At 38.8% G+C, this 72089-nt stretch overlaps 4 protein-coding genes across 5 annotated transcripts; 1 reads left to right on the plus strand and 3 right to left on the minus strand.

Moving 5' to 3' along the window:
• The first annotated feature begins 21107 nt into the window (after positions 1-21107).
• LOC139126877 (activated RNA polymerase II transcriptional coactivator p15-like) lies at positions 21108-21771 on the plus strand. The gene has a single exon (XM_070692802.1). The coding sequence runs from the start codon at positions 21198-21200 to the stop codon at positions 21723-21725; it is 528 nt and encodes a 175-aa protein (XP_070548903.1). The 5' UTR covers positions 21108-21197; the 3' UTR covers positions 21726-21771.
• Positions 21772-28132: 6361 nt separating this feature from the next.
• Positions 28133-31125, minus strand: LOC139126878 (uncharacterized). The gene is made up of 2 exons (XM_070692803.1): positions 30362-31125; positions 28133-28334 (listed from the first exon to the last, which is right to left on the minus strand). The coding sequence occupies exons 1-2, from the start codon at positions 31123-31125 to the stop codon at positions 28133-28135; spliced, it is 966 nt and encodes a 321-aa protein (XP_070548904.1).
• Positions 31126-31156: 31 nt separating this feature from the next.
• Positions 31157-32432, minus strand: LOC139126879 (uncharacterized). The gene is made up of 2 exons (XM_070692804.1): positions 32334-32432; positions 31157-32020 (listed from the first exon to the last, which is right to left on the minus strand). The coding sequence occupies exons 1-2, from the start codon at positions 32430-32432 to the stop codon at positions 31157-31159; spliced, it is 963 nt and encodes a 320-aa protein (XP_070548905.1).
• Positions 32433-33118: 686 nt separating this feature from the next.
• On the minus strand, positions 33119-35784 carry LOC139126876 (uncharacterized). Of its 2 annotated transcripts, none has more exons than XM_070692800.1 (3): positions 35677-35784; positions 34843-34922; positions 33119-34657 (listed from the first exon to the last, which is right to left on the minus strand). In XM_070692800.1, the coding sequence occupies exon 3, from the start codon at positions 34192-34194 to the stop codon at positions 33151-33153; it is 1044 nt and encodes a 347-aa protein (XP_070548901.1). In that variant the 5' UTR covers positions 34195-34657; positions 34843-34922; positions 35677-35784; the 3' UTR covers positions 33119-33150. The 2 variants fall into 2 exon arrangements, with proteins under 2 accessions (XP_070548901.1, XP_070548902.1); XM_070692801.1 differs by having other exon boundaries at positions 35677-35778.
• Between the last annotated feature and the right edge of the window lie 36305 nt (positions 35785-72089).

The following is a 72089-nucleotide window of genomic DNA, read 5'->3' on the forward strand; positions in this document are numbered from 1 at the left end:
ACTTGTCACAAGCTGCCCGCTAAGAGTTATTAAATTTAACGGCCGACTTTCTAGTCCTCGCCACTTTTTGTGGTCGGCATTGCCAAACACTACCGAGCATATTGGTCACTTTATTCCTGATAAAAGACAACATAGCACTACATCCGTTCTATCATGACTTTTTTGACCACTTCTAAGCAGTAAGAGACTTTATTAAGCTTCTATCATCTCGCCCGTAAACTGCCTCGGGAGAATATTAAAATGCCCTTAGAACCCTGCCAGTCCAACGTACATATCACAAGGCATTTCCGTTATTACATTTATGCTGAGTCATTGAATGGTAAATTTTGTATAAAAAAGAAAATCAATCTAAATTCATGTTTGCCAGAAATAGATTGTTCCATCTGCTGTAAATGTAGACGCAGAATAAAATTTGTACATTTTTGTCTTTATTTACTTTCTGACCTGCAATTGGTAGTACTCTACTAGCAAACGCGAAGTCTTCTGCCTTTTTATAACCATTGAAATTGCCGTACTTTAGGTAGGGAATATGGTCAGCTCTTTATTAGGCATTTGTCACTAGCTGCCCGCTTGGAGTCACTAAATTTAACGGCCGACTTTCTAGTCCTCGCCACTTTTAGTGGTCGGCATTGCCAAACACTACCGAGCATATTGGTCACTTTATTCCTGATACAAGACAACAGCACTACATCCGTTCTATCATGACTTTTTTTGACCACTTCTAAGCAGTAAGACACTTTATTATTCTTCTATCATCTCGGCCGTAAACTGCCTCGGGGAGAATATTAAAATGCCATTAGAGCCCTGCCAGTCCAACGTACATATCACAAGGCATTTCCGCAATAACATTTATGCCGTGTCATTGAATGGTAAATTTTGTATAAAAAAGAAAATCAATCTAAATTCATGTTTGCCAGAAGTAGATTGTTCCATCTGCATATCACAAGGCATTTCCGTTATTACATTTATGCTGAGTCATTGAATGGTAAATTTTGTATAAAAAAGAAAATCAATCTAAATTCATGTTTGCCAGAAATAGATTGTTCCATCTGCGGTAAATGTAGACGCAGAATAAAATTTGTACATTTTTGTCTTAATTTACTTTTCTGACCTGCAATTGGTAGTACTCTACTGGCAAACGCGCAGTCTTCTGCCTGTTTATAACCTTTTAAATCGCCGTACTTTAGGTAGGGAATATAGTCAGCTCTTTATTTTGCACTTGTCGCAAGCTGCCCGCTAAGAGTCACTAAATTAACGGCCGACTTTCTAGTCCTCGCCACTTTTAGTGGTCGGCATTGCCAATACTACGGAGCATATTGGTCACTTTATTGCTGATACAAGACAACATAGCACTACATCCGTTCTATCATGACTTTTTTGACCACTTCTAAGCAGTAAGACACTTTATTAAGCTTCTATCATCTCGGCCGTAAACTGCCTCGGGGAGACTATTAAAATGCCCTTAGAACCCTTTTAGTCCAACGTACATATCACAAGGCATTTCCGTTATTACATTTATGCTGAATCATTGAATGGTAAATTTTGTATCAAAAAGAAAATCAATCAAATTCATGTTTGCCAGAAATAGATTGTTCCATCTGCGGTAAATGTAGACGCAGAATAAAATTTGTACATTTTTGTCTTCATTTACTTTTCTGACCTGCAATTGGTAGTACTCTACTAGCAAACGCGAAGTCTTCTGCCTGTTTATAACCATTTAGATTACCGTATTTTAGGTAGGGAATATAGTCAGCTCTTTATCGGGTACTTGTCGCAAGCTGCCCGCTAAGAGTCACTAAATTTAACGGCCGACTTTCTAGTCCTCGCCACTTTTAGTGGTCGGCATTGCCAAACACTACCGAGCATATTGGTCACTTTATTCTGATACAAGACACACAGCACTACATCCGTTTCTATCATGACTTTTTTTGACCACTTCTAAGCAGCAAGAGACTTTATTTAGCTTCTATCATCTCGGCCGTAAACTGCCCCGGGGAGAATATTAAAATGCCATTAGAACCCTGCCAGTCCAACGTACATATCACAAGGCATTTTTGTTATTACATTTATGCTGAGTCATTGAATGGTAAATTTTGTATAAAAAAAATCAATCTAAATTCATGTTTGCCAGAAATAGATTGTTCCATCTGCGGTAAATGTAGACGCAGAATAAAATTTGTACATTTTTGTCTTAATTTACTTTTCTGACAGGCGATGGGTAGTACTCTACTGGCAAACTCGAAGTCTTCTGCCTGTGTATAACCATTGAAATCGCCGTACTTTAGGTAGGGAATATAGTCAGCTCTTTATTGGGCACTTGTCACAAGCTGCCCGCTAAGAGTCACTAAATTTAACGGCCGACTTTCTAGTCCTCGCCACTTTTAGTGGTCGGCATTGCCAAACACTACCGAGCATATTGGTCACTTTATTCCTGATAAAAGACAACATAGCACTACATCCGTTCTATCATGACTTTTTTTGACCACTTCTAAGCAGTAAGAGACTTTATTAAGCTTCTATCATCTCGGCCGTAAACTGCCTCTGGGAGATATTAAAATGCCCTTAGAACCCTGCCAGTCCAACGTACATATCACAAGGCATTTCCGTTATTACATTTATGCTGAGTCATTGAATGGTAAATTTTGTATGAAAAAGAAAATCAATCTAAATTCATGTTTGCCAGAAATAGATTGTTCCATCTGCGGTAAATGTAGACGCAGAATAAAATTTGTACATTTTTGTCTTTATATACTTTTCTGACCTGCAATTGGTAGTACTCTACTAGCAAACGCGAAGTCTTCTGCCTGTTGTATACCATTGAAATTGCCGTACTTTAGGTAGGGAATATGGTCAGCTCTTTATTAGGCATTTGTCACTAGCTGCCCGCTTGGAGTCACTAAATTTAACGGCCGACTTTCTAGTCCTCGCCACTTTTAGTGGTCGGCATTGCCAAACACTACCGAGCATATTGGTCACTTTATTCCTGATACAAGACAACAAGCACTACATCCGTTCTATCATGACTTTTTTTGACCACTTCTAAGCAGTAAGACACTTTATTATTCTTCTATCATCTCGGCCGTAAACTGCCTCGGGGAGAATATTAAAATGCCATTAGAGCCCTGCCAGTCCAACGTACATATCACAAGGCATTTCCGCAATAACATTTATGCCGTGTCATTGAATGGTAAATTTTGTATAAAAAAGAAAATCAATCTAAATTCATGTTTGCCAGAAGTAGATTGTTCCATCTGCATATCACAAGGCATTTCCGTTATTACATTTATGCTGAGTCATTGAATGGTAAATTTTGTATGAAAAAGAAAATTAATCTAAATTCATGTTTGCCAGAAATAGATTGTTCCATCTGCGGTAAATGTAGACGCAGAATAAAATTTGTACATTTTTGTCTTAATTTACTTTTCTGACCTGCAATTGGTAGTACTCTACTGGCAAACGCGCAGTCTTCTGCCTGTTTATAACCTTTTAAATCGCCGTACTTTAGGTAGGGAATATAGTCAGCTCTTTATTTTGCACTTGTCGCAAGCTGCCCGCTAAGAGTCACTAAATTTAACGGCCGACTTTCTAGTCCTCGCCACTTTTAGTGGTCGGCATTGCCAAATACTACGGAGCATTGGTCACTTTATTGCTGATACAAGACAACATAGCACTACATCCGTTCTATCATGACTTTTTTGACCACTTCTAAGCAGTAAGACACTTTATTAAGCTTCTATCATCTCGGCCGTAAACTGCCTCGGGGAGACTATTAAAATGCCCTTAGAACCCTTTTTAGTCCAACGTACATATCACAAGGCATTTCCGTTATTACATTTATGCTGAATCATTGAATGGTAAATTTTGTATCAAAAAGAAAATCAATCAAAATTCATGTTTGCCAGAAATAGATTGTTCCATCTGCGGTAAATGTAGACGCAGAATAAAATTTGTACATTTTTGTCTTCATTTACTTTTCTGACCTGCAATTGGTAGTACTCTACTAGCAAACGCGAAGTCTTCTGCCTGTTTATAACCATTTAGATTACCGTATTTTAGGTAGGGAATATAGTCAGCTCTTTTTCGGGTACTTGTCGCAAGCGCCCGCTAAGAGTCACTAAATTTAACGGCCGACTTTCTAGTCCTCGCCACTTTTAGTGGTCGGCATTGCCAAACACTACCGAGCATATTGGTCACTTTTATTCCTGATACAAGACAACAGCACTACATCCGTTCTATCATGACTTTTTTTGACCACTTCTAAGCAGTAAGACACTTTATTATTCTTCTATCATCTCGGCCGTAAACTGCCTCGGGGGAGAATATTAAATGCCATTAGAACCCTGCCAGTCCAACGTACATATCACAAGGCATTTCCGCAATTACATTTATGCCGTGTCATTGAATGGTAAATTTAATATAAAAAAGAAAATCAATCTAAATTCATGTTTGCCAGAAGTAGATTGTTCCATCTGCATATCACAAGGCATTTCCGTTATTACATTTATGCTGAGTCATTAAATGGTAAATTTTGTATGAAAAAGAAAATTAATCTAAATTCATGTTTGCCAGAAATAGATTGTTCCATCTGCGGTAAATGTAGACGCAGAATAAAATTTGTACATTTTTGTCTTTATTTACTTTTCTGACCTGCAATTGGTAGTACTCTACTGGCAAACGCGCAGTCTTCTGCCTGTTTATAACCTTTGAAATTGCCGTACTTTAGGTAGGGAATATAGTCAGCTTTTTATTTTGCACTTGTCGCAAGCTGCCCGCTAAGAGTCACTAAATTTAACGGCCGACTTTCTAGTCCTCGCCACTTTTAGTGGTCGGCATTGCCAAATACTACGGAGCATATTGGTCACTTTATTGCTGATACAAGACAACATAGCACTACATCCGTTCTATCATGACTTTTTTGACCACTTCTAAGCAGTAAGACACTTTATTAAGCTTCTATCATCTCGGCCGTAAACTGCCTCGGGAGAATATTAAAATGCCCTTAGAACCTTTTAGTCCAACGTACATATCACAAGGCATTTCCGTTATTACATTTACGCTGAATCATTGAATGGTAAATTTTGTATCAAAAAGAAAATCAATCTAAATTCATGTTTGCCAGAAATAGATTGTTCCATCTGCGGTAAATGTAGACGCAGAATAAAATTTGTACATTTTTGTCTTCATTTACTTTTCTGACCTGCAATTGGTAGTACTCTACTAGCAAAACGCGAAGTCTTCTGCCTGTTTATAACCATTTAGATTACCGTATTTAGGTAGGGAATATAGTCAGCTCTTTATCGGGTACTTGTCGCAAGCTGCCCCCTAAAGAGTCACTAAATTTAACGGCCGACTTTCTAGTCCTCGCCACTTTTAGTGGTCGGCATTGCCAAACACTACCGAGCATATTGGTCACTTATTCCTGATACAAGACAACAGCACTACATCCGTTCTATCATGAGTTTTTTTGACCACTTCTAAGCAGCAAGAGACTTTATTTAGCTTCTATCATCTCGGCCGTAAACTGCCCCGGGGAGAATATTAAAATGCCATTAGAACCCTGCCAGTCCAACGTACATATCACAAGGCATTTTTGTTATTACATTTATTCTGAGTAATTGAATGGTAAATTTTGTATAAAAAAAAAATCAATCTAAATTCATGTTTGCCAGAAATAGATTGTTCCATCTGCGGTAAATGTAGACGCAGAATAAATTTGTACATTTTTGTCTTAATTTACTTTTCTGACAGGCGATGGGTAGTACTCTACTGGCAAACTCGAAGTCTTCTGCCTGTGTATAACCATTGAAATTGCCGTACTTTAGGTAGGGAATATGGTCAGCTCTTTATTAGGCATTTGTCACTAGCTGCCCGCTTAGAGTCACTAAATTTAACGGCCGACTTTCTAGTCCTCGCCACTTTTAGTGGTCGGCATTGCCAAACACTACCGAGCATATTGGTCACTTTATTCCTGATACAAGACAACATAGCACTACATCCATTCTATCATGACTTTTTTTGACCACTTCTAAGCAGTAAGAGACTTTATTAAGCTTCTATCATCTCGGCCGTAAACTGCCTCTCGGAGAATATTAACCCCTTGACTACCAAGGCCAATGTATTCCTATATACCAGGCCCCTTATGTAAATATTGATAAAATCTTGGGTGTGGTCATTGCATGAACACTGCTTAGAGTAAAAATTAAGTAAGTACCAATAAACCATATATTTTCTGAATCAGCATGAAATTTCCCACTTTTTCATACATAAGTTTTGTATTTCCAGGTCACGTGACTGATCACATGACACATCATGTGACCAGAGTTGGCAAAGAATATGAATATTTGAAGCATCAGGACGTGTTTTGAATCCATAAAATGACGCAAATTTGAATACAGTAACTGTTGCAATTTTCATGGCATTGTCTTTACATATATGAAATAATAATTACCCTTTACTTTACTTATAGATGTACCTATTTAAGATTTTTCTCACAAAAGGCAGAGTAAATGAACAACAAACATAAATATCTGACATGATTTTGTATTTGAAATTCAACACATTTTATATTTTAACACCTACTTTATGTCTTCCTTGCAGAAACATGCATCTTAAATGTTTATGATTTATCAAAAAATAATTCACAATATTTAAAAATACATTTTAGGGGACAACATATCACATGACTAAACACATGACCAGTCATGTGACCAGTCATATTGATAATATGGCTGCTATAAAATTTCTTTGGCATTGTAAAAAATTGTATTTTCTCTAGTTTCATTCACGAATATTACTGTTAATAGAACATATTTACATATAAATCATTTGTTTTCAATAAATAAACATTTTATTTCATTAAAAAAAAACATAAACATCTTCGCGATCGTCCGTACTTCTGAAAACTGTAAACAATCAGTGCGATGCTTCTGTGATCAGCCTGACCTTTCAGGGTCGAGGTCATGGGTCACGACATTTGCTTCCGGATTTTGGCCATACTCGGACGTACGGGGGCGCAATCACATTCAGGCCAGATCGGAATACATCAATCTTAGTCACGCTGCATGCCGACGCCGAAATTACGGGATTTTTAGCGACAAAAACGAAGCAAATACGCCTATTTAACTGTGCCGGATATTTCCGGCACTCAAGGTATATGGTAATTCAATATGGCACCGGATATATCCGGCACCATAGGTAGTCAAGGGGTTAAAATGCCCTTAGAACCATGCCAGTCCAACGTACATATCACAAGGCATTTTCGTTATTACATTTATGCTGAGTCTTTGAATGGTAAATTTTGTATAAAAAAGAAAATCAATCTAAATTCATGTTTGCCAGAAATATATTGTTCCATCTGCATATCACAAGGCATTTCCGTTATTACATTTATGCTGAGTCATTGAATGGTAAATTTTGTATAAAAAAGAAAATTAATCTAAATTCATGTTTGCCAGAAATAGATTGTTCCATCTGCGGTAAATGTAGACGCAGAATAAAATTTGTACATTTTTGTCTTATTTACTTTTCTGACGGGCGATGGGTAGTACTCTACTGGCAAACTCGAAGTCTTCTGCCTGTGTATAACCATTGAAATTGCCGTACTTTAAGTAGGGAATATAGTCAGCTCTTTATTGGGCACTTGTCACAAGCTGCCCGCTAAGAGTCACTAAATTTAACGGCCGACTTTCTAGTGCTCGCACTTTTAGTGTCGGCATTGCCAAACACTACGAGCATATTGGTCACTTTATTCCTGATACAAGATAACATAGCACTACATCCGTTCTATCATGACTTTTTTTGACCACTTCTAAGCAGTAAGAGACTTTATTAAGCTTCTATCATCTCGGCCGTAAACTGCCTCGGGGAGAATATTAAAATGCCCTTAGAACCCTGCCAGTCCAACGTACATATCACGAGGCATTTCCGTTATTACATTTATGCTGAGTCATTGAATGGTAAATTTTGTATCAAAAAGAAAATCAATCTAAATTCATGTTTGCCAGAAATAGATTGTTCCATCTGCGGTAAATGTAGACGCAGAATAAAAATTGTACATTTTTGTCTTTATTTACTTTTCTGACAGGCGATGGGTAGTACTCTACTGGCAAACTCGAAGTCTTCTGCCTGTGTATAACCATTGAAATTGCCGTACTTTAGGTAGGGAATATAGTCAGCTCTTTATTGGACACTTGTCACAAGCTGCCCGCTAAGAGTCACTAAATTTAACGGCCGACTTTCTAGTCCTCGCCACTTTTAGTGGTCGGCATTGCCAAACACTACCGAGCATATTGGTCACTTTATTCCTGATATTGAAAATTGAAATGATTATCCTCTGGAAGCGACAATGATGGCCGCCAAGACAGATTTTGATTCTCATTTGGCTCTCTTGTCAACTTTCTGTCGAATTTGTGGCAAAAGACTTCACAGTCAGACTACGTACGACTGCCGGAAATTCCGAATTCAGTTGTGTCAAACATTCAACGGTCGATGTAAACAATGATGAAGCAGCCGTACACCCGCAAAGGTTTTGTAAGAATTGCAAGCAGACAACCGATTACTGTTTGACAAAGGCAAGCACAGGTAGCTATAGCCCGAGAACTGTAGTGAGAGAATGGACAAAACATCCACGGAAGGGTGAATGTGAGGTTTGCGTGTACTATACTCGGCCAGGAAGAAAGGCCAAACGCAAAAAGAGGGGACATGATACAATTTCGACTGCCTCTACATGTGGTGATAGGAAAACTGCGTCAGAAAGTCATACTGACACACATGCCAGCGAGGCCTTAATAGCTATTGCCAAGAAAAAGGCTGGAAAGAGATACAGATGTGAACAGGGACTTGCTGTACAGCGGTTTGTTAATAATGTCAGTATAAGTCAGGAACTTGACTGCCCCATATGCAAAGAAGTAGTCGACGAACCTGTGCAAGTTCTGTGCCCTACCCCTCACACATTCTGTTCCCCATGCTTAGCTCAATGGCTTGCAGTATCCCCAACATGTCCTGTCTGTAGGGTGACCATTCACAGCAAGTCTATTTCATCAATTCCACTTGTATTGGTAATATCTTGAGTTCATTGATAATACACTGTGATAATGTAAATTGGGGTTGCACACAGGAAATGCCTCTGAGGGATTTGAAAAGGTCACTTTGAAAAATGCCCTTTCCTATCTGTTGCCCATGATCATGATTATCAATCAACCAAATTCCCTGAACACAAGTTAACTTGTAACAGTAACAACATGAGAGAATCATCACCTGTCTCTAGTAAGTCTGATGGCTCTGGAGTACTGGAAATGCCAGAGAGAGTGAAATCAACCAGAATATCACCACAAGATGCACTGGCCACAATTGCTAATTGTACTGATCACATCGACAAAATGGTTGACTTTGATACAGTTGCAACCAAAATAATTAAGCTTAAATTGGAGCAAACGCCAGGCTCTAGAAAGGGAGAGGCCATAACATTCAAAACAAGATCAAAGGTAAGAGAAAAAATTTAAGGGACATAGTTGTTCCTTTCTGACATTATTTTGGTTATTTTAGTTTCTTTTAAAGTGTGTTTTTTCTGCTGACTGAAAAGGCTGAACCTCTGGTTGTCCTAGCTTGACTCACACTCAGCATATGTATATAATGCATGACTACTTTCATCATTTAATTTTTGTTACATACCAGTATTTGAATTCTGTGTCATTGCCATGTGCAGGGTGAGAGTTGAATGACAATAACCTGTGAATTTGAACATTTCAATGAGCAGAACAACATCAAAGATCTATCAAAAAAATAAAGGACAAAAATATGTCCAGAATAAGTGACTTTGTTTCTTTAATGTTTATATACTTTCTATGAAAATCCAGCATCATTATTTTGCAGTAGTAATTATTGTAATATGTTGAATGCTGATGAACATTATTGAGTTGGATGTTGACTTGTTTCATGCAAATTTTGATTCACTGGTCCTTTTTTCATAAACTTAGGTCCTTGGAATTTTCGCTATGAAAGCCTTTTTGACACAATCTTTATCATACAGACAGAAAAAATATATAAATAATTATATATTTCTCTTGTAAGCCTATTCACCTGGTGTACGTCCCAAAGGCTGCCAAAGGTGAAGTAGCAACACGAACACAGTCACATCGAGCAACAATTGTTGGGAAAACAAGGGCAACAGTTTCTGGTAACAGCAAGGGAATAGCTACACAAGTCAGAAGAGAATTTGGTAGATTTGGGAAAGCAGATCTGAAATCCCTTGGTCTGTTACCCAATGTTCCTCCTGGAGCTGGTCTGATGTTAAAGACAAGTTTATCAGTACCATGGAATAGATTAAGGGCATTAAGAAGGTATGATTTTAATTTTTTTTTCAGTATTTTGTCCTACATCTCAACTACACATCCTTGTTCTCCCCTAAAACATGTTGAAACACAGAGTAATGAGTTGTCACACAGCCTGTCTATCCTTGATGACTTTGCATTGGTATATCTGTATATCTGTATATCTGAACAGCTATGCTTTCCCTTTCCATGGAGAGACTTCCATTTACATTTCAAGTGAAGGGAACTGATGGTAAATTCTGCACAGAAATAAGACTGGCGCTATTGGTGGTAATCGAGGATTTGAAAGATGCATCATTATGAGACTTGATTGTTTGGATAGGTAAGATTGAAATTCAATACATTTTAATTTATACTATTAAAGGGGCAAATTACCCTGGAATTTTCTTTTCCTGGTTGAAATCGGTGACAGTCCAAAAGAGAATTGTACTCATTTCATTCACTTTCACTTGCTGCTTTAACAAGACAAACCTCCAAAAGTAAAATATGAGACTTACCTGAGACTTGTCAACATTGTGCACATAAACATATACTATGTGTTGACAGCTACCTTGATAAGCTTTGTCACATCCAGTGATTTCCCTTTTTGCAATGGGTGAAAATGACAAAACCAATGAAATTCTCTTTGCATTATCACCCATTATAAGTAGCAAAAGCAAATTCCATTGTAAAATTCCCCTTTAAGTATTCCCATGAATGATAGCGTGGTGAAGTTTTGTCATATTAATAGTTATTTTTCTGAAGGTATGTCGAGTATATTTTGAGTCTGTGTTCACTTTTATTCTGAAATTATTTGAAATATGATATCATTTCAGAGAAAATAAGCTTACTTGGCAGGAGAGCTCTATTCCCAGTGGAGAAATCTGGTTGAAACTCGGTGGTGATAAGGGGGGTGGCAGCATGAAATCTGTTTTTCAGATTTGTAATGTAGCCCACCCCAACTCCATTGACAACACAGTGCTTTGGAATGTCTTTGCTGCTCCCGATACCAGACATAACCTGAGATTGCCTATAAAGTTCATCTTGCACAAATCAACTCATTGGAGAGTTTCACATGGAAGTGAGTAGGCATTATAAATGACAATCATTTCAATGATTTTTAATATAAATTCAGCATTTTCGTCAGCAGCATTACCAATATTAAAGGTGTCAAGTGCAGCCAGTTCATGAAGAAAGCTATTTGCATGTTCATTGAGCAGGAAAGTTAGTTTCTTCAACCTGTGGATTGGAGGAAAATGCCTTTGTTCACCCTCTAGCATTTTTTAATTTTTATACTCTCATGGAGACAATTTGTGGCCAAAACAAAATGTCCAGCTCATTCAGCATATACTTGCAAATAGCTTTTTTATGGATGACTGTGATAGCTGCATCTTAGGAGAGGTCATAATTGTTCTACTGTATTCAAGCTTTTATATCTTTTAATGACTAATAATATGACTAGTTTTTTTAGCTTTCTTAAAGATATGGTAGTGGTAACTGTCAATTGCAAGTTATAAGTGCTGGGGCTGTCTCTACTGGTGCATTGACAACATACAGACTTCATACATACTTGGTGTTTCAACATTCTTGACAGCAGAAAAGGGAACATTTTTATATTCTTATTCTTACAGCAAATGCTTTTCAAAAGTTTCAGCCACTGATTATTAACACAAAAAATTCCTTCCCAGAGATAAGAAGCTTGTTCCGTTTGCATTCTGGTGATTATGAGTATCTGACACATTCTATGGATTATCAGGAGCAAGTGGTAAGTGTGGTTTTCATTAGTGTATGAGCAAATAACATGTATTCCATTAAAGCATGACAAACATATGGTACTCTGTTTTTCAGCAGTTGTATCAACAGATCAACTTCAAAAGCTTTTACTAACAGTAAGCCATTTGTTTTAACCCTTTCATCACCATAGTTTGGTTAAAATCCATTGTTTCCTACAATAAAGCTGTACCTCTACAGAGGGAAATAGGAATGAAAGGATTCATTTCTTGAAAATGTGCATTTCAAAACATGTACAAAATTTCCTATTACTCATGGATACATTTGTCTTTAGGGCGATATTTTTGCCTTTGGTGTACCACAACCAAGGAGAATGCAAGACTGGAGCCAGAAGAGAGACCTAAAATAAAACAGCGATCTCTTGAGCAACTGCAAGCTGATTACCAGGCGTATGTTGCTGCAGGGAGTGAAAGGAAGAAGGCATTGAAGTTCAACAACTGTATCAACAAACCCTTGTTTGATATTCCTTTGAATCGGGTGTGCAATTTTATGAAATCTCTGACTTTCATTTTACATAACTTGTTTCTTGCCACCATTTAAGTTGTCATTTCAGCCATGTTTTTAATTTTCTATCGATATTGTTACACTGCATAGTACATCTTAGAGTTCAGTCATGATTTTCTGGTAAATACACAATTATTCAAAATGTAGTGTAGTGACTTCCATAAGTGTAACACCAAGGTGCAGGGTAACATTGCAAATTGTCACATCCTATACGTTTAAAATCTAATCCCATTATTCTACAAGTTTAAACCCTCTGAGGACTCTAATTTTTCACAACAAAATGTTAGTACAACAATTTACTAAATGAAATTTTCAACAGTTTTTTTTGTACTATTTGACAGAATGGAAATCAAATTTCCTTTGCTACCAATTTTATTCAAAATTTTGCCAAAAATGTTAAAAAAACATGACAAGGGTATGTTTATAAAGTCGATGAAAATTGAATTAGGCACTCAAAGGGTTAAGTTTAACTCTACCATTCTATACTGAATTGAATTGTGTTTGTTTTGTAGGTTGCAATTCCAGCACTTCATATAAGCCTTGGCTTATACAAACGGTTTTTTGATTTGCTGGAAAATGCCTGTGCAGAACGTGATCTAAAGATATTCTGCACTCTGGAAAAGACTGATGATATCGATGAACCTGTGTTAAGGTGAAGTACTACGAATTACGTCAAAATTAAGTTGTGGTGTCATTTTCTTGAAACTTTGCACAAATATTCTTGGAAGTTGTGCAAGTGCAAAATGAAATAAAAATGTGGGTCACCACGCTCGTTTCCATGGAAACGGACGTTAAAATGGCGTCGTTAGAAATAAATAAAAATGATATAATTCACTTAAACTAAAGAAAGCAATTATAAAACGCTTAGCAAACGAGTTAATTTCAATAAATACCAAGACTTAAGATCCATATCTATCGAATGTATAGTTTTCATGATCTTTGTGGAGAAATTTTAACATAAGTATCGATTACAAATGACGATATCGAAATTATATCACTACATAATTTCGAACTTTCTTCCTGTCGCTTTGAATGGTGTCATTTTGACCAAACTTGGCGAATAAACTCCTGAAATAATACCATTTAGTTTACACTTTTAATAAAAGGGTGTCACCACGCTACTTTTTACAATATCTCCAGGTGAATGGGTAATTTGCGCCATATAAATGGGAGAGAAATGTTAATTTTTCGCTCATATTGAATAAAAACCAGCTTCCTAGGGGGTCAAAATATGACAAGGTTATAGGTCACATGTATTTCTAAGACACTGGGTCAAAAAATTAGGTAAAAGCGCAATTTCAACAATGACAGGTGATGTTAAATATATGCGCTACAAAATAACCCATTTGCGGCAGGCTGGAGTTAAATCTGCGCAGAAACGTTCTAAAGCGTGTGCGCGTCCGAATTCGTCGCCCCTTACCTTAAAACCAGCCCACTTTGATGCGTATGTAACACTCCTTCGCGAAGCTCTTTCCTTGGAAAGGAAAGCCGCCTCTGATCAAGCCAGGGCTGCTGCTCTGGAAAACAGAGGCAACTACTGGATGACAGTGATGACAGTGATGATGATGATGGTTCCCTATCACTAGCCGACATTACAAGGGCATCAGAAATGAAAGATAAACTTCTTGCAAGTGCTAAGATCAAGGTTAATATTCAGATTTCAAGTCAAGCATTTTGTTTGTCATGCTAGTTTTATATCATTGATTTTTATTTCTCTTCTTTTTCCTTTCTTCTTGAATAATACCTTTTTCATTTCATATTTACACAGGAGACCTTCAACATCCTAGTTCTAGGATGCTCACAGCCTAGCCCTAGGATATGTCAGCAACCCACAATGTAGTGCAGCCAAAAGGAACACACCCCTTTCCAGCTATGGCTCACACCTCTCTAAAAGAAAAGAAAGTTTTCACATCTATGTTACAGAGGTGTGTGCACAATAGCTGGTACAAGGTGTGTGCATTTTCACCTGAATGTATATACAAGGGCTGTTGATCACCTAGTACATGGCTGATTGCATCCAGGACACTGTTGTTCATACCCATGCTACAGTGATTCATACACCTATGTAGGAAACATGCGAGAAACTGGCTGGCATGTAGCAGCTATTTTTCCGGTGTGTGAATTCTAAGAAGTATTCAAGTAATTTGCTTTCACATCTGAAAGAAAAATTGCCAAGGGATGCTGGGTACACTGTGAGAAGTCTCGATAGAGCTCTCAATGAAATCCACGTGTATAGACAGGCCTACCACGGAAAATCTTTCATAGTAAACCACGTTGACAATGTTGCAAGGTTATATTTATTTACTGTATGAGATACTTTGTTCTATATGTTTATGTGTGTGTATATGTAAGGATTTAGCAAATAATTGCATTTCATGTCAAACCATGAAACTGCACGGCTGCGTACACAAGTCTTTTATGTTTCTCCAATGCAGTAACTACAACATAGAACTGGACAGTTTGGTTTTCATTTTCATTCATGTAAGTCATGGCTAAATATCCATGTTTACCCCCTTGTCACAGCTATTTTATATACTTCTTGAGTTTTATTTGTCACTTTCCCTTTACTTTGTATTTAACCTTAGCTCTTTCACCACTCACATTCAGGACAAGAATATCAACATAATTGTCGATAGTGTGGTTAAGTGTACCGAGGAGACAGCCCAAGCTCTGCTTGCAGAAGCCAAGGTCATCAGAGATAAATACAAACCCCTGCTGACATTGTTTGCTCATGTCACAACACGTATTCTCTTTCAAGAAGGCTGACACAAGATGAAATGACTGTGCTTGGTGATTATGCTATCAAATGAAATCATACTTGTTCAATTATTCATAATGTAATTCATATGTTACACTTCAACTAACCATGTTTTATTATTGTTTTTTTATATTTGACAGTTTGTTGATATACATATATAAACTGTATAGCTGAGATGTCACAGGCAGATTTAGAAGCTTGAATACTGCATGCTGTTTATGAATTTGATGTTGAAGTTTCATAAAATAAGTATTCTTTTCTTGTATTTAAGATCAAATATACTATATTTGTGATGTTGATTTGTGAGTGTTCACTTTTTCCGAGTTTTTTATTGTTTTAATTTCAATTTTCATATGCAGATGTTCCTTTAATTCAACATTATTTTTCCAGTTTTGCAAGTCTCTGTATTTTTCATTGTTGGACTCATTTCTGGTAAAAAAGCAGTGATATAGTCATCCACCTTGCATTTCCACCTTGCATTTCCAATAACGATTACTTTTTTCTCTTTTATTCCCAGGTATCAACATACGTGGACTAATGGAATATTATAGAGTGAACTTTCCGAATGAGACAGTGTTTCCTAAATTGCACCTCCTTGAGTGCCATGTAATGAATCAAATTGAAATGACAGGTATGGGTTTGGGTTTTTTGGGTGAGCATGGCATTGAGGTCATTCACCATCACTTCAACACAGCAGAGAGGAGCTATTCCTCCATACCAAATGACCTTGAGAGGTTGAAGTGTATGGTGAAAGACCATCATGTCAAGACTCACCCGGGAAACAAAAAACCACCCGTCCGTAAAAGAGCCCGCAAACTTCAGAAGATAAATTATGATGAAAAATGAACTGTTATAGATTATAATAAATGAACTGAAGATGTCATTTTGTATGAAAAAAATAAACGGTTGAAATTAACTGTATTTATGTATTTCAACATTTCTTTCTTAAGATGGAAAGTGTGTGTAGTTGTAAATGTTAATGTGTACCAGTAGTGTGTGTGGCCCAAGTTTTCCATTGATTTCTGCTTGGAATTTTTTTTCCAAATGTTCCAAGCCCCTCCCCCCCCCCCCACCAAATTATCAAATGGTCAACCCGTAGCGTGAAACCAAAATTGTTTTTTTAATATTGTAGAAAAGGGATTTATTTGAAATGATCAGTGGTGCTAATGAATGAAAAATGCAAAGCTGCCACATTTTTCGATAATGCATAATCTGTATTCTATTTTATTGGCATTTCTTGTGATCATGACTAGAAATTTTAAGTTTAAATACAATTTAAATGAAAAATTTCTACTAAAATTCAATAGTGGTATAGTATGCTTTCAGAAAGCACAGTAAAAATTCAGTTAACTTGAATCTAAACCATTTCTCTTGTTTAAAAAATTAAGTCATTGCATATAACTCAATTGCCATGTGAACAACGCCCTCACATGGCAAGACCTGGAGAGGTTCATGTGTTTGTATTTCTTTACTCCAACTACAATGCAGGCACAATCCAGCTGTGATCCGTTATATCATGACTTTTTTTCGACCACTTCTAAGCAGTAAGAGACTTTATTAAGCTTCTATCATCTCGGCCGTAAACTACCTCGGGGAGAATATTAAAATGCCCTTAGAACCCTGCCAGTCCAACGTACATATCACAAGGCATTTCCGTTATTACATTTATGCTGAGTCATTGAATGATAAATTTCATATAAAAAAGAAACTCAATATAAATTCATGTTTGCCGGAAATAGATTGCTCCATATGCGGTAAATGTAGACGCAGAATAAAATTTGTACATTTTTGTCTTTATTTACTTTTCTGACGGGAGATTGGTAGTACTGCAGCGGCATACTTGACGGTGTCTGCCTGTATATCACCATTGAAATTGTCTTACTTGAGGTACTTAAGATAGTCAGCTTTTTATTGGGCACTTGTCACAGGCTGCCCGCTAAGAGTCACTAAATTTAACGGCCGACTTTCTAGTCCTCGCCACTTTTAGTGGTCGGCATTGTCAAACATTACCGAGCGTATTAGTCTTATAATTCCTGATACTCGACAACATAAGCCTCCATCCGTTCTGCCATGACTTTGTTTAACCACTCAGGAGCAGTACGAGACTTTATTAAGCTTCTATCAGCTCGGCCATAAACTCCCTAGAGGAGTATACTAAAATCGCCATTGAAAATTGCCCATCCAAAACATCACAAGGCATTTCCCCCATTATATTTATGCTGAGTCATTGAATGGTAAATTTTGTATAAAAAAGAAAATCAATCTAAATTCATGTTTGCCGGAAATAGGTTGTTCCATCTGCGGTAAATGTAGACGCAGAATAAAATTTGTACATTTTGTCTTTATTTACTTTTCTGACAGGCGATGGTAGTACTCTACTGGCAAACTCGAAGTCTTCTGCCTGTGTATAACCATTGAAATTGTCGTACTTTAGGTAGGGAATATAGTCAGCTCTTTATTGGGCACTTGTCACAAGCTGCCCGCTAAGAGTCACTAAATTTAACGGCCGACTTTCTAGTCCTCGCCACTTTTAGTGGTCGGCATTGCAAAACACTACCGAGCATATTGGTCACTCTATTCCTGATACAAGACAACATAGCACTACATCCGTTCTATCATGACTTTTTTTGACCACTTCTAAGCAGTAAGAGACTTTATTAAGCTTCTCTCATCTCGGCCGTAAACTGCCTCGGCGAGAATATTAAAATGCCCTTAGAACCCTGCCAGTCCAACGTACATATCACAAGGCATTTCCATTATTACATTTATGCTGAGTCATTGAATGATAAATTTCGTATAAAAAAGAAACTCAATATAAATTCATGTTTGCCGGAAATAGATTGCTCCATATGCGGTAAATGTAGACGCAGAAAAAAATTTGTACATTTTTGTCTTTATTTACTTTTCTGACGGGAGATTGGTAGTACTGCAGTGGCATACTTGACGGTGTCTGCCTGTATATCACCATTTAATTGTATTACTTTGAGGTACTTAAGATAGTCAGCTTTTTATTGGGCACTTGTCACAGGCTGCCCACTAAGAGTCACTAAATTTAACGGCCGACTTTCTAGTCCTCGCCACTTTTAGTGGTCGGCATTGTCAAACATTACCGAGCGTATTAGTCTTATAATTCCTGATACTCGACAACATAAGCCTCCATCTGTTCTGCCATGACTTTGTTTAACGACTCAGGAGCAGTACGAGACTTTATTAAGCTTCTATCGGCTCCACCATAAACTCCCTAGAGCAGTATACTACAATCCCCATTGAAAATTGCAAATCCAAAACATCACAAGGCATTTCCCCCATGATATTTATGCTGAGTCATTGAATGGTAAATTTTGTATAAAAAAGAAAATCAATCTAAATTCATGTTTGCCGGAAATAGGTTGTTCCATCTGCGGTAAATGTAGACGCAGAATAAAATTTGTACATTTTTGTCTTTATTTACTTTTCTGACAGGCGATTGGTAGTACTCTACTGGCAAACTCGAAGTCTTCTGCCTGTGTTTAACCATTGAAATTGTCGTACTTTAGGTAGGGAATATAGTCAGCTCTTTATTGGGCACTTGTCACAAGCTGCCCGCTAAGAGTCACTAAATTTAACGGCCCACTTTCTAGTCCTCGCCACTTTTAGTGGTCGGCATTGCAAAACACTACCGAGCATATTGGTCACTTTATTCCTGATACAAGACAACATAGCACTACATCCGTTCTATCATGACTTTTTTTGACCACTTCTAAGCAGTAAGAGACTTTATTAAGCTTCTATCATCTCGGCCGTAAACTGCCTCGGGAGAATATTAAAATGCCCTTAGAACCCTGCCAGTCCAACGTACATATCACAAGGCATTTCCGTTATTACATTTATGCTGAGTCATTGAATGATAAATTTCGTATAAAAAAGAAACTCAATATAAATTCATGTTTGCTGGAAATAGATTGCTCCATATGCGGTAAATGTAGACGCAGAATAAAATTTGTACATTTTTGTCTTTATTTACTTTTCTGACGGGAGATTGGTAGTACTGCAGCGGCATACTTGACGGTGTCTGCCTGTATATCACCATTTAAATTGTCTTACTTGAGGTACTTAAGATAGTCAGCTTTTTATTGGGCACTTGTCACAGGCTGCCCGCTAAGAGTCACTAAATTTAACGGCCGACTTTCTAGTCCTCGCCACTTTTAGTGGTCGGCATTGTCAAACATTACCGAGCGTATTAGTCTTATAATTCCTGATACTCGACAACATAAGCCTCCATCCGTTCTGCCATGACTTGTTTAACGACTCAGGAGCAGTACGAGACTTTATTAAGCTTCTATCGGCTCCACCATAAACTCCCTAGAGGAGTATACTAAAATCCCCATTGAAAATTGCCCATCCAAAACATCACAAGGCATTTCCCCCATTACATTTATGCTGAGTCATTGAATGGTAAATTTTGTATAAAAAAGAAAATCAATCTAAATTCATGTTTGCCGGAAATAGGTTGTTCCATCTGCGGTAAATGTAGACGCAGAATAAAATTTGTACATTTTTGTCTTTATTTACTTTTCTGACAGGCGATTGGTAGTACTCTACTGGCAAACTCGAAGTCTTCTGCCTCTGTATAAACCATTGCAATTGTCGTACTTTAGGTAGGGAATATAGTCAGCTCTTTATTGGGCACTTGTCACAAGCTGCCCGCTAAGAGTCACTAAATTTAATGGCCCACTTTCTAGTCCTCGCCACTTTTAGTGGTCGGCATTGCCAAACACTACCGAGCATATTGGTCACTTTATTCCTGATACAAGACAACATAGCACTACATCCGTTCTATCATGACTTTTTTTGACCACTTCTAAGCAGTAAGAGACTTTATTAAGCTTCTATCATCTCGGCCGTAAACTGCCTCGGGGAAAATATTAAAATGCCCTTAGAACCCTACCAGTCCAACGTACATATCACAAGGCATTTCCGTTATTACATTTATGCTGAGTCATTGAATGATAAATTTCGTATAAAAAAGAAACTCAATATAAATTCATGTTTGCCGGAAATAGATTGCTCCATATGCGGTAAATGTAGACGCAGAATAAAATTTGTACATTTTTGTCTTTATTTACTTTTCTGACGGGAGATTGGTAGTACTGCAGTGGCATACTTGACGGTGTCTGCCTGTATATCACCATTGAAATTGTCTTACTTGAGGTACTTAAGATAGTCAGCTTTTTATTGGGCACTTGTCACATTCTGCCCGCTAAGATTCACTAAATTTAATGGTCGACTTTTTAGTCCTCGCCACTTTTAGTGGTCGGCATTGTCAAACACTACCGAGCGTATTAGTTTTATAATTCCTGATACTCGACAACATGAGCCTCCATCCGAAATGCCATGACTTTGTTTAACCACTCAGGAGCAGTACAAGACTTTATTAAGCTTTTATCATCTCGGCCTTAAACTCCCTAGAGGAGTATACTAAAATCCCCATTGAAAATTGCCAATCCAAAACATCACAAGGCATTTCCAACATTACATTTATGCTGTGTCATTGAATGGTAAATTTTGTATAAAAAAGAAACTCAATAGTAGTTAATGAGACGGTATAGACCACTTTGGATGTTAGGGGGTCTTTTTTGACTTATTTCACATGCTAGGGGGCCTCATTAACTAGCCTCTCCCATTCGTTCATTTAAATGCCGCAAGGGATATTGGGATAGCAATGTGCTTTCCTGATTGGTTAGTTGCTGATATATGCAAAAATGAGGGTATATAAGTTCTGAGAGGGCCATCTAAGGGCCAGTCTTGCTCTAGAAGTCCCACCCTCAACAACAACAACAACTCAACTCTTCATAACCATGGCAACTCCAATACTGTCACCAAGACTACTGGAAGAGGGATGGCGCAAGTGTTATTCAGTGAAGGCAGAACTGCCGTACTACTTCAACGTTAAGACTAACACCAGCGTCTGGACAATGCCCACCGTCTCTGACCAAGATGAGAGGTATGCTGATGTTCCAGGAAGGAAGAGTCCCGATTTGCCAGAGCCTACTCAGGAAGTGCCCCTGCCTCATAAGGCTCCGTCCAGTCAGCCATCAGCAACTGCTTTGGTCCCTCCACCTTCCAAGCCTGGCACCACCAGTCAAGCAGGTGAGAGACAATTCAGATTTCTTCTGCGTGACACAGAGACGTCAGCTCGGATTGTGAGTGTGCAGATGTTCAAGGGAAATGTGTACGTGGGGATACGTGAATTCTTCAAGAAACCTGATACTGGAGAACTGATACCGACAAAGAAGGGCATCAATTTGAATTTGGATCAGTGGAGTCGACTGAAAAGTATTGCGCAGAGTATCGATGAGGCTGCCATGACACTGACGTGCAATTGACCTGGTACTCACAGAACCGTCTTTCATCCTTTTTTCAGAACCTTCCTTCAGCGATATGCCAAATGACTGGACAGGAAAGTAGCAAGAACAGTGGCAAAATATGTCTACGCCAACTTATCCTGGACCAAGTCAATGCTATCATCAACGAAAACTGTGAGGGGTGCCGAGAAGACTACCCATCTCAGAGGGACCATGAGTGCCTGTACTATGGCGATACCCCTGCAGGTTAACGAGAAGTCATCAGCAAATACTTTGCGGATGCTGCCAAACGAATCAACATGCTGGCTGTGCAGAAGTCTATTCTTGCCATGGCTGAACTGTGTTACATCACCCTGGATCATAATGCCCCCCTTGGATTACTTGATCTTGATGACCTGTTGAGTTGTTGTACTACCGCTGGAGTGAAGACCCTGAAAGATGTTTTGAAGCTCTATCGGACAGTCTGTCTATGTATGGAATGGTCTTGTGCAACGACATGATCACCGCAGTTTGTTCCACATTTAGTTCTGCAAGCAGTTAATCATTTCAATTTCCTTCAATTCATAAATGTGTTTTTTCTTCGGACATTACAAGTTTGCCAAGGACACTGAAAGACACTTGCAATAAAAAGTGTTGTGTTTCATGTTTTTTGCCTTGTTAAATTTTGTTAACTTTGAGAAAATAAAATTTACTGTTATTGTTTAAAATGAAAAACCAATATCTTGTCCGTCTATACTCTTTGTGAGCTAGCGAAGTATGATTGTGTTATGAATGAGTATGATTGATTGCCCCTCCCCTTCCCCCCCCCCCTTTATACCCATCATCCTTGAGAGAGAAAAAAAAAACAGACGCACATGCTTTGTATTTTCAATTGAACAAGTTTGAAAATTTATTAGACACCAACAGGAAAGCTAACACAAGAACTAGTAACAATGTAATGAATATGACTTCTAAGTCAAACGAGTCTGTAAAAAGTTAACATCATAAATGTCAAAATCAACATCTGTCAATTTTTCAATGAAATCATTCACGAGAAAGTCATTAAAAGTCAAGTCCTCGGTAAACTGCTTCACAATGTTCGACATGGACCATCCCCGGCAACGATGTAGCAGATAGTAAAGGACGTATTGTCCACACACTGAAGAAAGAGGTCCCTGGAGCCTTTGTCTGTTATAGATCCAGTCGAGAGAGTTCCTGTTGAGGAATGCCTTGAAAGGTGTCCTGTTGGGTGGACGTCCGTACGAATCGAAATATTCCCCACGGTTGCTATCGGCAAAGTAGAAAGCCACCAAATGTTTCCCTCGTTGGGTACTTGGGTCCACATTGGCCACAAAGGCAGCAGGATAGGACTTTAGTCTGGTCTTAGGCAATCGGTCTGATGTTCCACCCCGCCAAAAGATGATGCAGTGTATCGATCTGTACTCAAGATCTCTTTCAACTTTAACGTGTCCATCTTTCACTGGAGTCGATGAATCAACTTCAGTAATCAAAGAGGATGTTGCGGTCTCTGTCGATTTCAATGATGTTATCCAGTTCGCCATACACGAGTAAATTCACAGTATTTGGCAGGGCTTGTCTGAACTGCAGTTCGATGCCCAGGTTGCCTTCTTTGACCAGGTTCAAATGTCCTCCGTCGGCAGACAAGTCCGGTGTGAGATCAAATGCAAACAGTGTGTATCCATTGTCGTATTCATAGCGATTGATGTTGATTCCTTCATCCCTGCCTATTTTATTAGTCCCAGTAAACAGGGAATAGTAGGCCATGATGAATGATTGACCACCTGCTGCGTGAAGTCCAGTTTCAGGGGTTTGCTCGGAACTTGCTTTCCACTGACATTAAGGACCAGCGACGTCATGTCGTAATGTTTGAAGTTGAAAGGATTTTTCTTGTATGAACCATTGAAGGCATCGTTGTCCACCAGACCCAAGACCACACGTTTCGGTAGCTGTCCCAGAAAGATGTGGTCTTTGTTTGAAGGACATGGTGCCTCCAGGAATAGACAGAACCTTTATCACACAACAATGTACGGGATACTTGGACGGTCCCTGCTTTAAAGCTTCTGCATGACCCAGCTGTACCGATGGACTGAGTTTTATTTTCCTGATCAGTAGTGTGGCTTCGGTGACTACAGCTTTGAAGCCTGGATTTTCTGCAGAGCTCACAAGGGAGAAGGCATTCTTGCTTCTATTGAGTTTGAGACGTAATTCGACACCATTCATTAGATACTTGGGCTGAAAGAAGAGATCCGAATGGATGGGTCCTACCATATCGACAACTTGACTGCCCGAGTGAAGGCATATCGGTTTTTCAGTCCCTTGTTCACTTCTCCACCTTCTTTGTGGGGTCCACTCATCCATTTCAAGTGATAGTCCTTGAAGAAGAGGGTTGAACCGATATGGGTGTCTTTGGCCTCCTTACCATAATTCAACAAGGTCTCCAACAAGGCTCGGTAGGGGTAAGTAGGGGAAGGTTGGATATCATTTTGCCATTGAGGTGTACATCCACTGACTGAACAGTGAATGCAGCCACAAGTTGACGGGACCCACTGCTGCATCTGCACCGAGGTTAGTACCATCAACTTTTGTAATCTTGGCCTTGATCAGAAGGAGTGTCGAGGACAGATCGATGTATCTTCCCCTGAACCCGAAATCACAAATTCGATGGGTCCCGATTCCACAATGTGGGTCAGGGATGCACTTCTTCCCATTGTCCCTCTTCCACACTGGTCTGCGTTGGAGGAACTGTGAACAAGTCAAGTTCACTCTTGGTGCACTCGCAGGAGTGTTCGTGAAGAAATGCCATGTTAGTCAAAAATGTCAGGAGATCTTCTCTTTCGCTTAGCTTTGGAGGAAATGACTCTTCGTTTCGGAGTTTTACGTTAATACTACCGCCGCCTCTGGGAACTGAGTATCTGGAACCCCTGCCTGCCATCAACTGTTTCCCGGCTTCCACCAACCGTCGTTTTGCCGAGTGCTTGATGTTACGTCCACTGAGTGCATCCCCTGCAATGTTGAGTCCCGTTTTCAACATCTGTCTCCCTAGGACTTTAGCACCTTGTTTGAGCAGTGGTGTGGCTGCACGGAAGAGGCCTCCCAAAATACCGCCCAAGCCATATCCTCTCTGCACGGCTGCCCCCTGGAACGATGCTCCATTTCCCACCTGATCCAAATAAAACTTCTTGTATGTGGCCGGGTTGCTTTCATAGATTTTACGTCTATACGGCATGGTTCAGGCTACAATAGTGTAGGGCGTCGTTTTCTGAAGGCTAGTGTCACGATCACTTTCCCACCTTGAAATGGCACTTTCTGACCCGTGTCGTCTCTTATGTAGACTTCTACCGTATCAAATTCACGGTTTCTCAGGGGAAGAAAGTATGGCGTGTGGAAGGTGCGGTTGATCATCTGTCCATGGATCCCTTCCACATATTCTATTCTCAACAGGGGTGCAAAGGTATCTACCACAACTGGTCATCCACTAGGTGGAATACACATACAGAGAAAGAGGTTTCGAACACTGAACATGAAAGGTGCATCGTTCTTCTGCCTCAAGATGGTATTGGGATAAAATCCCATGATTTCAGCCAGACCTGGTAGAAAGTAGAGGCTGGTACCCTCACTCATATCAGCGGTTACTTTCCTAGACACCGGGTCGAAAGTCAACTGGATGTTGTCGGGTAAACCTTGCTCTCTCAGAGTGGTCAGTATACTTCCAAAATCATCGTAGTAACCTGCAGGTATTTTGACAAGTGTTTTTCTATGGTCTTCAATTTGTACGCCAGCAAGTTTCTGCCCTCGACCATGTTGTATCAAGAGAAAGGGTAGTGTATGTCCATCAATGCTACTTCTCCGTTGCCCAGCAGAGAAATGTGTTTGGGTAATTTCACATTGTAGCGTGTCACTGCATTTTCTGGGAAAACGTCTATGGATGCATTGCTGGGTGGCGTCATGAAAAATGGATGTTCAGCCATGATAAAAGTAGGGTCAGACTAACTCTCTGAAGAGAGTCATCCCTCTTAAAGTTTTGCCAGATCTCTGACCCAACTATTGAATTTTGATGGCCAACCATACCACTTGACCAGATATTCAGTCTTAACTCTTTCTTGTTTGGAGTATTTTTCCACTCTGAAGACGTCATCCTCTTTCTTGACGCTTTTTGTAGTTCATGTTCATAGAAAGTACCTTTTAATTCCTCCTCATCAAAAATCTTTCAGCTTTTAAAGAGGTGATCGAATTGAGATCCTTTTCGACACAGTGAAGATTTCTTCTGTCCAATTTGGCAGATAACCTTTCTTGAACATACGTTTAGTTTTGCTGATTCTCACTTGTTCTCCCACACTGAATTTGAATTTCACCGTTTTCTGTTCATAGTCACTGTACAGAGTATCCCACACCTCTTTTTCATTGGTCTTGTTGACAGACGCTGGTTTTCTCTTGATGCTGCGATGCCAAGTGTTGTTGTAAGATTGCATTAGCTGAGGAAGCACCGATAGGTAGCTTAGGGTGTTGTTTCTGGTAAAGTACTTCCACATTTTAGTTTTCAGGGTACGATTGAAACGCTCAACCACAGAAGCTTTGGTTTCGTTTCCGGTGGTGAAAAATTGAATGTCTTCACTCTTCAGAAATTTCTGAAATAGGTGGTTCACGAATTCTTTGCCTTGATCCGTTTGTAGTTTTTCTGGTTTTCGTCCAGTCTTCAAAATCTGTTCAAATGCTGCCACCAAAGTGGCCCCTCGTTTGTCTTTCAAGGGAATGGCCCAGGCATACTTGGATAAAATGTCAATGCAGGTGAGGATGTATCGGAACCCTGAATTGTATTTTGCTAGTGAACTGACATCTGCAAGATCAGCTTGCCACTGTTGATCCATTCCACCGACAATTACTCTAGCCCTTGGAAACTTCCACCTCACTGGTTTGTGTAATGTGTAAGTGTCCTGATGTTGCATCCATTCTCTCACTTTCTGACGGGTGGTCTTTATTCCCTCCTCTTTTGCAGCACGGTAAACAGCATCGATTCCTCCAAAACTTGCGGAATGACTTGGATCGTAATACACCTGGCTTAGGTGCTGATCCAAGTCCGTCAATTTGGTCACAGGTTTCATGTTTGATGACTATGGATCCAGAACAGCAAGCACAGAGGCACCTCACCCATTTGAGGACATCGCCAGGGATAGAGAAGGTGGACAACACTCCATGACAGAGGTCTCCTTTGGAATGAGTATCATCAAATTGTCGAGTGATGTTTTAAAAGTTGAGCCAATTCCCTGTCATGGATGGTCGATGTTGCGGTCTTGCAGCAGTTGAAATGACAGGACGTATCTCCCTCCTTATCTTTTTCTTTTTGGCGGATGATTGTCCAGCAAATACTCCATGATCACCTTCTTCATCATCATCACCTCTTGGCTGAAACAATCCTTTTGATTTTCGCTGAGACTGAATCCAGTTCCATCTTTCCTTGTTACCAATCAGATCTTTTGGTACATTCAAGTCAGACAGCACTCGGGCAAATTGTTGCCACCCTCTAGGAGTGAAGGTTTTCCTCCGACGTAAGGTGTCTTTGATGAGGTCTACCATATGAGTTCCAGGTAAAGGGTTGCCGTCGTACGTTAATTCCCCTTTCTCATTCCAATCCACGGAGTCATGCTGTTTCACTTTCTGAAGGAGCAAGTGTGCTTTTCGTCGGAGGGATTTTGGCACACTTTCCATCACATCCTGCTCCACACTACCCAAGGGCTTTGGCTTGTCTATGCCTTCCTCTTCCGTGCCCTTAGCTAATGGAGACCCTGAAGAAAACACAGCGATAGTGGTACCCGTTGAAGTTTCAGAGGGGAGGATGCTGATTTGAACAGGTTCCTTCCTTTTATCAATGTAAGCCCTGTACTGCTGAAGAGTCTGTTGGTACAGTTTTGCCTTTTCATCATCGGTGATGTCTGTTCTTTCCAAGATTTGTTGCATCTCCCGATCCAGAGAGGACAGCATCTTCGTCACAGGGTTTGTTGTTTGATTCTGCTGTAGTTGTATGGTATCTAGTAATTCCTGTGGCACAAGTGCCATCTTCTTGGCATGTTCCATGGGCATGATGACAATTCACTTAAAGAGGAGACTTCCCAACACAGACAGCACAGGCCCTAGGACGGCCGAGAGAAATCCACCCTTTTGCACAAGTATCTTCTTCTTCTTTGATGTTGAAACCTTTTTATTTGACAGTGTGCGAAGATGATGTTTGTATTTGCTCAATTTCTTCTTTTGAGCAGATGACAGTGGAACACTCCCCGAAGAATGTTCAGACAACATTCACAGAGGCAATGGATTAAATCGTTACTGGCTCCCTCGATGATCCCCCTCTGTTGCTTTGGATTGCCCTTGGCTAACACAGAGAGAAAATGAGCATACATGATGAAATGATGGCATTTAATGTCATCATGTCTATTTTATGTTTTCCTGACGTAAACAAAGGCAGTCTCTCCTGGAAAGATGTTCGTGCGCAGGCGAAGGACTTCCGGTGTGTTGGGTTTCAGGTCAATGAGGAGATAACCATAGGGTTCACGGGAGGCATTGGTGAAAGCTTCTTGGATGAAACGGGTGTGTCCTGGGTACATTTGTTTGACTAAATGAGTGATCTGTGTACCGTCTCTTGAATTTTTAAACAAGACCAGATAATGTGAATTCAGACTAATGGTTCGAGTCTCTCTGCCTTGATGAAACAGATTTTGTAAGATAAGCATGACAGAGAGATTACGATGATGAGAACCTTGGTGAACAGATTGGTAATTCTCTTGTCATTTCCAGTTTCTGACATCAGATCATCAATAATCAATAAGTTGGATTGGTGAGGGGAAAACATACTGTCCAACTCTTCAGGAATGCCTTCAACAAAATGAATGCTGGGATAAGGGCAGCCAGTTCCGTATAGGCAGGTTGATATTCTCCATAGCACCAGACAATACGCTCAGGAGGAAAATCATAGTTTCCCGTTCCTCAGCAGTCGTTTGACGAATTCAGTTTTGCTTGACTGTGTGAGTCCACATATGAGAGCAGTGAATGGATGTTGTAGTCTTGCATCCATGATTGACTTGATTGATGTTGTTCAGACAGTAGACGAACGATTCGTATCAACTGGCACATCAATTGATGAGTGTCAGATTGTCTGGCCAGTTTCAAAAATCTCTGTCTTTCAACTTTGTCTTCAATATTATGCACTTGTGTGAGATGATTTGCCAGTCTTACGAGATGTTTTGCATGACAACCAGGGTAAGGACAGTTCTTTCGCATTCGTGGCATGGTATACCAAGTTGACCAACTTGATCTTCACCGTGAGGGACTTTTTGGTTGATTTCCTTTCAGTCAATCTCTCCACTCAGATCAATGTTTTCATAACATGAGACTGGCTTCCTTTTGAAAAATTTATCATAGATGATGTATGGCAACACACACAAATACAGGAAGAACATAGGATGGGAGAAATCTCGATTATTGATGATCAGCTTCAAGAGTGTTTGCAGAATGAGACCCATCACGTCAAATGAGCCTTACTCTAAAATGGTACGAGCTTATACTAGAAAGGATGTTCTCATTTCTTGACAGAGGGAGGGAAATGAGGCCCGAGGGCTGAGGGGCCTTCAAAGGGTCAAGACGGGTGGAGGGAGTCCATAAACAGGGAAAGTGTGATCTCATTCATCGACAAAGACCGATCTTCCTAGGTGGCCCTCGGGGCAGTAGGGCCCACTTTTTGGCCTTCGGGGCAATGGGACACACACACACACACATACACAAACAAACATACTTCCTCACTCAACAAATGTTTACACATAAACACTCACAAATAAATTCAAACCAGCCTCTGAATCATTTAAAATAAACTCAATTGATGTCAGTTTATTACTTTACAAAAAGATTAATCAGGAACTTTTGTTTGGTTCACATATAAAAAGTTTTTAAAGATGAAAGTTGAGATCTACAGATTATTTGAACTCTCTCTCTCTCAAAAAAAAAACCGAAAACAAATCCAAAGTCAATATCTAAAGTTTCATGGGGTAAAATGTACATTCTTATCTCTTTCATTTGCAAAATTTCATTTCAAAACTTCTTTTCTCAAAAATTCAAACACATACATTTCAAGACTTTAAAAATGAATGAAATTTACAACTCTAATAAACAGAATGATCAGATTTCTTTTTTTTTTTAAATTGCCAAAACTACCTGTATACAAGATCGCAAGTTTGACGGAATTTTTTTTTGTTTTGTTTTGTTTTGAATAGGATTTATACAATAGATTAATTGATTGCTGAAAACACGAGCATTGTGAAAACAGCTTCACTAAAATTCTTTACATTATCCTCCTCAAACAACTTGAAATGCAATACTAAAATACAACGAGTTCATACCTAAGTATAAACATTTACAATTCTTAAAATTTTCTTAAATGAGATCTTTAAAACCTCTTGAATTGCAAAATATAATACCTGACAAAGCATTCAAAACTAGTTTGATAACACAATGTTTTGAAATACTAGAAAACATTTGTCAAATATTTAGTGACATTCATTAATTGATATTTCTGGGGGGGGGGAGGGTTTCAAATACAATGTACAGTTTAATAACCGCAGGGAAGAGTTTTGTAATTTCCGATCAGAGCTCTTTTATCATAAACTAGGGCATACTTTTTACTGTCGCTTTTGGATACTACATTACCATCAAACACGTCGGATTTTGATGGGTCATTCACAGTGATGGTTGATGTTGGACAGGTGGTGACAAGACGAGTGATGGCATCAAAGTTGACGTCTAAGCTGTTGCGGTAATTTAAGGTGATTCCCCTGACTTTACACACAGTGGTGTTACCTTTCCTGTCGGGCTGTGCTAGACAGAAGGCGTACTTTTTAGCTCCCCCTGACACGAACTTGGTGATGAAATTGCTGGGAGGATCCAGTTCGTTGGTGAGATCACCCAAGTAATCACCAAGAGGTGGTTCGTACTGGTCTGGTTTGCTGACAAAGATGACCGAATCAGTGTCGAAGTACAAGACCCGTTCACCAAGGGCCTCAAGGAGATCGTACAATTTCAGACGAGCATAGGCGGTGGTAAATGCAGCAATGACAACATTGGTGTTGACAGCCCCCTCGACAAATTCATCCCAAAGCGTATGTTGAACAGCAATCATGTCGTCATTGACGAAAGACAAGTTGTTGACAATGTGTTGTTCACTTGTAAGCAGGCGGAAGAGTTCTGCAGGTTCTTTGATGTACTGCAGCCGTGGAAAGTTGTTGCGTTGTGCAAACTTGCCCCACATAGAATTCAGCATTAGTTTTGCCAATGCTCGTTGGCCTGGATTTCGGTGAATCTTCGTCTTGTCAAGAAGGATTCCCTCTCTGTCAAAGTACTCACGGATGTACCGATCTTGGTCATCTTCTGTCTGACACACCATGACGGCCAACCACTACTGTCTTGTTTCAACTTTAAGAAAGTGTTGATGTAATTGTAAAGAGCCCACCTGTGTGCGATTCTCTGTTGTACACTTCTCTTTCTCTGTAGTGCCATACCTCAAACACTTTGACGATCTTGTACCCCTTCTCGACAGCTTTGGCTAATTCAGGTGTTGTCCAAGTTCCCACGAAGGACCGTTGTTCGTCATTATGCTCACATGGTGACTGTTGTTTGTGGTCTGCACAACTTCTGCAAAGGGGAAACATCAGCTTCTTTTCCACTCGGAGGGGGAGAACAGGAAAGTAGAGTTTTCGAGGAGGCAGAACTCGACATTTCGCCAGACCAAAGTATAATTGAACAGGGAGTACAATGTTCTTGGTGCGGACTACTGGATGTTTGATAGGGTACTTACAGTACTTGTTGACGTAGGGGTAGAGGCTGGTGAAATCCACGTAGTGAATTTCTTCATCATCAACACATTCGTGGTATAGTGTAGTGGCATTGGTTCTGCCGCCAAAGAATGCATCTCGTGGATGAAGGGGCTCATGTAAATCAAGTGACTTGACGAATTCTTGCAGTTCTTGGTTTTCATGAATTTCTTTCTTGAAGTCACACTCCCACTTTTCGATCACTCTAAAGCCATGGCAACGTAGAAATCGCATCTTATCTTGGGTACTTTGGTAAAGGTCTGCCATCGTCTTCTCGACTTTAGTGTTGACAATGTCATGGTCTTCATAGCATCGAGGACAGCCATGGTAGTAGCAACCGTGCATCTCATATACTGTGTTGCTTTCTTCGTCATAACCATCTACCCAATAGCGGTCAATTTTCTTCTCACCTCCATTGTGGACGTGTTGGATGTTGACATCATTCTTGAATGTAATCCATTCTAACCACTGCAATGCAATGACAGATTGATTTCTTCGATGGATGTACCCATGGTCTGGAATGACCCCAATGGTATCTTTCTTGAGAAAATTCTTACGTAAAGCAATGTTTCAGGCTGATGCAATGGTCACACAATCTCTGAAGGATCTACATCATTCTGTTTTTTAAACATGTCTTGAAATTTCAAACATCTTCTCCTCAGGATATCTACATCACTTCTGCAGTAGTCTTCAAGCTCTTGTCTCAGGTTGGAAGGGCGGTTTTCGATCTTTCATCTTCATACCACTTTAGGAATTTCTCTCTCGCATACTGATTTCATACCATCAGGGCCGTAGTATCTGGAATCTGGAGAGGACCGATGTAACTTGATTCTCTGCTGTATTGAAGAAATGGGGGAAGTAGCCTTTGTGCAGTTGTCATATTCAGCTCAAACATGTCAGGAAGTTGAGCCAAAGCCACAGGTAGGAAATTATAAGAGTCAATGAACTTGATGTTTAAGCCGGGATGAAGATGCGCATGATTTTGGTTCCATTGATGAGAACTTCAGGTTAAACGTTGTTTTCATGGCAGTATTGCAGTATGAATTGTCCGTCATAACCTTGCAGATTGTGTGCGATGAAAGTACTGACGGCGTTTTCTTCTGTGAGGGCCCAATCGCAAAACTCTTGCTTGGTGTTAGGACCATAGAACACCTGCTCTGAACATGACTCGGACTGGACAATGCACAGGTTGGGTACATGGACACCCCCATCTTGGGTACATTCAAAGTCAAAGAAATAGTACTTCATCTCTTCTTCACTGCCCTCTTTGTCTCCTTCTTCAGCTTCAAAGTCGAATAAGTCAACATCATCGTCATGAATACTATCTCTGGTGGACTTCTTCTTTCTTTTAACATGGATGGGCTGGATGTAGCATAAATGGTCACTGTCTTGGTACTGTCTACATACTCTGCAGTATTTTTCACCGCAATTGTGGTCATTATCTTTCTTTCTGTTTTCCCAATTGATGGTTACACCACACAACTTGCAGCGACGAATGATTTGACAAGTTGCATATTGAGCGAGGGACCAGGCGTTTTATGGTTGTTGAAGCATGTTGACCTCGAAAGTAGCGATGACAATCTTTGCAGTAGACCTGATTATCTGTTGCTGGACATACAGAGGAACATGGCAACACTTGCAGAAAACTTCACAGATGTGATCATGCTTTTTTGGTACCCTTTGTGACAATGGTGACAGTAATAGTTTCTCTGTAGAAATGCAGGCATTGACGTGATGACATCATAGTGATTGTTATGATGGTACAGGTAAATATTGTGTTCAGCGGCGACCTTTCCCTGATAAGCAAGTGAACCCGACGTCTCATCTGAAATAACATGGATTCGATAGGACGGAAGGACAGCTTGTAATTTGTCAAGTTCTTCGTGTCCACATGGCCCTGATGAAATACCTGCTTTGGCAATGAGTTCGGATGCACGTATTGTCTGCTCTTGTCGTCCCTGTCGCACAGAGTTCCATCCTGGATCACTGTTACGGTTGATGTGGGCTGTTGCTGTCACTATCGCTCGTGCACAGCATAATTCATCGGTATTAGTGATGCGAATGATACTTTTCATCAGTCGGAGGCGACGGGCTATGTTGACAGGTCTCCATCCCCACTTCTTTCCCGTCCCAACAGGCATGTGCACATGAATGAAGTTGATATAAACATTCTCATCTAGGGTGAATTCTTCATAGGACTGCAGTACACGTTCAATTTCGCCCAACACTCTGTCCACAGTCAGTTCTTGAACAGGGGGAAAAGGTAACCAGATTTGATAGGGAAGGGACGGACTTTCAAGTGTAATGCGTACTCTGTCCCTGGGAGAGATGCCATGGGTGAGTCGGCTAATAATACTCTCAAACACATCTTGTAGTACTACCATCACTTGCACGAAACCACGCACCGGTTGGATGTCATTGAATTGTATCTCGTAGTCATGAGCTGTAGCATTGAATTTCTTCACTTGTCGTTCACGGACACGTACAATGCTGTAATATTTTGCGCCACTGTCTTCATCTGATGGTGAATCTTCTGACGGCAGGTCATCCGTTGACCCCCCGCCAATCTGACGTGTTGGATGTGATGAGGGGCAAGAACTTTGTGTGGAAGGCGGATGATTATTGAGAGGAGGGCCTGCCATTTGGTATTAAATTCTTGGGTATTCATGGGGACAGAAGAATTGGATGAAGGCTGAGTATCTTGAATATTTGAGGGGGAATGAGGAATGTAGGAGTGTAGGAGGTCTTTTAATTTTACATTGAATTCCTGTGTGGCAATATTATCTCCGTTTTCTGTGATTTGGCTATGAAAACTATTACAACTATAAATATCTTCGCTTTGAGAACTAGAGCTATCACTATAATGACTATCAGTGCTATCACTATCATGGGAACTATGACTATCACTGCTATGAGAATTATAACTACTGCTGCTATTACAACTACTACTACTACTACCAGTTAATGTTGATGTTGACCCAACAGTACCGTTTTCTTCACTGATGTTGGTTTCTTTTTCCCAAGGAAAATCCCACGCTGTCTTGACAGGAACAAGATTTTTTCCTCAGCCTGATGTATTGCTTCTTTGGCTTAGCTGTTGTTTGTCTATAAAATAAAAATAAGAAAAATAATAATTTTACAGAAATGGTGCACCATGAATGAAAACTTTGTTTTTTTGTTTTTTTAAACATTACTTTATTGTTCACAACATAACGGACATACATTCGTCAAGAAATACAGTTTACTCTTTTCTATCACTTGAAATGAGCAAGTACAAAATTATAACTTACCGCAATTGATCTAGATTGACCACTTTATTTTCTTCATCATCATCATCATCATCATCCACACATACAGAGTCATTGAGGTCCTAAAAAGGGGATAACGGTAATTACAATCAGTACAATATGAATGAGTAAAAATTAAAAAATAAATAAAAAATTTGTATACTGCGACCACTCTTATGAAAACAGAGACACACACACAAAATACTGATAAAGAATAAATAGAACAAAGAATATTGTCTTTACTCTGAACGGTTGGACTGAACACCGGTTTATCTTAAATATCAGCAGGTCACCACATAATTGCTGAATCCATAGATACACATACAATCAACAGTGTACATATCTATCTCTATACAGGCAAGACTCCTGTTAATGTTCCGTCCATTGTTATATGAAAAGATTTCAGGGGGAAAAATAATTGTGTTAATCTCACACCATCAGAGGGAGAATACAAAATTACAAATTTCTACATTTGTTTAAAGAAATAATTGTTTTATATTTATATTGGAAATCACAGACAGCTTGGAGGGCGAGGGGCAACATCAAACATGCCTGAGAACATTTCATAACTGAGCGATGTTATGTCTTCAATTGATATGTCGACACGTCTATGTAGTGTTTACAAACACTTGATCTAGGTCACACTGCACTACTCAGTGTGTCCATGAACGTACGCACACTGAACGAACGTTAATCAGAAATTGGAAACAAATTTTATCACCTTTAGACAGCATTGTCACTTCGACACATCGGGCAACCCTGCCCGATAAACACATGCACAAAATCAACCTTAACGCACAAGGGAATACGTCAGTAGATAAATAAACGCACACTCACATTATTTTCATAGTGTTGGTCTTCAGCGGCATCGGCGGCGGCGAACACGGTATCCAACTGGGAATCTGTCAGCGACAGGTCATCCCAATCGGCGTCCATGGTTAGATTCTGTACAAATAAAATTAAATTAAAAATACACATAAGACAGACGTTCCTCGAAAGAAAGGAGTTTACGTCAATTTTATCACATGCAGGCAGCATTCTGAGATCAAACACTTGATCTAGGTCACACTGCACAACTCAGTGTGTCCATGAACGTACACACACTGAACAAACGTTAATCAGAAATTCGAAACAATTTTATCACCTGTAAACAGCATTGTGAGCACAACAATGTCACTTCGACACATCGGGTAACCCTGCCCGACAAACACACACGTTCACAAAATCAATCACAACGCACAAGGGAATACGTCAGTAGATAAATAAACACATACTCACATTATTTTCATAGTGTTGTTCTGCAGCAGCGTCGACGGCGGCAAACACGGTATCCAACTGGGAATCTGTCAGCGACAGGTCATCCCACTCGGCGTCCATGGTTAGATTCTGTACAAATAAAATTTAAATTAAAAAAAATACACATAAGACAGACATTCCTCGAAAGAAAGGAGTTTACGTCAATTTTATCACATGCAGGAAACATTATGAACATAAAACAATGTCACTTCAATGCATCAGACAACCCCCGCGTGACAAACACACACGTACACACAAAAAAACAACACACAAAAAATCAACTACAAGCGAATATACTACAGTGCACCGGTTCACTCCTTGTGTTCGCTGTCTGCGCTGGAAAAACTTAATAATAACTGCGAGAAAGCGACAAGCAAATTAATATGTACACGTACGAAGCACGTCTTTTCGATGAACATTTTGACTTATTCAAGTATTACTAATGAAGCTTAGCTAACAAAGACACAAGCTACAATTTACCTTAAAATGGGGCTGAGTTAACCTCCGTGTCAGAGGTCTTGAGTGCACCCAGAGTTCATAATTTGACCTCTATTTAAAAACTTTGGGCGGATCATGTCCATATTTGCCAAGATTAAACCCTAAACGGAAACACTCATTGTCAAAGTCAACCCTAAAAGGAAACACTCTTTGATACAAAGTATCTGGATTTTTGGAACTCTGCCAGTGAACGATAAAATCTGTCAAATCTGGCCGCGCGCGCGAGGGACTAAAGGCTAAGGCAATGACGTAATGTTGTAAGCCTCACGCATGCTCAGACTGATCTACCGTCAAACTCGTAATAAATCGATAATAATACTTACAGTGTATGCCCGGGCAAATTACACAGCACACAACTGAGAATTTGTCAGAGAGAGATTATCCAACTCGTCATCCATTGTTATTGTGGTCGACACTGCTGCACTCGATCATACCGCACTTGAACCGGGACTCCGAATTGAACACACCGAATGCCACGGCCCTGAAGATACTCCATGTTTACATGTAGTATACAAATGAGGCCCCCTAGCATGTGAAATAAAGTATTCTCCTAGGTGATGGAAAAAAGACCCCCTAACTTCCAAAGTGGTCTATACCATCTAATTAACTACTCTCAATATAAATTTATGTTTGCCGGAAATACATTGCTCCATATGCGGTAAATGTAGACGCAGAAAAATTTGTACATTTTTGTCTTTATTTACTCTTCTGACAGGAGATGGGTAGTACTCTACTGGCAAACTCGAAGCTTCTGCCTGTGTATAACCATTGAAATTGTCGTACTTTAGGTAGGGAATATAGTCGCTCTTTATTGGGCACTTCTCACAAGCTGCCGGCTAATATCACTAAATTTAACGGCCGACTTTCTAGTCCTCGCCACTTTTAGTGGTCGGCATTGCCAAAAACTACCGAGCATATTGGTCGTATAATTCCTGATAATCGACAACATAAGCCTCCATCCGTTCTGCCATGACTTTGTTTAACCACTCAGGAGCAGTACGAGACTTAATTAAGCTTCTATCAGCTTGGCCGTAAACTCCCTAGAGGAGTTTACTAAAACCCCATTGAACATCACAAGGCATTTCCCCAATTACATTTAAAATGAGTCATTGAATGATAAATTCCGTATAAAAAGAAACTCAATATAAATTCATGTTTGCTGGAAATAGATTGCTCCACATGCGGTAAATGTAGACGCAGAATAAAATTTGTACATTTTTGTCTTTCTTACGGGAGATTGGTAGTAATGCAGTGCCATACTTGACGGTGTTGCCTGTATATCACCATTGAAATTGTCTTACTTTAGGTACTTAAGACAGTCAGCTTTTTATTGGGCACTTGTCACAAGCTGCCCGCTAAGAGTCACTAAATTTAACGGCCGACTTTCTTGTCCTCGCCACTTTTAGTGGTCGGCATTGTCAAACATTACCGAGCATATTAGTCGTATAATTCCTGATACTCGACAACATAAGCCTCCATCCGTTCTGCCATGACTCTGTTTGACCACTCAGGAGCAGTACGAGACTTTATTAAGCTTCTATCAGCTCGGCCATAAACTCCCTAGAGGAGTATACTAAAATCCCCATTGAAAATTGCCCGTCCAAAACATCACAAGGCATTTCCCCCATTACATTTATGCTGAGTCATTGAATGGTAAATTTTGTATAAAAAAGAAAATCAATCTAAATTCATGTTTGCCGAAAATAGGTTGTTCCATCTGCGGTAAATGTAGACGCAGAATAAAATTTGTACATTTTTGTCTTTATTTATTTTTCTGACAGGCGATTGGTAGTACTCTACTGGCAAACTCGAAGTCTTCTGCCTGTGTATAACCATTGAAATTGTCGTACTTTAGGTACGCAATATAGTCAGCACTTTATTAGGCACTTGTCACAAGCTCCCAACTCAGAGTCACTCAATTTCATTTCCGACTTTCTTTTCTTCGCCACTTTTAGTGGTCGGCATTCCCAAACATTACCGAGCATATTGGTCGTATAATTCCTGATACACGACAACATAGGACTACATCCGTTCTATCATGACTTTGTTTGACCACTTCTAAGCAGTAAGAGACTTTATTAAGCTTCTATCAGCTCGGCCGTCAACTCCCTAGAGGAGTTAACTAAAATCCCCATTGAACCTTGCCCGTCCAAAACATCACAAGGCATTTCCCCAATTACATTTATGCTGAGTCATTGAATGGTAAATTTCGTATAAAAAAGAAACTCAATATTAATTCATGTTTGCCGTAAAAAGATTAATCCACATGCGGTAAATGTAGACGCAGAATAAAATGTGTACATTTTTGTCTTATTTACTCTTCTGACAGGAGATGGGTAGTACTCTACTGGCAAACTCGAAGTCTTCTGCCTGTGTATAACCATTGAAATTGCCGTACTTTAGGTAGGGAATATAGTCAGCTCTTTATTGGCACTTGTCACACGCTGCCCGCTCAGAGTCACTAAATTTAACGTCCGACTTTCTAGTCCTCGCCACTTTTAGTGGTCGGCATTGCCAAACACTACCGAGCATATTGGTCACATTATTCCTCATACAAGACAACATAGCACTACATCCGTTCTATCATGACTTTTTTTGACCACTTCTAAGCAGTAAGAGACTTTATTAAGCTTTTATCATCTCGGCCTTAAACTCCCTAGAGGAGTATACTACAATCCCCATTGAAAATTGCCAATCTAAAACCTCACAAGGCATTTGCAACATTATATTTATGCTGTGTCATTGAATGGTAAATTTTGTATAAAAAAGAAACTCAATATTAATTCATGTTTACGGAAAAAGATTAATCCACATGCGGTAAATGTAGACGCAAAATAAAAGTGTCCATTTTTGTTTTTATTTACTCTTTCTGACAGGAGATGGGTAGTACTCTACTGGCAAACTCGAAGGCTTCTGCCAGTGTATAACCATTGAAATTGTCGTACTTTAGGTAGGGAATATAGTCAGCTCTTATTGGGCACTAGTCACAAGGCTGCCTGCTAAGAGTCACTAAATTTAAAGGCCGACTTTCTTGTCCAAGCCACTTTTAGTGGTCGGCATTGCCAAACACTACCGAGCATATTGGTCACTTTATTCCTGATACAAGACAACATAGCACTACATCCGTTCTATCATGACTTTTTTGACCACTTCTAAGCAGTAGGAGACTTTATTAAGCTTCTATCAGCTCGGCCGTAAACTCCCTAGAGGAGTTTACTAAAATCCCCATTGAACCTTGCCCGTCCAAAACATCAGAAGGCATTTCCCAAATTATATTTATGCTGAGTCATTGAATGGTAAATTTCGTATAAAAAAGAAAATCAATATAAATTCATGTTTGCTGGAAATAGATTGCTCCACATGCGGTAAATGTAGACGCAGAATAAAATTTGTACATTTTTGTCTTTATTTACTTTTCTTACGGGAGATTGGTAGTACTGCAGTGGCACACTTGACGGTGTCTGCCTGTATATCACCATTGAAATTGTCTTACTTGAGGTACTTAAGATAGTCAGCTTTTTATTGGGCACTTGTCACAGGCTGCCCGCTAAGAGTCACTAAATTTATAGGCCGACTTTCTTGTCCTCGCCACTTTTAGTGGTCGGCATTGTCAAACATTACCGAGCATATTGGTCGTATAATTCCTGATAATCGACAACATAAGCCTCCATCCGTTCTGCCATGACTTTGTTTAACCACTCAGGAGCAGTACGAGACTTTATTAAGCTTCTATCATGTCGGCCGCAAACTCCCTAGGACAGTATACTAAATCCTCATAGAACCGTGCAAGTCCAAAACATCACAAGGCATTTTCCCATTACATTTATGTTGAGTCATTGAATGGTAAATTTCGTATAAAAAAGAAAATCAATCTAAATTCATGTTTGCCGGAAATAGATTGTTCCATCTGTGGTAAATGTGGATTTGTACATTTTTGTCTTTATTTACTTTTCTGACAGGAGATCGGTAGTACTGCAGTGGCATACTCGAAGGCTTCAGCCTGTATATAACCATTGAAATAGTCGTACTTTAGGTAGGGAATATAGTCAGCTCTTTATTGGGCACTTGTCACAAGCTGCCCGCTAAGAGTCACTAAATTTAACGGCCGACTTTCTAGTCCTCGCCACTTTAAGTGGTCGGCATTGCCAAACATTACCGAGCATATTGGTCGCTTTATTCCTGATACAAGACAACATAGGACTACATCCGTTCTGTCATGACTTTTTTTGACCACTTCTAAGCAGTAAGAGACTTTATTAAGCTTCTATCATCTCGGCCATAACTGTCTCGGGTAGAATATTAAAATGCCCTTAGAACCCTGCCAGTCCAACGTACATATCACAAGGCATTTCCGTTATTACATTTATGCTGAGTCATTGAATGGTAAATTTCGTATAAAAAAGAAAATCATCTAAATTCATGTTGGCAGAAATAGATTGTTCCATCTGCGGTAAATGTAGACGCAGAATAAAATTTGTACATTTTGTCTTTATTTACTTTTCTGACAAGAGATCGGTAGTACTGCAGTGGCAAACTCGAAGGCTTCTGCCTGTGTATAACCATTGAAATAGTCGTACTTTAGGTAGGGAATATAGTCAGCTCTTTATTGGGCACTTGTCACAAGCTGCCCGCTAAGAGTCACTAATTTAACGGCCGACTTTCTAGTCCTCGCCACTTTTAGTGGTCGGCATTGCCAAACATTACCGAGCATATTGGTCGCTTTATTCCTGATACAAGACAACATAGCACTACATCCGTTCTGTCATGACTTTTTTAGACCACTTCTAAGCAGTAAGAGACTTTATTAAGCTTCTATCATCCCGGCCATAAAGTGCCTTGGGGAGAATATTAAAATGCCCTTAGAACCCTGCCAGTCCAACGTACATATCACAAGGCATTTCCCTCATTACATTTATGCTGAGTCATTGAATGGTAAATTTTGTATAAAAAAGAAAATCAATCTAAATTTATGTTTGCAAGAAATAGATTGTTCCATCTGCGGTAAATGTAGACGCAGAATAAAATTTGTACATTTTTGTCTTTATTTACTTTTCTGATGGGAGATTGGTAGTACTGCAGTAGCATACTTGACGGTGTCTGCCTGTATATCACCATTGAAATTGTCTTACTTGAGGTACTTAAGATAGTCAGCTTTTTATTGGGCACTTGTCACAGGCTGCCCGCTAAGAGTCACTAATTTTAACGGCCGACTTTCTAGTCCTCGCCACTTTTAGTGGTCTGCATTGTCAAATATTACCGAGCGTATTAGTCGTATAATTCCTGATAATCGACAACATAAGCCTCCATCCGTTCTGCCATGACTTTGTTTAACCACTCAAGAGCAGTAGGAGACTTTATTAAGCTTCTATCAGCTCGGCCGCAAACTCCCTAGAGGAGTATACTAAAATCCCCATTGAACCTTGCCCGTCCAAAACATCACAAGGCATTTTTCCATTACATTTAGGCTGAGTCATTGAATGGTAAATTTTGTATAAAAATAGCGTCAATGACACTGTCGCTCCCATATGGATGGTATCAAGAGTGTCGAGGGCAGTGAGAAATTTGTGAGCAATGCTTGGTTTGTGTGTGGGTGCCTCATGAGTTCTACACCATGCAGCGGGTCTGAGTCAGAAAAACTGTAGCAACTACACTATACTATAGGACTGCTTGATGAACCACTACTTAAAAGTGAGCTTCATCAGAGTGGTTTGACTTGGATGTTTGTGTTAGGTGATAGGGTAATGTACATTGAGAGTTGGAGTTCCACCCAGAATTTATGTAGCTTGTAGTTCATTGATGGAATGCCAAAAATTATGTCTACAATTGGAAATGAATATTATTTGACTTATGGTGATGATGATGGAAAAATCTGGTCCAAAACCAGCAGACGGACTATGCACATATCCTCATCTAGGTCAACCATTAGGGATTGTGGTGTTGTGTATGATAGGTGGTGTGGTGTATGGGTTAGGTGGGGACTAAAAATTTTGGCAAAATAAGATGGATGACCCAGCAATTAGTCAGTAGCTGGATTGTTGGTGAGGTGAAGTGTGTGGAAGTTGGTCAAGTTTTTGACATGGACAGACATATATACATGCATTGTACACACATAAAGAAATAGAGAAAATTTGAGAATATAGTATTTAATGAAAAATACAGTTGACAATGACAGAAATGAAACTTTGTATCTCTTCACCAAACGGTGATCAGTAAGTTATCGATCACTTAAAAAGAAATAAAATGAAAAGTTTCAAATCAAGTAGGGTGTAAATAAATAGTTTAAAAGTCAGAAAAAATAATTTTCAAACTTAACACAATATTCTGCACTAAGTGGTATGACCTAGCTCTCACTGTGACTTTTATGTGTAACTTTAACACTAGTACTGCTTGGTGCCAGAAACACAGACTTGATCCTCATAAAACACACAAACAGATTGTGTTGCCAACTTTTTTAATGTCAGTGGTGGTATTACATGCCATCGACATTCAATAGTTGTTCTATATTGTACATGTTTTTTTGAGATGGCATAGGAGAATCTGTGCTTGCTTGGGGAAAATTTTGTACCTGATTGAGTGAATGGAATCTTTGGGGAACAAAGTGTTACACAATTCATTTCAAACCTAAGGGTGAATCTTCACCAAATGGTGTGACTAAATTTTAAGCTTTTGTAACCTTCACTCTAACATCTTGGTGAAGTTTGTCATTACAGACATTAGACAGTTCTTTTTGCAATTGCTGCTCTGTGTTGCTCATGTTGCCTAGTTGAGATGGTGATGAAAAGAATCTTTGCTTGCTTGTGGAAAACTGTGTATGTCGTTGACTGAACAGCATCATTGAGGTGCAATGTAAAAACTACACCAGATTGTGATTGTGGGGACCAACTCTTCTTGCAGAAAGTAAATCTGAAATGATAATAATATCCCAGTATCAAAGATTAGAATGGTGAAACATGGTTTGTTTGTAGATGAAATATAAAGTGGAATTCAGGTGTCATCTCTTACAGTTTATTCAAGGAAAATTTTCATGTTATTAACTTCAAATCTAAGGCAACACTGTGAGAGGTGACACATGCACATTGTCAGGGCTTCAAACTTAATTGTCTGGTGTTACTGATATGTATTGAGATGATTATTTTTGCATGGGGCCTTGATATAAGTGCCAAATGCAAATGAGTCAGTATAATGCAAGGCATATAATTTTGTGGTCCTGAACTTGTGCCAGTGTTACAGTAGGAGATTTTCCTCTGTTTGCGAGAAATATGCCTTATGGTCGATTGCAATCTACTTACAGAAGCTATAGGACCTATAACAACTCAGCTTGGGTAATCCTCCCTTGGCATTGGTGAAATGCTGTCAAAGAGAGCATTGAAATAACATGTAAAATTGTGTAAACCTAGGTGCAGACCAACAAAGTAATCATAATAGGTTAAGAATGAAAAAGGCTTGTATCATAGTTGAAAGACACTGGAAATGTTTTTAAAGGTTCATCTGGAGCTGTATAGATATTCTGTATGAATACATTTTCAGTATTTGGGGAAAAAAGCTGGTTCTATGAGAGGAACATGTGCACACATGTATTCTTGATCTGGCACTAACAGCTGGATTCCATATCTATTGCTATAATGGAGGAAGGAGGGTCTCACATATTTTTGACATTTACGTCTATGCTGATCACAAGTCTGAGTTGAGCACAGATGAATCCGTTTTAGCCCAGCTAAAACATACATTGAAGCTGTTATCCAATGTGAAGCAGCATCTGTGTCATCCAACAGGTTGTTAAAAACGTTTACCACTTTTTCTTTGTCCTGAAATGGCAGATGAGAATTTTGATTTTAGAATGAAATACAGCAATTTTAGAGCAAAATACAGCAATTTTAGAGCATCCCTAACACACAGTGACACTTTCAAAGTACTGTAATAAGTGATTTTATTGAATGTGTGACCGAAACGGCAAAAGTCGCCTTAAATGACAAAAGATTCATCACATTCTGATTGCATAAACAGTAATTGAGTGAAGACTTTTTTAAAATTGTACTTTAATATGACAGACTTGACTACATAAACTTGCAGATTCCATAATAACGATGATGGTCACTTCCAGGAACTGGTGTAAAAAATATCACATCTGAAACAATATGTATTAATGTTAATTATTAAATTGTATACAAATGTGATGGCAATGTTACAATATTTGTAATTTTGGAAAAGTTCAGACTATGGCCACTGATATTGATATCTTAAATCGGAATGACTCCATCAAGGGTCAACATTGTGTCACTTACCATCATTGCTGTCATGATAGCGTTTTATCAAGAAGTGATCCTCCTACAATTGGTGATGTCCTTACAGTGTATACCATGATAACTTATCTGGTATTTAAATTGGTATCATAGAAGAGTGGACTTCGTAGAGTGACTTTAGCCTGGCCAGACAAATCTGCCATTGTCATAGTTCTTCATAGCATTGTTTCACCTGACCATATGTGTCCTTTTCATATCCTGAATTGAAATAATGTTGGGAAAAACGTTAATAACTTACAAGACAAGCCTAAATGGCTAAATTAGTTACATAGAAAATTTGTATGTTGATTTATTATGAAAATAACAGGACATGTTTTTACTAGTTTGTTTATTGTATGTGCCTTTTCAAATATTAAAGCATGAAGGAAAGAATCACAAACGCTGTTAACAAATACTGTATTATATTAAGTTAGGCTGGAATGCCAGACAGTTGTATATGAATATAGTTACTGGCAAAAAAATGAAATTAAACAACAATAAATCGTATAGGCCAGTATGACCAAAAATTTTTCATACATTAACACACACCTGCATGTAGACACAAATGTGAAGTAGGGACCGTGATTGAAGAGAGTATGTTGAGTGACATTGCGAAGCAAGTCTTCAAAATACCATCAATTGAACAGAAATTCTAATAATTCAACAGAACCATGAAACTACAAAAGCAATCAGTTTGATGGCAATATACCTAAAAGTCACATACAACTAGTCAAAAAATTGTAAAATATAACAAGTATAAAGAGGTTGGAAACATTTAAGTGTTGGAAGGCAGTTCTAATTGAGAATATACTTACATGTAAGATGATGCCCAGATGTTGGTGTATGATGTGTTTTTTTTTTTTTCCAAACACATGTACCAAGGTAGAAATGCCAGGTGCGTATGCTATTTCCTGAGTGCTGTAACCAGTGGGTGCTGTCCAATTTTTGTAGTGGGATGTTGACAAGAATTGAGCAGACGCCCAATTCTGCATCCTCGTTAATCAACAAGTCACCAGTACATGTGAATATCTTTGGACCAAATACCAGTATATAGCGGCGCTCAATCTGAGAAGGTTCAGATCATCGGGCGCCGAGATCCACAGATGACCATAGTAGCGTCTGTGGCATCAGTGACCACAGTGCGATCGTGTTACCACTTCATTAAATGTAATCAATGAGCCTGAATCAATGTTGTGTGCAAAGTCACCTTGAGGAATAATCATTTCCAGGATGCCATTTTTGCACCTCTATGATCATTCACAATTTTACGTAGTTCACAAAATTTATACACCTGTTCACATGTATAATAATAATAATAATAATAATATAATAATAATAATAATAATAATAAAATTAACAACAAAATTTATTTCCATATCAATCAGTGATAAGAGACTTTAAAATACACTTTTAAAAATGTAACAGTACAAAAGACAGTTTTAGAAGTATATAAAACAGAATTATAGTGTATAAAAAAATTTAACATTGTCAGTAGTTACTGACATGTACAATTTTTCCCGGCAGGTCAAACAACCATAAACACTTCCTTTTCTATCTTTTGCCTGTATTTCATTGACATACGTTACGTCTCCTCATGTGCACACTACAAAATCACGGGTAATATATCTCTATCTTAATACACAGTAACACTACAAAGCATACTTGATTATGATTTTTCCCTATTATAATCAATGGAGATTGAATTCATACGGAAGGAGTAACTCTTAGAACGTCTGGCAAATGCATGCAAATATATTATTCATCTTTCTACCAGGCGCCATAGACAAACCACAGAAATAACTATGACTTGGGAGAAAGAGTATTAATTTGTCTGCTGGCAACCTTTCATTTCTATTTATATAATTAATATGACATTTCAACAATATCATTCTCAGTATATTTTGACTAGTTGAAGAGTTTCCTGTAAGGTTACCAACATGGCCGTGAATAATAAGGAGGTCTTTGCAATAAATGACTGGATTTGCTTTAATTAGTGCATTCATAGTATGTTGGCTTCTTTAGTATTTTGTTCATTTGGTTGATCAGCTGGTATAACTGCATATACTCCTTTGTGGTCTGACCAGGAATTTTCTATTGTACCAGATGTAATGTTTGACTGATTAGCAAAAATCAGATCTAAAGCTGAATGGTTATCAGTGGTCTCTTCAGTTATTAGTTGCTAGCATTTAAAGGTTGTCATCATAAAGTTAAGGAAAGTAGTATTAGTGTCAGAAAAGATATCAAAGTTAAAATCACCTGTGATAATAAGTGGTATTGTTAAGTTGACATGTGAAGAAGAGCTTGTGAAACCTGCTCTTGAAATGATTGTAGGCTACAACGAGGAGACTTATAGAGTACAACGAGTTGTATATGTTGATGCTGCACTGTTAATAAGTTTGCATATATGAATTCAAGCTCTACAGTTGTATAGTAATGAACATGAAGTACTTGGTATGTTTGCCTTATGTACAGGACAAGTCCATGGTAGGGTCTAGTGATATTGGATTCAATGACTTGGTCATTTCTGAATAAGCTGTAGTTGGGGAGAGTATAAGTTTCATCATTGTCATTGGCTGTTAATCTTGATTCAGCTGTACCAATGATGTCAGCTGCAAGAATGTTATGTTCACTTTGTAAATCAGCAAAATGTTTATGTAATGATCTAGTATTTAGAAATACTACTTTGCAGTAATCCTTAGGTAGATCATACAACGGTATGAAGCACAGTTGAAGTTGCGCATGTTGACGTAGCCTGGCCATTTCATTCCTAACTGCCTCAGATATTGATATTTTAGTTTTATTGAGGTCATTAATGTGAAGGCCACTTAATTGATGTACTCTGCTTATAGCAACATAATGTATGTGGTCAGTTTTTCTTCCAGCCATGTTGATTATGACCTCATCTACTGTAGCACCTTGAGATTTGTGAATTGTTTTTGCAGCAGACTGTCTCAGTGGAAATTGAATTATCATCACTGAAACATGTTTTTGGTATCTAATAACAGGAAACTGACGTTTAATATCAAATACTGGCGTCCACTCTTTGTTCATATTACCTTGACATAAGTGCCTGTATTTTCGTCTCCTTAAAAGACCAATGTGTTTGTCATCAAACTCAACCCATATTATACTTGGTCTGTTGTTGGATGTATTTGTCATTCTGTGGTCTATTTTGTGCACTTTACAACTAGCGCCATTGGTCATGCCATCTTCAACATCAATATTAGCAGTGATATCATATCTGAGTCCGATAGCTATAGGTGCTTCTGATAACAAAGCGCTTGTTTTGGAAGAATCTTTGGGTATCGTTTTCAGGATTTGTGCTTTTATTTTTTGTGACACGTCACCTATAACTGTATCCATTGCAGGGATCTTAAGTTTGCATGTAGTAGAATTTTCAAATACCTCAGTATTATGTGCTAGTACCTTATCATTGGTACTATACAAATGGAGAGCTGTTTTATTGTATGTTTGATTACTTGGATCAACAGAATGTTGATCCAACTCAGCTAAGTCTTGATTTGTGTGGTTTCCTTCTCTGAGTCGATTGAGTAATTGTGCAAATTGTAAATCATCCTTTTGTCTCATGATTTCAGTTTAATAATTCATGCATAGTGAAATATCCTGCCATCAACTTTGTTGCTAGTGGTCCATACTCTCTTGTTAAGTACTGAATATCCAGCCATCCATGACAGGCTTTAGTTGATACAAGTCACCAACAGTTATCAATGAAACACCACCGAATAATAGATTGTTGCCTTTAATTTGTTGAAGGCGCAAATTAATGAAATTGAAGAGTTGATGTCCAACCATGCTAATTTCATCTATGATAACAACTGATAGGTTTCGATATTTAGCTCTTAGTGTGTTCAGTTGGTCGCTGTCTAGTGGTTTGTATTTGTAACCTTGATTCGCTGGTACTTTGAATGCTGAGTGTATTGTGCTTCCATTGATATTATAGGCTGCTTTTCATGTGGGTGCACACAACAACAATCTACAGTCATTAGGATTCTCTCCAGCAGTTGAACACAGATATCGATGTAAAGCTTGATAAATTGCTTTTATTACAACAGATTTTCCTGTACCAGCACCCTGTGATAAATATATGTAAAGGATCTTTGTTCGTCTTGACGGATTTTAGGACATGATGGAATATTTCTTCTGCTTTAAGTTTAAAGATCTCACCAGTGCATAATATTGGTCATCAGGGATATGCCCAAGTACAGTATTTTTGTCACCATTGATTGTTTAGGTAGTCCTTACACCAACATCAATACCTATATCATATATGGCATGTCAGGTTTGTCAGGATCAAAGTATATGTAGTGTTCACTTGGCGTGGAACCTGTTTGTAAGTCATCATTTTCTCTCTGCTGTGCATTTGGTGCAATCTGGTTAAATGCATCAGTATCATCGACATCACACTGTTCAGCAGCTTGCTTTGCTTGTTCCAACTCTTCTGTATAGTGTTCATAATCTACTGCATTATTTGCAATAATATGCTTACTAAGTTCATAGGCATCTTGAAATGTGTCACAGTCACACAGTAAATCTACAGTTTCATTTCTCCATGGCACGTACAGTAATAATTTCTCTCGACAGTAATTTTCATTGTCAACTCTGTTATTGTAGTTGACACAGCGTATTACACGAGGAGTTTTCAGTTCTTGTATGGTAATTCCATTTCTGAGATTGATATTTATCTTGGATTTATCCGGTGTGATTTTTGTTGCTATTTCAGAGTCTGATTCACTGCGAATATCTGGATTGTCATCATTGACATCTGGTGAGTGACTTGTGCTATTTTTTGGATATTTTACTTTTAGTTTGGATGCATAATCTGCAAGGCACCAATTTTCCAATGCTTTTGGTCTTCTAGCATAACGTTTGATGAGATTATTACTTTCTATGTCAGTGGAATCAGCAGGTGTGTTTTCAAGGGCAGCTTTACTTTTCAGTAGAAATTTCTTTCATGTGGAGGTGATGTATTAATGAATACAACCTGTCTTGTGGCTTTAGTTAGTGGCATTTGTAGTATAATGTAAGCAGCCTCCTGTGCACTGATTTCAACATTGTTAAAGAATTTATTGCCAATGTGTCTGACTTGTGCCTTGAGTTCCATATTACCTCGTCTGGCTTCTTTGCATGCTTGGTCAAGTAATGCACTCATACTTTTTGTGACTTACTTATGTATGATACGATGTACATGACACTTGCATATGGATCTAACACAAACTGAAGATCATGATTGGCACCCCATGCTGGTAATAATGGTTTCATGTACGCATTGACACGCAAGTCACAAGGGTCTCGTTTCAGGAATATTGTGACTCTTTGTAGAGAACTACTGATAGCTAGAACGTATTCTTCATAAACTAATATGTAATTCACTGGACAAAAAGTTGGCAAATGTTACAGATTTTCCTTCTTTCATATCATCCAGTTTTTCTTTGATGCTGTCATACATTTCTTTGTATTTCTTTTTGTCAACTGTATCATCATTATCTAATGGTGTGAGAATCATTGTCTCTGACATTGGAGGCATTGGATAGCCAAAACGACATATGGGTTTACCTTTTTCTCTGCATGATTTGAGTGTTTATGAGTTTGCAGGTTAAGTAGTTTCACTTATTTCAGCTGGTAAATGGAAAACATGAGACATATTTGTCAATGAAAGTGGTCACTTATGCAGGTGTGTTTTGCTGATAGTTTGGTGCATTCTCAATCCACATTAACATATGAATATGTGGATAACCTCTTTGTTGGAATTCAACTCTGTAGAAGTAATCAGTAAGTTTGCCTATTGGTTCATGTGGACTTTTGAGAATAGTGTTTATGAATACATTTATTCTGTGGTCAAAGAATCGAGCACAAGTGACAGGGTCTGATTGCAGTAACCTTGTCTTTGTAGCCCAATCCATTGCTTTCAATTCATCATCAGTATAGTGTTTACCATCAACAAGGCGGCCTAGTATGCGGTGAAGGTCAATCCATCTAGTGTCAGCACTTGAGAGGGAACAGAACCATGTCGGTAAACCAAGTTGTCTGATCATAGCAAAGACATCCTTCTTCCTTTTTTCCAAGTAAGGTGGTGAATTTCGCAAATCTCTGAATATATAAAAACCGTCATCAAGTCTGAGTAGTTCTGTTACTTTATCAGGGTTTAATAGTATCAGCGACTTTGTAATTTTTACCCTCAGTTTTACAACGCCTTAATGCAAGGTGTACTTTATCACTGATTTGTTTCAACTGTAATTCTTTCAGTTTAAAAAATATATTTGGTACACAATTAGCAACGCGTCTGTCCACATTACGAACTTCCCATTTACATATGTCACTGTAATATACAGAGAGTTATTTTCTGTATCAATGAGTCGACGTTGTCCACAGAATATGGTAGGAAAAGCTAAGTATTCTGCATCTTTATCAGCAAATAAGCTTAAAGGTCTTTGTCCTTCTCCAGGTGCAAATGTGAACACTTGATTAGAGATATTAGTATCATCAAGTAAAGTATCCATATTAGCAACAGCACCCTCTTTAGGATCAACCTCACTGAATGTATCACTACCGGTAGAATCAGTGTCAGAATCAGACTCAACTGACGGTTGGGATGCACTGTCTGTATTCTCAATGAAGGCTGCCATGTCAGTATCTGTATTATCATTGATTTTCTGGAACCATGAATCATCAATTTGGATACCTGAATTTTGGTACAGAATACTATTTTCCATAAGCCACACTAATGCCTGCATCACTTTGTTGGGTCTGATATTTTCAGTAAATTCACATCGTGTATATGATAACTTTCGTTTTAGCTTGACTGGTATAGTTGCACATTCATTAAGCATTCTTGGTAGCATATTGATGGTAGGGTTTATATCTGTTGGGATATTCACAACAGGACCAGATAATGATCTTTGACCTCCACGGGGCAAGTTGCACAAATGCATGAAAGGAATTCTCAAAGCTATTAAGCGTTCCTCTAATTGGTGTAAATGTAATTCTGATGGTATATTGGGAAAATTCATTCTATTGGCTATAGACAGTTTTGGGACTTTGCCTGCAGATGTGATCTACAGCATGTAGTACAAACCATTCTGTATTGTTGACAGAGATATAGCCAGTCAGGTATTGAGATGCATTGGCAGAATGTGTGGCTAAATTGGCAGCTTGAATGACAGACTTTCTGAACCATGTTTGATGACATGATGAACAGACATAAATGGGTCCTTGAGATGTATGTTTCTGGAAACTATCAATGCAGTCTTGCAATAATTCACCATGACGGTTGTCTGGCAAGCTTGTATTCAGTTCAGTAATTTCTGAACAGTCCATTGCTTCACTACTGCTTTCAATTACGTATCTTTCTTTGTTTCTTAAGCGCTTTATGTCTTGTGCTTTTCGTTTCAAATGTTTCTCTTTCTGTTGGAAAACACCACTCTGCCTTTGGGAGCTTTTATAACTTTGTTGCTGCTGTCTCTCAGTGTTTTTATATTCAGTACATTTGCGAAGAGATCTCATGGAGATTTTGGTCTTTAATTTCTCTTTAGTCTAAATGTGGGATTCTTTCGCAAATTTGAATCCTTATTTAATGCCTCCCCTTTTCTTGCTGTCTGAAGTTTGGATTTTGAAGCAAGTATTTCATCTGTGGGCGCAATTTCAGTTTCTCTTTCTCTTTGAACACTGGATTTTGTCGAAGTTCAGTTATGTATGACTGTAATTTTTGTTTTTCATTCTCTTTGAACACTGGATTTTGTCTGAGTTCAGTTATATGTGCCCGCAGTTTCAGTCTCTCTCTCTCTCTCTTTGAATTCTGGATTTTGTCGGAGTTCAGTTATGTGTGACCGTAGTTTCAGTTTCTCTCTCTCTTTGAATTCTGGATTTTGTCGAAGTTCAGTTATGTGTGACCGTAATTTTTTTCTTTCTTTCTCTTTGAACACTTGATTTTGTCGCAGCGCTTTCTTTTGTACTTGTTGTTGACAACGTTCTTTGTGTTTGAATTGAGGATTTAGTCTCTGTTGTTGCATATGCAATTTCAACTGAACTTTTTCAGTCTTTCTAAAATCTTGGTTTTGCCTCTTCAGAGCTTTCCTTAATTTATCTTTTTCACGTTCACCAGCCAAAAATGAGTGGTTTTGTCTCTTTTCTGTTTATATTCTCTTTCATACTGTTTACTTGAAACCTTTTTAGGTACAGATGACACAGTACTGTTCACATTACCTTCATAGCTGTCTAACCTCTGAGCATTCTTTTTAGAAGATAGTTGTTGTGTCTGGAAATTAAAATAATTAACCATAAGTTCATCATGTCTGTCATGTTGCTGTCGAGCCTGATGTGCTGAATTATTAGCATGAATGATCACTTCTTGAAGCTCATACGCTGTCATTTTATTCAAATTCAAGTTATCAAACAAAGAATACAAATAATTAATTAGAGCATATTCTGTGTCAAAGAATATTACAATACTTGAGCCATCAATGTGTTGCAAGCCATGTGAGTTACGGCTATGTGAATCAAATATACAATATTTACCACTGTGGTGTTTGGAAAGAGCCATACAATAGCCACCTGTCATCAACAACAAAGTGTTACTAGAATTGAAAGCTTTGGTAATGGCGTCCTTGAAATGTAAACAGTCTGGTACATCTATATCTGTGAAATGATCTAACAACCCAAAATACTGCTTGCGTTTCTCTATATTGTACTGCAAAGACTTCATGTGTACATATTTTGGTAATTCATTAAACATTAAACTGTCTGAATGAAATTCATTGCTGGCCTGCAGGTAACTGACTGTTTCTCTGTATAAACTGTCACCATTATGTAAAATGCAATTCAAGTCCTCAGATGTTAATGAATGCTTGTCTTGAGATACACATAAGTATACAAGGGAATTACAAGTGCATTGTTTACCTCTTGAAGATTTATGAAAAACAGGACTTCCTTGATGAATACTAGCTTGGATAACATGGCCTATAGTGTATCTTTCCCATTCAAGCTTCTGACAGTTGCTTTTCTGAGTCTGAGTAGTTTTACTTTGCAGTAAAAAAGGATCTGTAGGCAGTATACTACTGTTGGACTGTATTTGTGCACTGTTTTGTGGTACATGACATTTTTTGCTGTAATGGTTGCTTATGGATGGTTCACTTATGAATAGGTTGCTTGAGTGTAAGTTGCTTAAGGTACTTTCATATAGAATACTATCGTATGGTAGCAAACTCTTATTGTATCGATCACTGTCGACAGATATATCACATGGTAATGGGTGTTTTGCCTCACTGGAACCACCCAAACCAGAATTGTCAGCTGACGTATGCCGATTATCAGCATGGCTCCTGCCAGCACCAGGCTGTAAAAGAAACAAAAAATGCATTTAGTTTAACAAGCATATCATTCAAGTGTCATATTCATGCTATTTTCATATCACCTTGATATACTTAATTTTCATGTGATTTATAAAGAGTACATTTGTATCAATAAAATGTATGTACATTAGTAGCACGATAAAAAACTTCAAAAAACAAGTATTTGAAACATTTGTATGTGTAAGGGGGGCAGCTTACCAATGTTTTTTAATAATAATTGAAATGTTACCTAGTTACTGGATAATGTAACTCATCTTCAAGTAACATTCATTGGCAGAAATTTGATTTTTGCTAATTTCACATTTCACATTATTTTTGATATCTGGCCAAGAATTCAGAGAACAGCCATGCTTCCCATCAATATTTGTACTTACTAACAAGTAAAAAACCTGACATCAGTTTCATAAAATTTGATGAAACTTAATTGCAACTAATAATTTATCGAATTGAATTTTAGTTGTCTGATCAAGTGAACACTTGTTCACTACCTGTGGCTGAGTTATTCCTCAGTGACCATGTTTACATTCAAGCAATGTGGTGTTGAAAACAAAAAATATAGGCAACAAAGTACCACACATAGGAGCTTTTACTTTCCAAAGCATCCACAAGCCCACATATAATTATCGCAACATATCAATAACCACTGCATGGCCTTGCATTCTGGTAATTTTCCATGGTCTTTGGTAAATAAATATTAACCGTGCATCCTTTTGTGCTAATATTGCCGATAACTCTGCTGAAATTGTTTACTCAATGCATAAGGTGTCTACTGAGGCTGAACAATCATATAATTAATTATGGTGGTAAGCTTACACAAACATACCAGGATGTTGAGACACACAGACTAATTAAATGTAAAAGCACTAACACCAGACTAGACTTACAACCGATGATCTAGCCCTTTAAAGGCGGAGCCTCCCTTTAAAAGGGGGCCAACCTGTGGCGGCCTTCATTGTGTAAGTGGACACCAAGCAGGTAACATGAGGGCACACGCTCCAGAAAATGCCACTTTTTAGTTTTTTCCGACCGCAAAAATGCTGACAGACTGCCAAGCGGTCAGCACGAAGCTGCTGCCGATCGAACTCAGTGGTTATATTCGAATTCTAACGTGACTGGAAGACGTTTTTTAAGGAAATTCGAGTGTGGTGCTGGGGAATAAATGACAGTTGGCAATTTGAACCGACCGTCAATCAAACGATTATATAAGCTCTGTTTGCAGGATTAGCAAAAGGTGACAAAAGATTGAAATCAGTTTGTGTAATTAATGTTATAGAAATCAAACATCGTACTGGCCATGTGTTTGACTGGGAGGAGAACTCCACTAATGCGAGAACCAGGGATTGAAAAGTGCGGCTTTAAGCCTACTTGATTGCTCACCCGTTAGCAGAATTTTGTACACACTTACTTGTTGTTTCACAACTGATTTTCGCCAATATTTCTTCTTTGGCATGCTGTATTTTCAACCTATGTATTAAAAACAAAACGTATATTTTCAAAACTATTTACAGACTGGTAGAGATAAAGTATATTTTTTTAAAAACTCATAAATTAGTTATGCTAACTCCACGTCAATAGGGAATTTTTAATTGATACCCAAGCATCCTACAATTCAATGTTTTTTTGAATAAAAGAGGTGTGCATAAATAATAATTCAAAACACCCTGAAAGAAAATATTGTGCAACACATTGCATCATAATTGTTGTTGTGTAGTCAACCAGAAGTCCTCACAAACATGATACAATAAAACAGCAAGAGAAGAAACAATAAAACAAATCTTTTTGTTTGTAGATACCTTTTAATTCAAATCATCTCTCCCAAGCAGATAAGATTTAAATAAAGAGTCACATTAAATTAATTAAAAGGGTTCGAAATTCCCCGGTATCTCTGTGCTAACAGATTGGTATACCTGGGTTGGTCCTTGTGCAACTATATACATCTTGTACTACTTGAAGTCGTAGCCCACATGGGCAACTGATTTTTTAGACAATGAAACGTCAAATTTGATATATTTTTTTCATTGCTACCTACTACACACTAAGGAAAAATACTGTCTTTGTTATAACAAGAACTTATCACAAATATGATAATGAAATTAAGCAAGCAAACTTATTTACAACCAATGAACCATGAGCAAACTTGAACTTGAAGTTGAGTTGAAAACGAAACAGGTCACATGTACCATGCATGTACCTACTACTACAACTGCCACGCAACTAACGCTGTACTCTCCGACATTAACTGATATAACCCACTCACACACCTACAAATTATGAACCTTTAATTGTACGAACTGATGCCACAGACTAATGCCACAGTACACCTACGTTCGAATTAACTGATACCCGATCGACTTCACACGACCGACACGAGTCGATATTAAACGAAAACGCATTTACCGTTTTAGGTTCGTCCTTTTGAAATGCACTGAATACAAAAGCCCATCCTACAGCGCAGCCCATTCAGATATAATCACGGGGATCGCCACGTGCGGCGATGACACTTGAAACCGAAGTGGCAAGGAAAATCGTCCCAAGGCAAAGTTGATTTTTATCTCGACGAAGTGGAAAACAAGATTAGAATACTGGTCTGTTTTAGTCGTGCGACTTTCGTTCTCTCTCAATGACCCGCTCAAACTACATTTACTTCCGCATTCATTGCAGCTGGTGCATGCTTTCTCAAACACCCTAGTTTCGCGAGAGTTATGACGTCACGTGTATACTAGTACAGTATGCTCAAGGCAGTCTCGTGTGAAAATGACGATTGACTGTAACGTGCTACATACAAACGCGATGCATGCACATTGCCAGCCGTGGCCCACGCAGCGGCGAAATCGAATCGTCATGCACGACAGTTGTTGCTGGTCTCGATCAATTTCTTCCTATTTCGGCGGAAATTGCTCAGTTGAGGAAGGGTTCAAACTGCGTAACGTTGAACGTCAAGTGAAAAAAGCCTCACTTGAACAGCACGCAAACACGCAAGCTCATTAGAAACGGCTTTTCTGTCTTTCGTATACGGTATAGCTCTGCATCATATGCATGGCAGGGCTGTGTGTTACCGGCGTTATACGGCCTCCCACCACAGCCCTGCAGACTGATATAGAAAAAACCGCTGGTCCTCCTGCAGAAAATACGGCGGACAGTTTCTCCGCCGAAAACAAGCCGATTTTGAATCTAAAACTTGCATCGATCTTCGTTTCTATTCTAGCACACCGCCTCGCCAAAGTACATGATGTGCCCAGCGTATTATTAAATACAGAACACGTCTTTCAAAGTCCACACAGTTTGACGTATATAGTACCGCGGAATATCTCAGGAACAGACTGTTTGAAACCTCTACTTTAAACAATACACGTGTATGTGTTCAACTGAGTTGGTTTTGCTGTTGTTTCAGCGGTTCGAACAGACATCAACGCTGGGCATATAATATCCGTATAATATCGATGAACCACACAGTCCGTAAACTCAGCTTCGTGCACTGTAGCTGAACGGATGAAGATCGACAAATGGCCATGCAGTTTCAAATTCATGTCAAAATGCATGCTACGCAACACTCTATATCTCAAAGTAACCTCACAACATGTAATCCCCATTGTCACTTCGGAATATTTTGACTCGGCAATGCCATTCTCAACAATTTCACAAGCGCTAAAGTTCAAGTACCTGCATGTTCACACACTATAATCCACTATACACAACTTCTCCATGTAAAAATATGCATAAATACAAAAGACCATACATTTTAAAACAGGTATTGATAGACAGAGAGAATAGCTTACCTTCTGACTCGTGAAGTGCACCCAAAAATCTTGCAAAACGCAGGAAATAATCCGAAGTCCAGAGTAGTAGCGAGTTCAAGCTTCGACTTTTCTTTACGCACAATGGCATGTATTGCGTCACAATTTGGCTATTACATCAATTGATACTATTCCTAATTACATGTCTCTCTTCAGCGTGCAACAACAGGGTGCTACACTATAACCGTAACTGCAATGACCAGTTGAAATAGGTGGACCTGGCTCTGCAGCAGTGACGCAGTTGAAAATAAATTGACCTTGAACATTGACTTTAAATGCGTGTTAAAAAAAAGTCTACAATAAAACAACCAAAACATCACCATTCAAATACATACAAAATGCATGGATAACCCATAGTAAAGTGGACACCAAGTTTTAAGATTCTCAAACAAATATTTTTGAAGAACAAAGATATTCAACCTAAAAATGAAAAAAAAATTCTTAAAAATATAAAATTAATAATATCCCTCTAAAATTAACAGTTTTTTAAAGGATTGACGCTACCTACCTACACACAAAATATCGACACATTCTGCCTGGTGGTTACCGAGTTGCAGCATCTTCACCAATTTTCACTTTTTTGTACCTCATTTGAATATTTTTGACACATACATCTTCATTTGAACAAATTCACATCTCCAACCTAGGATGCCTCTAATTACCAAATATGAAGACATATCGTCTTGTAGTTTTTGTGTTTTTGATCCGGACGGACTAACAGACATACATACATACTTACATACATACACACAGACGCCATTTTGCCACCTTATACGAATACCTCCCATTTGCATATATACATATGCATATATAGGAGCGTAAAAAAGAAAATCAATATAAATTCATGTTTGCCGGAAATAGATTGTTCCATCTGCGGTAAATGTAGACACAGAATAAAATTTGTACATTTTTGTCTTTATTCACTTTTCTGACAGGAGATTGGTAGTACTCTAGTGGCATACACGAAGGCTTCTGCCTTTTTTATAACCATTCAAATTGTCGTACTTTAGGTACTTAAGATAGTCAGCTTTTTATTGGGCACTTGTCACAAGCTGCCCGCTAAGAGTCACTAAATTTAAGGGCCGAGTTTCTAGTCCTGACAACTTTTAGTGGTCGGCATTGTTAAACATTACCGAGCATATTTGTCGTATAATTCCTGATAATCGACAACATAAGCCTCCATCCGTTCTGCCATGACTTTGTTTAACCACTCAGGAGCAGTACGAGACTTTATTAAGCTTCTATCAGCTCGGCCATAAACTCCCTAGAGGAGTATACTAAAATCCCCATTGAAAATTGCCCGTCCAAAACATCACAAGGCATTTCCCCAATTACATTTATGCTGAGTCATTGAATGGTAAATTTCGTATAAAAAAGAAACTCAATATAAATTCATGTTTGCTGGAAATAGATTGCTCCATATGCGGTAAATGTAGACGCAGAATAAAATTTGTACATTTTTGTCTTTATTTACTTTTCTGACGGGAGATTGGTAGTACTGCAGCGGCATACTTGACGGTGTCTGCCTGTATATCACCATTGAAATTGTCTTACTTTAGGTACTTAAGATAGTCAGCTTTTTATTGGGCACTTGTCACAGGCTGCCCGCTAAGAGTCACTAAATTTAACGGCCGACTTTCTAGTCCTCGCCACTTTTAGTGGTCGGCATTGTCAAACATTACCGAGCATATTAGTCTTATAATTCCTGATACTCGACAACATAAGCCTCCATCCGTTCTGCCATGACTTTGTTTAACCACTCAAGAGCAGTAGGAGACTTTATTAAGCTTCTTTCAGTCGGCCGCAAACTCCCAAGAGGAGTATACTAAAATCCCCATAGAACCGTGCCCGTCCAAAACATCACAAGGCATTTTATCATTACATTTATGTTGTAGTGGTGAATATCAAGTGGGTCTGTCCAACCACAGTTCATATGTGAAGCTTGCAGTGGGTACTTGTAGATAATGGATGCATGAGGTGTGAAAAGTAGTTGACAAGACCCATCTGCTACTATAAAATAAATGTTTATTCTTCCTAACGTTTCAGACGTACACGGACAACCTTCATCAAAGGCTATACATGCACAATGGAAAAAAGGGAACGAAAATTACGTTTTGTTCTACTCGGACAATGAATACGATAAGAAATACGCAGATATTTAGCATGTACTACGCACTGTAGAATTGTTACGGTAGCATGCAAAGTCTATGGTAGAAATGTCACTGCGGTAAAAAGTAAACAAACAAAAAAAAACAAACAAAAAACAGCCTCTGATGAAGGTCGTCCGTGTACGTCCGAAAGTTAGGAAGAATAAACATCTATTGTAAAGTAGCAGATGGTCTTGTCAACTATTTTTCACATCTCATTTATGTTGAGTCATTGAATGGTAAATTTCGTATAAAAAAGAAAATCAATCTCAATTCATGTTTGCCGGAAATAAATTGTTCCATCTGCGGTAAATTTAGACGCAGAATAAAATTCGTACATTTTTGTCTTTATTTACTTTTCTGACAGGAGATCGGTAGTACTGCAGTGGCATACTCGAAGGCTTCAGCCTGTATATAACCATTGAAATTGTCGTACTTTAGGTAGGGAATATAGTCAGCTCTTTATTGGGCACTTGTCACAAGCTGCCCGCTAAGAGTCACTAAATTTAACGGCCGACTTTCTAGTCCTCGCCACTTTAAGTGGTCGGCATTGCCAAACATTACCGAGCATATTGGTCGCTTTATTCCTGATACAAGACAACATAGCACTACAGCCGTTCTGTCATGACTTTTTTCGACCACTTCTAAGCAGTAAGAGACTTTATTAAGCTTCTATCATCTCGGCCATAAACTGCCTCGCAGAGAATATTAAAATGCCCTTACAACCCTGCCAGTCCAACATACAAATCACAAGGCATTTCCCCATTACATTATGCTGAGTCATTGAATGATAAATTTTGTATAAAAAAGAAACTCAATATAAATTCATGTTTGCCGGAAATAGATTGCTCCATAGAGGAGTCTACTAAAATCTCCATTGAACCTTGCCCGTCCAAAACATCACAAGGCATTTCCCCAATACATTTATGCTGAGTCATTGAATGGTAAATTTCGTATAAAAAAAACATCAATATAAATTCATGTTTGCTGGAAATAGATTGCTCCATATGCGGTAAATGTAGACACAGAATAAAATTTGTACATTTTTGTCTTTATTTACTTTTCTGACGGGAGATTGGTAGTACTGCAGTGGCATACTTGACGGTGTCTGCCTGTATATCACCATTGAAATTGTCTTACTTAAGGTACTTAAGATAGTAAGCTTTTTATTGGGCACTTGTCACAGGCTGCCCGCTAAGAGTCACTAAATTTAACGGCCGACTTTCTTGTCCTCGCCACTTTTAGTGGTCGGCATTGTCAAACATTACCGAGCATATTAGTCGTATAATTCCTGATACTCGACAACATAAGCCTCCATCCGTTCTGCCATGACTTTGTTTAACCACTCAGGAGCAGTACGAGACTTTATTAAGCTTCTATCAGCTCGGCCATAAACTCCCTAGAGGAGTATACTAAAATCCCCATAGAACCGTGCCCGTCCAAAACATCACAAGGCATTTCATCATTACATTTATGTTGAGTCATTGAATTTGTAAATTTTGTATAAAAAAGAAAATTAATCTAAATTCATGTTTGCCGGACATAGATTGCTCCATCTGCGGTAAATGTAGACGCAGAATAAAATTTGTACATTTTTGTCTTTATTTACTTTTGTGACAGGCGATTGGTAGTACTCTACTGGCAAACTCGAAGTCTTCTGCCTGTTTATAACCATTGAAATTATCGTACTTTAAGTACGGAATATAGTCAGCTCTTTATTAGGCACTTGTAACAAGCTCCCAATTCTTAGTCTGTCAATTTCACGGACCTTAGGTACGGCTGATTGTCAATCCGTTTTGCTGGTAAAACTTTCAATAACTGCCCGCTGACGGTCATTCCGATCCTCATTCTCTGGTATGGAAAATGACCACCCTTTTCCGAACACACTTGTTGTCTGCTGCGGTTTGACAGCGATTCAAATTAAGTCTCTTCTTATACGGGAAATTTTCAATCTCTTTCACGGCATACCTATCCCCGGCAGCCCATTCAGTGCAATTACAATCGTCGCACTTTAAGTACTTGTAATTTGTGGCCTTTGAGTTTGAGCACCTACTGTCCAATCGCCTCCATCTGACATTCAAATAACCGTACTTGAGGTACCGAAGTATGTCATTGTTTTACCGCACAATAAGCTACCCTGGTCCTGCCGCTGACATTTTTATTCACGCTCATATGTACGGATAATTGTCTATTCTTTATCGCATACACCTGTCACCGCTTCCCGCCGTCCGACTTACGAGTCAAAGCCAATTTTAGTGGTCAGCATTTGCAAACCGTACCGAGGATATTGGTCGCCTTATTGCTAATACTAGACATCCGTTCTGTCATTACAACTCAGGAGCAGTACGAGACTTTATTAAGTATCTATTAACTCGGCCTTAAACTGCCGTGGGCAGAATATTAAAATCCCCGTAGAACCGTGCCAGTCCAATACATCACTACGCATGTCCCCGATCACATTTCTGCTGACCCTTGCAATGATAAATTTCGTTTAAAAAAAAGGATTCAATCTAAATTCATGTTTGCCAGGTATAGATTGTTCCATCTGCGGTAAATGTAGACGCAGAATAATTTGTACATTATTGTCTTTATTTACTTTCTTCACGTGAGATTGCTAGTACTCCAGCGGCATACTTGATTATCTCTGCCTGTAAATGACCATTGAAATTGTCGTACTTTAGGTAGGGAAGACAGTCAGCTGTTTATTGGGATCTTGTCACAAGCTGCCCGCTCAGAGTCAGTCAATTTCACGGACCTTAAGTAGAGTAGATTGTCAATCCTTTTCACTAACTGCCCGCTGACCTGCTGCGCGTTGACAACGATGCCAATCAAGGCGCTTCTTATACGGGAAATTTTTAATCCCTTTCACGGCATACTTGTCACCGGCAGCCGATTCAGTGCAATTACAATCGTCGCACTTTAAGAACCTGTAATTTGTGGCCCTTGAATCAGTGCCCCTGTCGTCCAGTTGCCACCATCTGATATTCAAATAACCGTACTTGGGGTACTGAAGTTTGTCAGTGTTTTACCGCACAATAAGCTACCCTGGTCCCGACGCTGACATCTTTATTCACGCTCATCTGTACGGTAAATTGTCCGTCCGACATTGTAGGTCTCGCCACTTTAAATGGTCAGCATTGCCAAACCTTACGAGGATATTGTCCCCTTATTCCTGATACTCGACAACATAGGCCAACATCCGTTCTGACATGACTTTGTTAGACCACTCAGGAGCAGTACGAGAAGTTATTAAGCTTCTATCAGCTCGGCCGAAAACTGCCTCGTGGAGAATGTTAAAATCCCCGTAGAACCGTGCCAGTCCAACACATCACTACGCATTTATCCCATTACATTTATGCTGACTCATTGAATGGTAAATTTCGTTTAGAAAAAAAATCAATCTTAATTCATGTTTGCCAGGTATAGATTGTTCCATCTGCGGTAAATGTAGAAGCACAACAAAATTTGTACATTTTTGTCTTTAGTTACTTTTCTAACGGGCGATTTGTAGTACTGCAGTGGCCTACTTGACGGCTTCTGCCTGTATATGACCATTGAAATTGTCGTACTTTACGTGCGAAAGATAGTCAGTTGTTTATTGGGCACTTTTCACACGCTGCCCCCATAGAGTCAGTCAATTTCACGAACCTTAGGTACGGCAATTTGTCAATCCTTTTTGCGGGTAAAACTTTCACTAACTGTCCGCTGATGGTCATTCCGATCTACATTCTCTGGTATGGAAAATGACCACCCTTTTCCGGGCACACTTGTGTTTTGCTGCGCGTTCACAGCGATTCCAATCAAGGCGCCTATTATACGGGAAATTTTCAATCTCTTTCACGGCATTTCTGTCTCCAGCAGCCTTTTCAGTGCAATTACAATCGTTGCACTTTAAGTACGTGTAATTTATGGCAATTGAATGAGTACACCTGTCATTCAAATAACTGAACTTGGGGTAATGAAGTTTGTCAATGTTTTAGCGCACAATTAGTCGCAACGCAGATATCTTTATTTACGCTCATATGAACGGTAAATTTTCTATTCTTTATCGGATACACCTGTCACCGATTCCCGCCGTCCGACTTTTTACTCAAAGCCAATTTTTGTAGGCAGCATTGGCAAACCTTACCGAGCATATTGGTCGCCTAATTTCTGATACTCGACTCTGTTCTGTCATGACTTTGTTTGACCACTCAGGAGCAGTAGGAGACTTTATAAAGCTTCTATCAGCTCGGCCGTAAACTGTCTCGGGGACAATATTAAAATCCCCGTAGAACCGTGCCACTCTACCACATCACTACGCATTTCCCCACTACATTTTAGTACTGCAGCGGCATACTTGATGACCATTTAAATTGTCGTACTTTAGGTGCGGAAGATACTAGTATTGTGCGGCAAACACTGACAAACTTCAGTACCCAAAGTACGGTTATTTGAATGTCAGATGGCGGCGATTGGACGACAGTTGCACTAACTCAAGGGCAACAAATTACACGTACTTAAAGTGCAACGATTGTAATTGCATTGAAACGGCTGCCGGGAACAGGTATGCCGTGAAAGAGATTGAAAATTTCCTATATTAAAAGCGCCTTGATTGGAATTGCTTTCAACGCACAGCAGACCACGAGTGTGCCCGGGAAAAGGTGGTCATTTTCCATACCAACGAATATGGATCGGATTGACCGTCAGTTAGAGAATGTTTTACCCGTAAAAAACGATTGACAATCTGCCGTACCTAAGGTCCGTGAAATTGACTGACTCTCAGCGGGCAGCTTTTGACAATTGCCCAATAAACAGCTGACTATCATCCCTACCTAAAGTACGACAATTTCAATGGTCATATACAGGCAGAAGCCGTCAAGATGCCGTAGCAGTACTACCAATTTGCCGTCATTAAAGTAAATAAAGACAAAATGGTACAAATTTTATTCTGCGTCTACATTTACCGCAGATGGAACAATCTATACCTGGCAAACATGAATTTAGATTGAGTTCCTTTTTTAAACAAAATTTACCATTCAATGAGTCAGCATAAATGTAATTGGGGAAATGCGTAGTGTTGTGTTAGAGTAGCACGGTTCTACGGGGATTTTAATATTCTCCCGGAGACAGTTTACGGCCGAGCTGATAGAAAAATTATAAAGTCTCGTACTGCTCCTGAGTGGTCAAACAAAGTCATGACAGAACGGATGTAGGCCTATGTTGTCGGGTATCAGGAATTAGGCGACCAATATGCTCAGTAAGGTTTGCAAATGCTGACCACTAAAATTGTCTTTGACAAGAAAGTCAGACTGCGGAAATCAGTGACAGGTGTATCCGATAAAGAATAGAAATTTTGCCATTGATATGAGCGTGAATAAAGATGTCAGCGGTGGGACCAGGATAGCTTATTGCGCGGTAAAACATTGACAATCTTCAATACCAAAAGTATGTTATTTGAATGTCAGATATCGGCGATTGAACGACAGATGCACTCATTCATTGCCACAAATTACACGAACTTAAAGTTGCAACGATTTAATTTCACTGATTCGGCTGCCGGAGACAGGTATGCCGTGAAAGACATTGAAAATTTCCCGTATAAGAAGCGCCTTGATTGGAATCGCTGTCAGCGGGCAGCAGACCACAAGTATGCCCGGAAAAGGATGGTCATTTTCCATACCAAAGAATGTAAAAGGAATGACCGTCAGCAGGCAGTTAGTGAAAGTTTTACCCTCAAAAAGGTTTGACAATCTGCCGTACTTAAGGTTCGTGAAGTTGACTTACTCTATGGGGCAGCTTGTGAAAAGTGCCCAATAAACAGCTGACTATCTTCCGTATCTAAAGTACGACAATTTCAATGGTCATATACAGGCAGAAGCCATCAAGTAGGCCGCTGCAGTACTACCAATCTCCCGTCAGGAAAATAAATAAAGACAAAAATGTACAAATTTTGTTCTGCGTCTACATTTACCGCAGATTGAACAATCTATACCTGGCAAACATGAATTTAGATTGATTTCCTTTTTAAACAAAATTTACCATTCAATGAGTCAGCATAAATGTAATTGGGGAAATGCGTAGTGATGTGTTAGAGTGGCACGGTTCTACGGGGATTTTAATATTCTCCGCGAGACAGTTTACGGCCGAGCTGATAGAAGTTTATAAAGTTTCCTACTGCTCCTGAGTGGTCAAACAAAGTCATGACAGAACGGATGTAGGCCTATGTTGTCGAGTATCAGAAATTGGCAGACCAATTTGCACGGTAAGGTTTGCCAATGCTGACCACTAACATTGGCTTTCACTAGAAAGTCGGACGGCGGGAATCGGCGACAGGTGTATCCGATAAAGAATAGAAAATTTACCATTCACATGAGCGTGAATAAAGATGTCAGCGTCGGGACTTATTGTGCTTTAAAACATTAACAAACTTCAGTACCCCAAGTACGGTTATTTGAATGTAAGATATCGGCGATTGGACGACAGGCACACTCATTCAATTGCCACAAATTACACGTACTTAAAATGCGACGATTGTAATTGCACTGAATCGGCTGCCGGAGACAGGTATGCCGTGAAAGATAATGAAAATTTCCCGTATAAGAAGCGCCTTGATTGGAATCGCTGTCAACGCGCAGCAGAACACAAGTGTGCCCGGAAAAGGGTGGTCATTTTCTATACCAAACAATGTAGATCAGAATGACCATTAGCGAGCAGTTAGTGAAAGTTTTACCCGCAAAAAGGATTGACAATCTGCCGTCCCTAAGATTCGTGAAATTGACTGACTCTAAGGGGGCAGCGTGTGACAAGTGCCCAATAAACAGCTGACTATCTTCCCTACCTAAAGTACGACAATTTCAATGGTCATATACAGGCAGAAGCCGTCAGGTATGACGCAGCAGTACTACCAATCTCCCGTTAGAAAAGAAAATAAAGAAAAAATGTACAAATTTTATTGCCAAAAGTCGTATGAAATGCGAACAAAGTTAAATGTCGGACAAGAAAAACTAAGAAAGGCAACATTAGCAATAAATAATAATAATAAATATAATAAATATAGCTGCAAAGCAGCAATGACCGGGTTTCGAGACATTTTTGTCAACAGAGGCAATAGAGAAATATATATGCAATAAGACGGAGGGCTACGGTAGTATTTGTGAAATCGAAGTCAAAGGTCATCGAGGTGATTTGCCTATTTTGATAAAAGAATTGAATGTCATAGTTATCCCTATCTACCAAAAATCAGACCTCAAGCTCCATTGGTTTGCAAAAAATTAGAAATGTGCATAATTAATGAAGTACAGGATATGTTGTTATAAGGTCTCCCATCATACAAAATATGAAGGGTGTAGCCCTTGGGGTTACTGAGTTATAGATATGTATGTATATTTGAGGTCCAAGGTCATCAAGGTGACATGGTATTTTTTCAAAAATAATTGTATCCAATAGTTATCAATATATAACAAAATACAGACCTCTAGCTCTAGGCAGTATCGCAAGCTGGTAGATAAATACAATATCTCTCTTCGACAAATGATCACTGATGGCATCGGTGACATTGGGCCTTAGTTAGTGACCACTACCTATCTGACTTATAGATTGATATATGGCGGGTGCCACATGTGGGGCAGGATGCGCTTACTATTTTCGAAACACCTGACATCACTTCTTGGTCTTCTGGCCAGAGGTCCATATATCTTTCTTTCATGAATGTGACTTTGTTTGTGTACCATCTATTTACTGTCTGTTCTGTGCTGTTTTGTGTCTATGTTTACAACTATTGTCTTCCGAATTCCGACCTACTGTCATTGGATTATGGATTGGTATGATTGCGATTATTTCTCTTTACTTGCCCAGAATTAGATATGTGCATAATTAATGAGGAACAGTTTGTGGCGTCATGATGTCTCCCACCATACGAAATATGAAGGGTGTAGCCCCTTGTGGTTACTGAATTATGGACAAAAATGTATATAAAGTAGGTCCAAAAAGGTCATCGAGGTCATTTGAAATTTTGTCAAAAAAAATGTATTCCATAATTATCCCTCTATACCAAAAATCAGACCTCCAGCTCATTGGGCTTGCCAAGAATTAAATATGGCATAATTAATCAGGTATAGGATGTGTCGTCATGAGGTCTCCCATCATACCAAATATGAAGGATGTAGCCCTTGTGTTTATGAGTTATGGACAAATATGTATATTTGAGGTCAAAGGTCATCGAGGTCATGTGACATTTTCTCAAAAAAATTGTATCCTATAGTTATCCCTATATACCAAAAATCAGACCTCTGGCTCTTTTGCTTGCCAAAATTAGATATGGGTATAATAATGAGGTACAGAAGTGTCGTCATAAGGTCGTCCCATCATACCAAATTTGAAGGATGTAGCACAATGGTTACTAAGTTATGGACATATATGTATATTCGAGGTCAAAAGCCATCGAGGTCACATGACATTTTGTCAAAAAAATTGTAGCAATAGTCATCCATATAAACACAAATCAGATCTCCAGCTCTATTGGCTTTCTTAGAATCAGATATATGCATAATAAATAAGGCAAAATATAGTTTGTCATGTGACATCTTGTCAAAAAAGGACAGTTTGCATCCCCAAAATGTTGATGTCAAATGTTGTCTCCCACTGGTCAATGTTCAATAGACACTAGCCCGTTAGTACTCTTCCTTAGGCCAGAATAAGCCTTTGCTATAGCATAGCTGCATAGGTATAGGGAAGGTCAAATGTCCTAGAAAAATCAGAAAAATAATACTTTAAAAATCTTCTTCCTCAAAATCGCCAAGACCTGTGACCTTGATTTTGGCATATAGGAGCATGGCTATATGGTCGTACAAAATGACCTCGCGGAATTTTGATAGATGAATATTGATGCAAATAAGAGGGATTTAAAAGTTTAAATTTAAGATTGACGGCAGGTCATGTGACCTGTTGCCATGGTAACGAAATAGAAAAATACGGTCTTTGAGTTTTACCTATGTGCCAAATTGGAAGTCATTTGGTATAATGGTGTTCAAATGGCAAGCATGAAAAGGTGCCGGAACAATAAGAAGAAGAAATATAGCCGCAAGCAGCGATGACCGGGTTTCGACACAAGTGGCAGCATTACAGCAAAAGAAAAATTAGATTGTGCGCATAATTAATGAAGTACAGGATGTAGTGTCATAAGGTCTCCCATCATACCAAATATGAAGAGTGTAGCACTTGTGGTTACTAAGTTATGGACATATACGTATATTCAAGGTCAAAGGTCATCGAGGTCACATGACATTTTGTCAAAAAAATTGTATTGCTAAGTTATCCCTATATACCAAAAATCAGACCTCTAGCTCTATTGGCTGGCTCAGAATTAGATATGCGCATAATTAATGAGGTACAGGATGTGATGTCATAAGGTCTCCCATCATACCAAATATGAACGGTGTAGCCCTTGTGTTTACTTAGATATGGCCATATACGTATAGTTAAAGTCAAAGGTCATCGAGGTCACATGACATTTTGTCAAAACAAAGTGTATTGCTAAGTTATCCCTATATACCAAAAATCAGACCTCTAGCTCTATTGGCTGGCTCAGAATTAGATATGCGCATAATTAATGAGGTACAGGATGTGTTGTCATAAGGTCTCCCATCATACCAAATATGAAGGATGTAGTACTTGAGGTTACTTAGTTATGGCCATATATGTATATTTGAGGTCAAAGGTCATGAAGGTCACATGACATTTGTCAAAAAAATTGTATTGCTAAGTTATCCCTATATACCAAAAATCAGACCGCTAGCCACTATTACCTGGCTCAGAATTAGATATGCACATAATAAATGAGTTGAAGGAAGATGCCAAGGTCAATGGTCAAGTGGAATCCCTAAAATTTGGGAGTGCAATTTGGTCCCCAACTGGCCATTGTACAATACACGCTGGCTGTCTTGGACTTTAACATAGGCCAGAATAAGCCATAGCTTAGCTGCATTGGTATAGGGGAGGTCAAAGGTCATAGAAAATCAGAAAATAATACTTTAAAAATCTTCTTCTCAAAATTGGCCAGACCTATGACTTTGATATTTGGCATAAAGGAGCAAGGCTACAAGGTCTAAAAAGTGACTTGAGCAGAATTTTGATTTATCATTTTTATGCGAATGAAGTCAATTTTAAAGTTTATTTTCAAATAGCAAAAAGGTCACGTGACCCCTGATTATGGTCATGTGATCAAAAATTTACTTTCGCAGACTTCTACCTATATGCCAAATTTAAAGACTCTAGGTCCAGCAGTTTTTGCTCTAGAGTTCCAAACGTGCGACAGAAGAAGAAGAAGAAGAAGAATAAAAAACAGAACGAATACAATAGGGTTTCGCACCCATGGTGTCGAAACCCTAATAATAATAAATATAGCTGCAAAGCAGCAATAACCGGGTTTCGAGACATCTCAGTGCACAGGGGCAATAAGAGAAATAGATATACACATATCTGATGACGTATGGGTATATTTGTGAAATCGAGGTCAAAGGTCATCCATGTCACATGACATTTTGTCCAAAAACTTTCCTCCCATAGTTTTTCGTATCTACCAAAAATCAGATCTCTAGCGCTTTTGGCTTGCCCAGAATTAGATGTGTGCATAAATAATGAGGTTAAGGATGTTCCGTCATAAGGTCTCCCATCATACCAAATTTGAAAGATATAGCAACTGTGGTTACTGAGTTATGGACAAATATGTATATATGAGGTCAAAGGTCATCGAGTCACGTGACATACTGCCATAAAAATTCCATTTTATAGTTTTCCCCATATACCGAAAATCAGACCTCTAGCTATAATGGCTTGCTCAGAATTAGATATGCGCATAATTAATGAGGTCTGGTCATGTGACATATTGACAATTGATTTCTATCCGATAGTACTACCCTGTGTACCAAAATTCGGCTTTCTAGCCCTATTGGTTAGCCTAGAATTAGATTTGTGCTTAATTAATGAGGTCTGGTCATGTGATAATTGACAATTGATTTCTATTACAGAATACTCCCTGTGTACCAAAATTGGGCTCTCTAGAACTATTGGTTAGCCTAGAATTAGATATGCGCATAATTAATGTGGTCGGGTCAGGTGCTATAATGACAATAGATTTCTATCCCATAGTACTCCCTGTGTACCAAAATTTGGCTCTCTGGAACTATTGGTTAGCCTAGAATTAGATATGTGTGCATAATTAATGAGGTCAAGGTCATGTGACATAACCCAAGATTTTTCGGAGAATATTAAGAACCAAAGATCGTCTATGTCAAAAAAGAACCAGACCCCTAGCTCTATTGGCTAGCCTGTAATGGGCAAATCTATTGGAGAGTTCAAAGGTCACTGAAAAATGTGAAAAATAATACTTTAAAAATCTTCTTCTCCAAATCGGCCATGCCCATGACCTTGAAATTTTGCATGAAGGAGCTTAGCCCTGTGGTCTACAAAAGTTTTTGACAGAATTTGATTGATTGATTTTGAAGCAAATGAAGTCAATTTGAAAGTTTGTTTTCAATATGGCCGCCAGGTCACGTGACCCATTGTTATGGTCATGTGATCAAACAATTACTTGTAAGGAGTTTTACCTATGTGCCAAATTTCAAGTCTCTAGGTGCAACAGTGTTCGCGTGGCACTTGGATTTAGAGGATTCAAGAAGGAAAAAAAAAAAATAATAATAATAATAATAATAATAATAATAATAATAATAATAATAATAATAATAATAATAATAATAATAATAATAATAATAATAATAAATCGGAACGATTACTAGAGGGTTCGGACACATTGTCTCGAAACCCTAAATATAGCTGCAAGCAGCGATGACCAGGTTTCGACACAAGTGGCAGCATTAGAGCAGAAGAAAAATT

The sequence above is a fragment of the Ptychodera flava genome, unplaced genomic scaffold (assembly GCF_041260155.1).
Source record: "Ptychodera flava strain L36383 unplaced genomic scaffold, AS_Pfla_20210202 Scaffold_145__1_contigs__length_103989_pilon, whole genome shotgun sequence".
NCBI lineage: Eukaryota > Metazoa > Hemichordata > Enteropneusta > Ptychoderidae > Ptychodera > Ptychodera flava.

Coding starts and splice junctions, on each gene's coding strand:
- LOC139126877 (XM_070692802.1), top strand. CDS start 21,198: ATGGCAACTCCAATACTGTCACCAAGACTACTGGAAGAGGGATGGCGC.
- LOC139126879 (XM_070692804.1), bottom strand. CDS start 32,432: ATGACAACTGCACAAAGGCTACTTCCCCCATTTCTTCAATACAGCAGA. Junction 32,021..32,333: donor CAGATACTACGGCCCTGATG/GTATGAAATCAG, acceptor ATTGCATTGCAG/TGGTTAGAATGGATTACATT.
- LOC139126876 (XM_070692800.1), bottom strand. CDS start 34,194: ATGGCAGGCCCTCCTCTCAATAATCATCCGCCTTCCACACAAAGTTCT.
- LOC139126878 (XM_070692803.1), bottom strand. CDS start 31,125: ATGGTGTGTCAGACAGAAGATGACCAAGATCGGTACATCCGTGAGTAC. Junction 28,335..30,361: donor TCCAAAAGCGACAGTAAAAA/GTATGCCCTAGT, acceptor TAAAAATTCAAG/AGACGGTACACAGATCACTC.